Source organism: Nicotiana tabacum, chromosome 9 (genome assembly GCF_000715075.1).
Source record: "Nicotiana tabacum cultivar K326 chromosome 9, ASM71507v2, whole genome shotgun sequence".
Classification (NCBI taxonomy): Eukaryota; Viridiplantae; Streptophyta; class Magnoliopsida; order Solanales; family Solanaceae; genus Nicotiana; species Nicotiana tabacum.
In genome coordinates, this window is record NC_134088.1 from 9626753 (window position 1) to 9693600 (window position 66848).

Below are 66848 nucleotides of genomic sequence, written 5' to 3' on the forward strand. Positions count from 1 at the left end.
TGGGTAAGGAAGAAAAGGAAAAGTCATCCCTATCAAAATAATCCCCAGCAGTTTCGAGGGAAGACAACACAGGTAAGTAAATAATTCAGGAAGAAGGAAATAGTTCATTCATAGGAGATGCATTTCCTCCTAAGTTTAGTTTCACCCATAGAAGATGCATTTCCTCCTAAGTTTGTTTTAGTTTCACCCATAGGAGATGCATTTCCTCCTAAGTTTGTTTTTACCCATAGGAGAGATATTTTCTCCTAAGTTGTTGTTGAACCAATAGGAGAGGCATTTCCTCCTAAGTTTAGTTTCACCCATAGGAGATGCATTTCCTCCTAAGTTTGTTTTTACCCATAGGAGAGATATTTCCTCCTAAGTTGTTGTTGAAATCAGGAGTCCGCCTAGAGAATAGAGACATTCAATTTCAAATTTAGCAATCAGGAGTCCGCCTGGAGAATAGAGACATACTTTTCAAGTTTGACGTCAGGAGTCCGCCTGAAGAACGGAGACATACAGTTTAGATTTCAAAAGTCAGGAGTCCGCCTGGAGAATAGAGACATTCAATTTTAAATTTAGCAATCAGGAGTCCGCCTGGAGAACAGAGACATACTTTTCAAGTTTGACGTCAGGATCCCGCCTGAAGAGAGGAATGACATTTATTTTTAAAAAAAGTTGTTGTTGAAGTTGGGAGCCCGCCCATATAACAGAGGAATACATTTCAATCTTTACATTTCAAGCGTTGAAGTTGGGAGCCCGCCCAGATAACAGAGGCGTACATTTCAGTCTTTAATATTCAAGTATTGAAATTGGGAGCCCGCCCAGATAACAGAGGCATACATTTCAGTCTTTAATATTCAAGTATTGAAATTGGGAGCCCGCCCAGATAACAGAGGCATACATTTCAGTCTTTTCATTTCAAGCATTGAAGTTGGGAGCCCGCCCAGATAACAGAGGCATACATTCAGTCTTTACATTTCAAGAGTTGAAGTTGGGAGCCCGCCCAGATAACAGAGGAATACATTTCAGTCTTTTCATTTCAAGTGTTGAAGTTGGGAGCCCGCCCATAGAACAAAGGCATACATTTCAGTCTTTATATTTCGAGCATTAAAGTTGGGAGCCCGCCCAGATAACAGAGGCATACATTTCAGTATTTTCATTTCAAGTGTTAAAGTTGGGAGCCCGCCCATAGAACAAAGGCATACATTTCAGTCTTTACATTTCAAGCGTTGAAGTTGGGAGCCCGCCCATAGAACAGAGGCATATATTTCAGTATTTTCATTTCAAGTGTTGAAGTTGGGAGCCCGCCCATAGAACAAAGGCATACATTTCAGGATCAAGTCAGAGGACAATAAAACAGAGGGTTACAATAGGAATCCCCAGCAGGAAACAATAAAAATCCCCAGCACCGGGAATCAGAAGATTGCAACAAGAGGTCCCAGCACAAACTCAAGTGCATGTGTCAAAAGGAAGAAAAGCATCGGAAGAAAAGCACCGGAAGAAACGCAAGCAGACAAGAAAGCAAGGCAATAAGAACAAATTGCAGTCTAGCCTAGCTTCTTGTTTTCTTTTAAGAATGGTGTAACAAGGAGATCGGTAAGCAGTGGTAATAGCATGCAACAACAGTAACATTGCAGTCTCACGGTTGTCCCAGCTACCAAAACTTCCCGAACTACATTGACCTGATTCCTGTTTAGCCCAGGATATGTAGGAAACCTTTGAAGAAAAGGTTCGGTCAAATCTTTTTCAAAAAATGCTTCACACGGAGTACTCGGACGGGCAAAAATCGCTCGCTTTATCTTTGCGCGAAAACCCTTCGTGTCTTCGGGCAAAGAGGGGCAGCTGTAAGCACGTGATTTTTGCCCTATATGAGAAATACTCCCAAAAAATGCAAAATAAAATGATTTTCCTTGGTGTGCAATTTTGAGTACTTTTGTGATATTTTTAGATAATTATTTGTATTTGTCTGTGTTTGCTTATTTGTTAAATTAATAAAAAATACAAAAATATGTCGCATTTTGCATGTAGGATTTAATTCTACAATTGTTAGTAATTAAATTAGTTTTACAAAACTAAAAATTACAAAAATAGGCATCTTTTGCATTTTTAGCATTTAATGTCCGAATGAACAATTTTATGCTTAATTATTACTTAATTGTGCGTTAATTGTTATTGGTAGTTAATTTGCGCTTTTATAACTTAATTTAGTTCTTAATAATAATTTAAGTACTTTTATAATTTAGTTTTAGAAAAATAAAAGAAGAAAAGAGAACAAAAATACAAAGAAAAATCGGATTGGGCCATTTCTTCAATTGTAAGCCAAAGGCCCAAAAAATTGTCCAATCTTCTCCATGACCCAGTCCACTTCAGACCGGGTCGACCAGGTCCGCCCCATTGACCCATTAACCCAATACCCTTTCTTCATTTTGTCAAAAGACAAACCAAAAAACCCTAAAAAACCTAAAAAAACTATCCGCCCCCACCCTTTTGGTTTTCTTCTTCCCAAAGACTCAAGAACACCTCCCATGGCTTCTTCTCCAAACCTTCAGAACTTCAGGCTCGTCCATGGCTGCCCAAACGACCACCATCCACGTCGACCTCCCCATCTACTTCGCCGCTGCGTCGCCGGAAAACCCTCGGCCAAAATGGAAGGAAAACCCATCGCCATGGATGCCATGGTTTGTGTGTTGCTACTGCTTCATCTTCTTCAGCCTGTTATAGCAGCGTCACTGCTGTTACCCCGTCGTCTCTGATCTTTGCCATTGTCGTCCATGGCGACGCTTCCTTCCCGCCATTGACGCTGCTTCAAGCTCGAGTTTCTGCTTGCTGCGTCGACCACCTTCCTCCTCCTCGATGAACAGCTGCTACTGCCCGTCGATCCCACGCGGACACCACCCAAACCAGTCCGGTAGTCCCCCGAGCTACTGCTGTCCGCCATAGCCTTCCTCCTAGACGAGCAGCTGCTCGACGTCCAGTCGTCCTAGCTGTCGCGTCTCCGCTGTCCGTCGACCTCTCATATGGGTCTGTACTGAAACCTCGTCGTCCATGGATGCTTTTGCTGCTTCACTTCTGCCGCGCCAACTGCCGATATTGCTTCGTAGGTTCATGTTCGTCGTCGACTGCTCGTGTTCGTCATTGTTGGTTTGAGCTTTGGTCGAGGCTCGTCAAGTTCATTGTTGTTTGGTCGTTTCGTCGTTTCGATCCGGTTAGTAGTTTTTGAGTTTTATTTTTGTCCGTACTTTGTTTTGATATTTTCGAATCTAAAATTGGCAAATGTTTGTTTTGTTTAGCGTTTGAATTAATTTTTAGTTCATGTTCATGTGTTGTTTGTTAAATTAATTTTTCAAATTTCAAATGAAAGATTAATTAATTGTTTTTCATGTTTATTTCATGTTTGTATTGTTGTTTAAGTGAATATTTGTTGGTTTAATGTTTGTTAGATTCAAATTGAAATTTAATTAATTATTTCTTCAATTTGTTTCATGTTGTTATGAATTTTTCCAGAAAATATTAATGTTGTTTGAATCGTTAGAATCCGTCATGTTTGTTGCTAAAAATTAACCGATTTAATCCATGTTCATTTTTGTTTGAAGTTCATGTGTAAATTCAGTGATTTAATGTGAGATTATGATTGTTTGTGATTTGTTAAGTTCAATTTGAATCATGCATATTGTTGTTTGTATTATTGTCTCTTTGTTCATCCATTAATGGTCTAAATTAACCAGGATTGGTTCCCGATATGGTTGATTTATTTCCATTAATTTGGAGTTTGTGTTGTTCATCATGTTCATGTAAATTGTTGTTGAAGATTGTTGAGAAATTGGTCATCTTGACTATATTTTGGTCAAATTATGATTAATTGATTGTTTAGAGCAGAGGGGTAATTTGGTAAATTGCATTGCATTCGGGGGTAGATTTGTAATTGCAATAAGGGCGGATGGGTAGTTTGGTAATTGAACATTATTTTGATTCTTTATGTTAAGCATGGGGAACAAATATAATGGGGTGGGTTTGTGATATAATTGTTTAATATAAATGGGGGGACAAGACAAAATTTAGTGGGGAGGAATCTTGTATTTGTTTAATGAAGCATGGGGAACAAAATATAATGGGGTGGAGTTGATATATTTATTTAGTGTAATGGGGATGAGTGGGTTTGGTAGAGAAAATGGGTTGATTTTAATTGATTAAAAGATTTATGGGATGTGTTATATATAGAAGGTCTTGAATAATGAGAGGAAGAGAGGAATAAGAAAAAAAACAGAGAGGAAAAAATCTGAGAGAAAGAGAATAAGAGAGAGAGAAAAAAAAGGCTGAACATTTAAGAGAGAGAAAATTCCGAAAAAATATTTAAACTTTCAAATAAAAAAAAACTAAAAAATATTCTGCTTTCTTTCATTGTTTAAAATTAACATTAATTGTTGTTGTGTCATCAAAGCTTGAAATTTTTGTTTTGGGATTAATACTCCACCGGTTTGCAAACTCTGTTCCTGGGTTGTTACTGTTGCTGGATTGTTGCTGCTGTGCTGTATTGTTATTACTGCTGTTGATTCTTATCTTCATTTTCTTTTGCTTCCAATATCAGGTACACAACTGACACGCTGGTTATTGTAATCCGAAGTATGAAGCATGAATACGAAAAAATGAAGAGTTGAAATTCTGAATTATATTTAATTATATTCTGAATTTTATTTGTATGTATAAATTATTTAGCTTGCAAAAATTAGAATCATGTAGATATTTAATACATATAGTGGAACATTCGACGATAGCTTAACAAATGAACTATCTACATCTATTGCCTAAAAATAAATAAATGGTGTAGTAATTCCGTCAAGTCAAAAATCAAACGAATAGGCCATCTAGTAGGAAGTTGGTAGAAATATTGTTTAGTTAAATAATATTGGTTAATTTCAGCATGTAAATGGTCTAGGATTAAAATTAGAATTGCTATGTTTTTTTTAATTTGACAAACTGAGAACATGCCTAGTATAATGTAACTAGGTAATAACATGTAAATAAATTAAGATATTTCTCCTTTATTTTGTAGAGACAAATTTCAATAAAAAATGTAGGCATTTTAGGACTGTCCTTTTAAAAATAAAATGAGATGAGCCTTGCCCAATAAAATGCACTAACTGCGGGGCCCTCAATAAATGTTTAATTGAGTATTTAGAATTCGGGATGGATTGTTTAGTGAATTCCACAGTCTTACCCATAAATAATAACACGTTAATCGCTTTAGGCATGATTTTAATAATAATACATTCTTAAACACGGGTGCGCATTTATGCGACCCAAATCCAAATCCCAAAACATTGAATAAAAATACGTTCCGGATCGCGGGTGCATTTTATGTGACGCAATCCAAAGACATATTTTTAAACAATGTTCACATTCTTGTAAAAATAATTAAAAAATAATAAAAGCGGTAAAAAGATAAAATTTGCACATAAGTTCATATTTGTATTAAAATCAGATAAATAAGCCGAATATGACAGTTGAGCGACCGTGCTAGAACCACGGAACTCGGGAATGCCTAACACCTTCTCCCGGGTTAACAGAATTCCTTATCCGGATTTCTGGTGCGCAGACTGTTAAACAGAGTCATTCTTTTCCTCGATTCGGGATTAAAATTGGTGACTTGGGACACCCTAAATCTCCCAAGTGGCGACTCTGAAATAAATAAATAAATCCCGTTTCGATTGTCCTTTAATTGGAAAAAACTCCCTTGTACCCCCTCGGGTATGTAAAAAGGAGGTGTGACAGCTCTGGCGACTCTGCTGGGGAACAACTTAAACCCAGAACCACTGGTTCAGGGTTAGAAATTCGAGCTTAGATAAATTGTTATATTTGGCTTTATCTGATTTTTACATGTTTGAGCCTAATGTGCTAAATGCTGCTTTTACCGCTTTGATATTATTTGACTGTATATATAAACAACATGGGACCAATTGACTCCATCATCAGTTGGCCAAAAACACTGGGGGAGCAGAACATAAAAGTTTCCTCTATATTCAACAATGGGAACTGGAACTTGAACTCTCTCTCATTTCATCTCCCTAACTAATTGGCTACCACCACCACTGATTATATTCCTACCTTGAACCCTTTGAAAGAGGATAAACTCATTTGGGGAGCTACCAACAATGGGCAATTCTCCTCCAAATCAGCTTATGCAGTGCTGAACCCACAGTGGGTTGATTACTTTGGAAATAGTCCTTCTTTCAACTGGATTTAGAAGCTAGAAAACCCAAATAAAATAAGGTACTTCATCTAGTTTCTAATGCATAACAGACTTCCCACCAACAAGTATCAAATTAAATAGTATTGGGATTCAAATCAATCTACTTGCCAGGTGTGCAACTCGACAGAGGAAACCATAGACCATATCTTCTTTCTTTGTCCCAAAACCACATCCTTCTGTAATAGAATCTGTAACTATGCTAATGATAAGTCCATGCACTTACAGTTCAGTCCTGGAACATAGAATACAACTTGGAACAAGCTAAAAGCGAAGTACTTTAATGATCTTCTCGAATGGCACTTCCTGCCGCCCTTCTACTTTTGGAAGATTTGGCTCACAAGAAACAATAATATTTTCAACAAGAGGAATAATCATGTCCAATCAAAAATGGTGCTTGCTCAAGCCACTGAATATCACCTACTAGCAAGGAATAAATCTCAAAAGCATTGGACAACCACCACTGTTAAATGGCAACCACCTAATAGAGGTTTCTACAAGCTTAACATTGATGGCTCCTCGATGGGTAACACTGGGATAGGAGGATTAGGGGGAGTTATTAGGAATGGTTCCAGGAACTGGTTTATAGGCTATATGAGGGGCTATCCATCTATAACTAACAACCTAGCAAAATTGCTAGCAATTCTAGAAGGGCTAAAACTGATAAAGGAACACAATCTAACTCCTCTTATGATCAATACTAACTCAATATAAATTATTAGATTATTGGAATTTGGTCACATCCCTTATGATAATTTTGTTTCTGAATGCAGGTCATTGATGACTCAGTCGGGGAACATATCAATCAGCCATAGTTTCAGAGAACAAAACTAGGTGGCAGACCTACTGGCTAAAGAAGGAGCAAAGAAAAGACTGATCAACAGCACTAGGATTTTGGAAGTTTCTCCGGCGTTTGCCAATTATGCACTCTGGGCAGACATCCTAGGAACTACTTTTGTTAAAAAAACTCTGGTTTGTAATATAACTAATATTGTTTCAAACAATATTGTCTAACTAGACAGCTCCAATATGGCGCCACCCATGTAATTATTTTTGTTAATTAATTATCTAGTTAATCAAAAAAAAATGCTAGTGGTATTTAACAATATATATGCTTACAAATTTTTGAATAAAGAAAACTATTTAACTCTTTAAAGAGTAATGCACTATATAAAGCAAAATTTATATGTATATATATACACATATTGTATTTGGATGATTGTTACATATTAATGTACCATATCATATTATATAGTATTGTATTGTTTTAAGAAATATAATATTGGATAGTTTGTATCGTTTTCCGTCATTTCATAATATCACACACAACAATTTGACGAATAAATTTACAATATTACAATGAAAAAATAAAGTATGAGGTAGAGTAACTACCAAAAAGGTAGGATAAAAGATAAAATATAATCATAGTGAAGCCATGATGAGGAAAAAAAACTCGACCATATTAAATCGGTCGTCATATAAAAGGGATTTTTCATAGTTATGTTTCAACGGATTTAACAATACGGTACAAAAAAATTTAAATAACAATTAAAATAAATATTATATTTTAATTATCAATACAATATAATAAATTTATATATATACAGATCCGCATAAAACATTGTAAGTTCAGATTAATCCATGGCCAAAAAGTTACATCCGCCAGCATTAACATTGTTCCACCATCCAATGGCTCCCTCGAGCAAATTTTGTGGGACCATCATAAATGACCAAATGAACAATTGTTCTTTGGTATTTTAGGGCTGTAAAATAGGAATTCATGACGATTTTTAATTGTTCGCGTGCTAATGTCCACGCTCTATTCATGAATTCGAACGATGGGCTCCAAATCGACTAAAATTTTGTGGATCCATCGGAAATGACCTAATGAATAATAGTCATTACTTCTCCATGAATTTCCTTATTTTTTTGGTGTTTTAGGGCCATAAAGCAGAAATTCATGACTATTTCAAATTTTTCGTGTTCTAATGTCCATGCAATCTTCTTGAATTCAAGCAACGGGCTCTGATTAGCCTAAAATTTTATGAACCCATCATAAATGACCTTATGAACAATAGTCATTGTTTTGCCATGACTGTACCTCATTTCTTTGGTATTTTTGGGCCACAAAAAAAGGAAATCGGGACTGTAACGACCCGACCAGTCGTTTTGTGCAATTGAGCCCCATTTCCCCTTTTGAAGCTTCACATATATGCATTTGTAGTTTATGACTTGCGGGGATGGTTTGTTTCGTTCTGAAAAGGTTTGAGGTTGATTCGGACCCTTTGGTTCTTGGCTTAGAAGGATCAAGGTTTGACTTTTCTAAAAATGATCCCAAAACGGTATTTTGATGGATCTAGTAGGTTCGTATCGTGAATTTAAACATGGGCTCATGCCCAAAATTGAATTCGGAGGTCTTTAGGTTGATTTGGCCTGTTTCGCTGGAAGTTGACAATTTGAGGTTTAGGAATTTTCTTAAGTTTGACCATAGGTTTACTTCATGGCTATCAGGTTTGGATTTTGATTTTGAGACTTGGAATAGGTCCATTTTTCTATTTGGGACTTGTCTAATAAATTTGGTGTAATTCAGAGTTGGTTTGATAGAATTTAGACGTTTAGTTACAATTCTAGATGTTCTTGAGTTTTCTTTTGAAATTCATGCTTTATGATGTATGATTTATGGTTATAGATGTTATTTTGATATTTTGATCATGCAAGAAAGTTCGTATGATATTTTTAGACTTGTGTGGATGTTTGGTTTGGAGCCCCGAGGGCTCGGGTGGGTTTCGGATTAGATTGAACTCATTTTTAGGTTGCTGGTGTACTAGGTTTGTTGTTATCGCAATTGCGAGCACCAGTATCGCAATTGCTAAGAGGGAAGGGGAGGTCCAAATGTCTCAAATGCAACTCCCTCTTTGCATTTGCGAAGACAGTGTAGGCCTGGGTTGGGTCGCATTTGTAACCACTGCATCGTTTATGCGAAGAAGGTTGTCATCGTAATTGCGAAGCCTTTGTAGAATTACGACATCTGTGTGGGTTGTAGATCCCGTCCAACTATGTCTTATAAAAAGAACTAAGCTGTCGTTGTAAATATCAGTTTACAAGTCCGGAGTCGAATACCACAGAGAACTAAGGCCTAGCTACAGTTGTTCACTATCACCAAGAAGACAAGCTTGAACAATTCATAACTTATAGATATTAAGATTCTTGTGTTTAACTAGTTAACTAACAAATTAAAATATTAAATTAATAACTAAAGATACTAAGGGTTAGAGACAAGATTATGGAGGTCTAGAGTTATAATTTCCCCTATTGTCGGAATCCTTCCCGCTACGTTTTCTATAAATTCACCTAAGTATTCTCTACCAATCATGAGCGCTCTAACTGTCTTAAATTCCTCCCGAGTAATTACCACAATTTACTAGACATATTCTCCCGAATTACGCTATCTGGCATTAAGTACGACTCACTTGTATCACACCCAAGGTTTCGTTATCTCTAATCCCACCTTTAAACCCTCCGTATTGATCCATCATATACGTTAGGAGTGATGTTATTCAACAACTACCTAAATATGCACTCTCTCCGAGTAATACACACTAAATAGGCACAATCAATTGAGAGCTCTTCAACCAACCATAATAATAACGTAGTTGAATAAATAGAGAAAATACTACGACAAAACTATATTAACGTAACAGGAAAATCATCCTCCAATAGGTTCCATCAAAACTCTAGATAACAAATTAGATATTCATAATAGTATGCAAAACTACAATACTAGAATTCATAAATAATAATAGAAAATAAGAAGAAGGAAGTGAAAAACTCGTAGAAGAATTCTCCGCCTTGCTCCCATTGTATTCTTGCCTCCTTAGATCGAATCCCCGGTCTCCTTAGCCTCCTTAGATCTAAATTATGTCAAAAGTCCTCAAAATACCATTTTTCTATGTATATATACCAAGTAGGGTTAGGCTCAAATAATTATACCTTCTCCTACGTGAAAAAGACACTTTTCCCGGACAGACGCGCGCGACCGCGGATCAACCGCGGATGGGCCGCGCATATTGACCAGCGTTCTACTCCATTTGCGGGTCCAGTGCGCGGCCGCGCACTTGACGTGCACTTTTCACCATACTTTGTTTGGAATTTGAAAACACATAAAAGCTGTAATCCTTTGAGTTATCTTTTCAACCATATATTGTGGAGCCCAAATGGAGTTCTAAGAAAAAAGTTATGTACATTTTACTAGATAGTATGCAATATGCCTACTCGATTCGTTGTTCGTTCTTAACTATCATCCGTTGATCCCCGAACACGATCCTGACTTAATTACTTGGGCTTTTACTTAGACAAGTTATTTGAATTCATTCCATATCATCTATATAGTTCGAAATCACTTCTACAAGGCATAAAACATACTATTAGTGCAAAACACTAGCGATTAAAGCTCAAACTCAATTAAAGTGTAATAAATTAAAGTGTAATAAGCGATTAAAATACATAATTATAGTCTATCATCAGCTGCCAGGGTTCACATTTGCGATCCCTATTCCGCAATTGCGAGGGTTCGCAAATGCGAACTCAAGGTCGCATTTGCGATGTCTGTAACTGATTAAAGGGGATAGAAGTCGGGTTTTAAATCTCAATTTTCAAATATTTGAACCCTAGACTCGGTATGAGGCGACTTGGAAGAGGAATTTTCACGTACAATCATTTGGTAAGTGATTTTGATCAATTTCTAATTATATTACATGATTATATATGAGATTTAACATCAAATTTATGAGAATCAAAAAGAACTTTGGGGAATCTTTGTCTAAGTTTTGAAAAATAAAAAATTTGAGATTTGAGAGTCGAATTGGACTCAGATTTGAAAAAAAGTCACATATATGGACTCATGAGATTATGGGTAGCCGGGGATCTACCCTTTGACCCGAGTTTTGATCGGGCAGGCCCGGAGCTGACTTTTGGGAAATTGTGTAAAGATCATAGCTTTATCTATATTTCTCTAGCATTGTTTGATGATATTAAGTTATTTTGACTAGATTCGGATCATCTGGAGGTTGATGCGCGAGGAAAGGGCTTTTTAGAGTACTGATTTGGATTGCTTGATGTAATATCTTACCTAAAGTTGGTTGAGACACTAGTTGCCAGAGTAATTTGTGGTAGCTACGTGCTTTGGGTGCGCATACGTGTGGGGTTTGAGCTCATGTGGGAGCACCGGGGTAATTGTTCATGCTCGGGGTAGTGCTTAGGCTATGATATGCCTTGTTTTGACTGTTGAGCTTTCATGTTGTGATGTTTCTCGTATTTGTAACCTTATTGTGAACTATTCGATCCATGTTTGTGGTTACATAAAGGGTAATTCCCTGATCAAACTTAATAATTGCAAATTCTGTGATGAAATTACCGATTTAAGCTATGATAGCACACTTTACACATGCCTACACTTTAGCATGTCATGATACCAATCCAGGAGCATAAAACTGATATTCATTCATCAAATACATGTATTCTTATATATTTGCTTCTGTGTGATATGATTTGGACTAGATGAATATGATCACGCCGGACGAATTGTGATAGTGGACATGTGACCATACCAGCGGATTATGATTATTCGTGCGTGAGTTGTCCATGCAGCATCTAAGTTGTCCGTGTGAATCCAGATATTGATATTATTAGCATATGAGTTGTCCGTGCAACATTTGAGTTGTCCGTGCAGTTGATATTATTGGCGCATGAGTTGTACATGTAGCACGTGAGTTACCCGTGTAGTTAATATTGTTGGCATGTGAGTTATCCGTGCAGTGTGTGGATGCAGATATGGAAATATGGCTAGTGTTCGTTTTGGATTTTGCATTTCATCTTTAATTGCAAATTTCGTGGTTAATTACCTGATTTATTTGCATATCATCTTTATATGTTGTATCATTGACTAAGCAGGGAACTTGAGTAATTGTGTACACATATATAGTTCTTTCCGTGCTTTATGACTTGATCACAATATTGTTCTATACTTGTTATATTGATGAAACTGTACAGGTTATAGCAAGTATCACTTATAATTCTTGATTCTTTTACCTCGTCGAGGTTAGTTATAATACTTGTTGAATACATTGGGTCAGTTGTACTTATATTACACTCTGCACTTAATTATGCAGATACAGGTGTAGAACCAGTCATCAGTAGTTGAGGCTAATAGCAGAGTTGATTGCTGAGAGATGAGGTAGAATTGTATCTTGAGCGTAGTCTTGGCGTCTCTTTTCTTATGTACCATTGTCTTTATTTTAGATAGTATTATATTGATCATTTCAGACTTGTATCTTCGTATTAGAGCTCATGACTCTGTATTTACCAGTTCTGGGGGAGTTATCGTGTATTGGCACTATTATGTTATTTGAGGATTCAAATTTATGTTATTTCTATAAATTTTGCTATTTTAATTTTTTATTTTTATGTCTGGCTTGACTAGTAAGTGTTTTAGGCGCCATCACGACTGGTTAGGTTTTGAGTCGTGACAGGGATGATTTTTAATTTTTCATGTGCTAATATCCATGCCATCTTCATGAATTTAGGCGAAGGGCTCCGAATCGCCTAAAATTTAATTGGCCCATCAAAAATGGCCTAATGAACAATGGTCATTGCTTCGCCATGACCGTTCATTCGTTTAAGCATTTTAGGGCCATAAAATAGGAATTCAGGACATTAGTCCACACCGTCTTAACGAATTCGGGCGACGAGCTCCGAATTGCCTAAAACTTTAGGGCCTATTAAATATGATATAATGAACAATAGTCATTGCTTCTCCCTGATCGTTCCCATTTTTTGTATTTTAGGGCCATAAAACGGGAATTAAAGACGATTTTTAATTTTTTGTCTACTACTAATGTTCATACCATCTTTATGAATTCGGACGACGGACTCCAATTTACCTAAAATTTTGTGGGCCCATCCGAAACAGCCTAATAAATAATAGTCAACGCTTCGCCATGACTGTTCCTTATTTATCGCATTTTAGTGCCAAAAATGAATTCACGTTGATTTCCAATCTTACATGTGCAATGTCTACACCATCTTCATGTATTCGGGCGATGGGCTTTGATTAACCTAAAAGTTTGTGGGCCCGTCATAAATAATCTAATGAACAATAGTCATTGTTTGGCCATTGCCTCCTCATTTTTTGGTGTTTTAGGGCCATAAAATAAAAATGCATGGCAATTTCAAATATTTCATGTGCAAATGTCTTTATCATCTTTATGAATTCGGGTGATTGGCTCCGAATTACTTGAAATTTTGTCGACCCATCAAAAACGATCTAACGAATAGTAGATATTGCTTTTCCATGACCGTTACTCATTTTTTTGGCGTTTAAGAGCCATAAAACATGAATTCATGATGATTTCTATTTTTTCGTGTGTGAATGTCCACCCCAACTTCATGAATTCAGGCAATAGACTCCGAGTCGCCTAAAATTTTATGGGCCCATCAGAAATGACCTAATAAACAATAGTCATTGCTTCACCATGACCTTTCCTTTTTGATATTTTAAGGTCATAAAAATAGATTGCATGACGATTTCAAATTTTCTGTGCGCTAATGTCAACAGCATCTTAATGAATTTTGGAGATGGGCTCCGAATTGCCTAAAATTTTGTGGGCCCATTAGAATCAACCTAATAAATGATAGTCATATTTCACCATAATCGTTCTTCGTTTTTGGCATTTTAGAGCCACAAAATAGAAATTCCGAATGCTTTCTAATTTTTTATGTGTTAATGGTCGTGCCATTACCATGAATTCAACGACGGGCTCTGAATTCCCTAAAAAATTTGGGCTCATCAGAAATGATCTAATGAACAATAATAATTGCTTCACCATGATTGTTCCTCATTTTTTGGTATTTTATAGCCGTAAAACAGAAATACAAGACAATTTTCAATTTTCATTTCCTAAAGTGCACGACGTCTTCATGAATTCGAGCTAAGGGCTCAGAATTGCCTAAATATTTTGTTGGCTCATTGAAAATGACCTAATGAACAATAGTCATTGCTTCTCCAGGATTGTTCCTCGTTTTTTGGTATTTTAGGGTCATAAAATAGGGATTTAGGATGATTTTTAAATTATTGTGTATTAATATCCACGTCGTCTTCCTGAATTCGGACGACATGCTCTAAATCGCCTAAAATTTTGACGGCCAATTAGAAATGACCTAATGAATGATAGTCAATGCTTTGCCATGGCGTTCCTCGTTTTTGGCATTTTAGAATCATAAAACAGGATTTAACACGATTTTTGACTTTTCGTGTGATATGTCCAAACCATCTCCAAGAATTCGGGCGACCAGTCCCGAATCGCCTAAAATTTTGTGAGCCCATAAAAAATGACCTAATGAACTATCTTTGCTTCGTGATAACCATTCCTCATTTTTGGAATTTTAGGATTATAAATTGAAATTCAGCACGATTTTTGATTTTTTGTGTGCTTCACGCCATCTTCATCAATTCGAGCGACCAGCCATGAATTGCCTAAAATTTTGTGAGCGTATAAAAAATGACCTAATGAACTATATTCATTACCTCTCCATGACCTTTACTCATTTTTAGTATTTTACGGCCATAAACATAAATTCAGCACGATTTTCGATTTTTTATGTGCATTAGTCCACGTTATCTTCATGAATTCAGATGTCCGACCTCGAACTGCCTAAATTTTTGTGAGTCCATCAGAAACAACATAATAAATCATAGTCATTGAAATAGGAATTCAGCATGAATTTCGACTTTTCATGTGCTAATGTCCACGCCTTCTTCATGAATTTGAGGGACCAGTCTTGAATCGCCTAAAATTTTGTGGGCCCATCATAAACGACCTAATGAACCATAGTCATCGCATCTCTATGACCATTCATCAATTTTTATCGTTTTAAGGCAATAAAAAAGTAATTCGGCATGATTTTCGATTTTTCGTGCGGCCGGCCCTGAATCACCTTAAATTTTATGGGTCCATCAGAAACGACCTAATAAACAATAGGCATTACATAGTCATAATTTTTTCTCATTTTTGGTATTTTAGGGTCAGAAAACAAGAATTTAACACGATTTTAAATTTTTCGTATGCTAACATCCATGTCATCTTCATGAATTCGGACGACTGGCCTAGAATCACCAAAAAAATTTTTGCCCATCTGAAATGACATAATGATAGTCATTGCTTTGCCATGATCATTCCTCATTTTTTTGGTATTTTTGGGCCATAAAATAGGTATTTAGGATAATTTCATGTGCTAATGTGCATGCACCTTCATAAATTCGGGCGAACGACCCCGAATCGCGTAAAGTTTAGTGGACCCATAAAAAATGACCAAATAAACCATAGTCATTATCTTGTCATGATTTTTTTTGCATTTTAGGGCCACAAAATAGGAAGTAATCAAGATTTTTAATTTTGCATGTGCTAATGTTCATGCCATCATCATGAATTCGGGCGACCGGCCTCAAATCGCCTAAAATTTTATGGGCCCATTAGAAGAGACTTAATGAACAATAATCATTGCTTCTCCATGACTGTTCCTTTTTTTTGGTATTTTAGGGCCTTAAAAATAGATTTCATGATGATTTTCATTTTTCGTGTGCCAATGTCCACGCCATCTTAATGAATTTGGGCGAAAGGCTCCGAATCGCCTAAAATTTTGTGGATCCATCAGAATCGACCTAATGAGAGATAATCATTAATCTTCCATAAATGCAACTCATTTTTTGGCAATTTAGGGTCATAAATAGGATTCAGGACGATTTCTAATTTTTCATGTGTTGATGTCTGTGCCATCTTCATGATTCCGGCGAACGACCACGAATTGCTTAAAATTACGTGGTGCCATCAGAAATTACCTAATGAACCACATTCATTGCCTCGTCATGATCGTTCCATATTTTCTTTGCATTTTAGGGCCATAAAATAGGACTTTAACACGATTTTCGATTTTCATGTGTTAATGTCCACGCCATCTTCATGAATTTGGGCGACCGACACCGAATTACCTAAAATTTTGATGGCATGTTAGAAATTCCCTAATGAATTATAGTTAATGATTCGCCATGACCGTTTCTTGTTTTTTGGTATTTTAGGGCCATAAAAAAAGAATTAGCATGATTTTTAATTTTCCGTGTCCTAATGTCCACGCCATCATCATAAATTCGAGAGATTGGTCTTGAATCGCTTAAAATTTAGTGGGACCATCAGAAACAACCTAAAGAACCATAGTCATTGACATGCCATGATTGTTCCTCATTTTTTTTGCGTTTTAGGGCCATAAAATAGGAATTTTATACGATTTTTGATTTTTTATGTGCTAATGTCCACATCATCTTCATGAACTCGGATGACCGGCCCTGAATCGTCTAAAATTTTGTGGGCCCAAAAAAATGACCTAATAAATCATAGTCATTGTTTTGTAATGACCGTTCATCATTTTTTGGCCTTTTAAGGCCACAAAACAAGAATTCAGCATGATTTTCGATTTTTCGTGTGCTAATATCCACGCCATCTTCATGAATTCAGGCGATCGGCCCTAATCGCCTACAAATTTGTAGGTCCATCAAAAACGACCTAATGAACAATAGTCATTGCATCGCCATGGTTGTTCTACCTTTTTAGCTTATTAGGAAATTCAACACGATTTTTAATTTTTTGTGTGCTAATGTCCACATCATCTTCATGAATTTGGGCGACCGGTCTCGAATCACCTAAAATTTTGTGAACCCATCAGTAAAGACCTAATAAATGATTGTCATTACTTAGCCATGACCGTTCCTTTTTGGCATTTTAGTGCCATAAAAATAAATTTTATAACACCAATTCGCGTAAAATTTTGTGGGCCCATCAAAAATAACTTAATGTACAATAATCATTGCTTCACCATAATCGTTCCTCATTTTTTTGTATTTTAGGGCCATAAAATAAGAATTCAGGGTGGTTTTTAATTTTTCGTGTGCGTCCATGTCATTTTCATGAATTTGGGAGACGGGCTCCAAATGGCCTAATACTTTATGGACCCATCAGAAACGGCAAAATGAACAATAGTCATCACTTCGTCGTGACCGTTCCTCATATTTTGGCGTTTTATGCCCATATTACAGGAATTCAATACGATTTTTAATTTTTCTTATGCTAATGTACACGCCATCTTCATGCACTCAGGTGACAGACTCCGAATCGCTAAATAAAGTGCGGGCCCATAAAAAATAACCTAATAAACAATAGTAATCGTTTTGTCATAATTGTTCCTCGTTTTTTTTAGCATTTTAGGTTTGTAAAATAGGAATTCAAGGCGATTTTTATTTTTTCTTGTATTAATGTCCACCACATCTGAATTAATTTGGGAGAGAGGCTCTGAATCGCCTAAAATTTTGTGGGCCAATTAGAAATGACCCAGTGAACAATAGTTAGTATTTCATCGTGATTGTTCCTTATTTTTGATTTTTTAAGGCCATAAAATAGGAATTCAGGATGATTTTCAAATTTTCGTGTGCTAATGTTCCCGTCATCTTCATGAATTCGGGTGACGGACTTCATATCGCCTTAAGTTTTGTAGGCCCATTAAAAATAATCTAATGAACAATATTCATCGCTTCGTCATGACCATTTCGCGTTTTTTGGTGTTTTAGTGCCATAAAACAGGAATTCAAGAAGATTTTCAATTTTTCGTTTGCTAATATGTCCACGCCATCTTCATGAATTCGTGCGACGAGCTGTGAATCTCCTAAAATTGTGTGAACCGATTAGAAATGACCTAATAAACAATAGTCATTGCTTCTCGTAGCTATTCCTCATTTTATTTTATTTTGTATTTTAGGGCCATAACACAGGAATTTAGTATAATTTCTAATTTTCATATGCTAATATCCACGTCATCTTCATGAATTCAGGCGACGGGCTCCAAATCGCCTAAAACTTTATAGGCTCATCAGAAACGAGCTAATGAACAATAGTGCTTCGCCATGACCATTCCTCATTTTTTAACATTTTAGGGCCATAATTCAACACGATTTCCAATTTTTCATTTGCTAATGTCCACACCATCTTTATGAATTCGGACGACGGTCGCCCAAAATTTATGGACACATCATAAACGACCTAATAAATAATAGTCATCACTTCACCATAACTGTTTCTCATTTTTTGTCATTTTGGTGCATAAAACAGGATTTCAAGACGATTTTCAATTTTTTGTGTGCTAATGTTCACACCATCTTCATGAATTCAGGTGACGAGCTCCGAATTGCCTAAAAATTTATGGGCCCATTAGAAATGACCTAATAAATAATAGTTATTATTTTGTTGTGACCGTTCCTCCTTTTTTAGCTTTTTAGCGCCATAAAATAGGAACTCAAGACGATTCTCAATTTTTCATTCTCTAATGTCCATGTCATCTTCATGAATTTCGTTGACAGGTTCCATATCGCCTATAATTTTGTGGACCCATAAAAAACAACCTAATAAACAACAGTCATCATTTCACCATAATTGTTCCTCATTTTTTGTCATTTTTGGACCATAAAACAAGAATTCTAGATGATTTCCTATTTTTCATGTGATAATGTCCACGTCATCTTCATGAATTCGGGCGACGAGCTCCGAATTGCCTAAAACTTTATGTGCCTACCTAATGAACAATAGTCATTGTCTCGTCGTGGTTGTTCATCGTTTTTTTGCATTTAAGGAGCATGAAATAGGAATTCAGGACGATTTTTAATTTTTCATGTGCTAATAACCATGTCATCTTCATCAATTCGGGTAACGGACTTCGAATCGCCTAAAATTTTGCAGGTGCATCTAAAACGACCTAATGAACAATAGTTTTGAAGCTTTTGTTGTGGAGATTTCTGTATAGACAAGGGAGGATCTATCTTTTAACTTATGGGTTCGGTTTTAATTTTAATTTATTTATAACCTAATAAGTTTTTTTTTTTCTATAATGTAGTGCGCATAAGCACTCAAAATTTTGGCTCCGACTATAAGGTGTCATTTGGTTGGGAAACAAGTATTCCATGATTAATTATCTCGGGATTAGTTATCTCGGATTAGTTATTCTACTATTCCATAGGGATAAAAAATACTACAATCATAGGATAACTAATTTCAGAATTAGTTATACCATGATTTTATATCAACCAAACATGATATAAATAATCTCAAATTTAATTTAGGGATTAATTATCCCTTATCGCTCATGCCAAACGAGCCTAAAGGGTGCAATATCGTAGTAACTCGTAACTTAGGAACCAAGGATAAGGCAATGGTCCCTCTTTTGGATACTCATTTTATGTTCGCAACTTAGCATTGTTCCCACCGATGGGACGTTCCGTTTCATCCTTTTTATGGTTAAAAAATAAACAATATAAACAATGACAAGTTGTGTTATAAAAAGAGTTTATTGTTAATTCCAAATGATTAAGATTGTTTTCTGGAACATTGTTAAAGGTAATAGTAGTAGTGTGTGGTTTGTATTTGAAGTATGTGTGAAATGTTGAATCTTATTTGTTTCTTTCTTTTGGCATGAAGTTTCTCGAGTGTAGACAAACTTGGATTTCTATAGTATTCTAACTTGGTGAGGAAGCATTCGACCTTGGCTGCAAGCTTTCACACTGTTCTCTTGTCATATTTCAAACGAGGGGGGTCAGCGGCGGAGCCAAGATTTGAAGTTTGTAGGTTTCAAATTTGCTACCGAACTCATAACTCATTTAGTCACTGGATTCGCAGTTAAATATTTATATATGTTTAGTGAATTTTCTAATACGAAATAGGGTCTAAGCAAAACCTACTGGGTTTGTCCGAACCCGTTAATCATACACTGCCTCTGCCCCTGATTGTTGTGATACCGGATTTTTTCTCAAGTATGTGCTTTTTAAAAATACGATTAATTCAATGTTAGAAATTTTAAAAAATTGAATTCATAAAGTTTAAATTCTGAATTCGACTCTTTCACACTCATCAAATACGACGGCGGAGGTAGAAGTTCACTTAATTTGTACAATTTATTAATTTAAAATTTATTAGCTTAAAAAAATTATAATCCCGAACTCATAAAGTTAAAATATTTGTTCCGTCTCTAATCAAATATTGTGAGCAACGAGTCTCGAAGCATCAATTTGTATTTATTTCTTGTTAAAAATGTTTTTCTTGGGACATGTAATCAATGATATCACATTCTATAAATAGACAGAAGTATATTAATTGTTCCCCACGAGTCTTTAATTTTGCTTTGCTTTGGACCATTCTGGACTCCTCTTGCCTATAGGGTGGACAACGTACTTCATATAGGAAATTTAGAGGCAAGTACACATAGCCATTATCATAGATGTTATTTAAAGATTAGTCGATATTTATTTTGTTCTGAATTTTAAACTAAAAATTTTAACTTCAGGATAATTCAGGATATTTTTATCCTGAAAATTAAACTAAAAAATTGAAATTTAGAAAGCATTGGCTAATTCCTAAATAGCAGCCCTTTAGTGGCTACCTGGTGTCATTTCTACGGAAAAGAAATCTATGAAAGCCAAATAACACACTATGAATGCATAAGATCCAAAGAAGGATAATATAAATTTCTCTATTTGTGAAATTAAAGGTGAGAGTTAAGAATAATTCTAAGATTATTAGAAGCAGATCTAAGATTTAAACTTATTCTTTCAAGATATAAGTTCACAATTTAATATTTATAAAAAAAAATTTGTATTAATCTACAAAGTGAGAAAGGGTTAAAGTTGCAAAAATTACTTTTAATATGAGATGGAGTGTTCTTACAATCATATTATGCTTGAAAAGTTGCATTTGGGAAGTAGAACCAAACCAATCAAATACACTTCAAATCTCAAGCTAATTAAGATCGATTATATAAATCTTGAATAATGTTTTGTTACTTTTTGACTCATCGCATTGATATCACATCACTAGAGCCATCTGCTCTTATTTCTTTTGCTAAGTGCATGGTCCTTGTGGCTCGGCATCTCCAACCTTTACTTGGGGATAACTATTCCCCCATTTTTTTTTCCAAACTTTTTTATATTCTTATCTTTTCTATATTATATTATTATCTTTCATTTCAATTTTCATTTTTTAATTTCCACTAATTTGTAATTTCCATAATTAAAATAATTTCATAAAATTTTAAATAATATAATTTGTAAGCAATTATTATAGATTAACTAATAATTCAAATAAAAGTGAAATTATTGTGATACAAGATTAATTAAATACATAACGATAAAATTCATTCGAAATACTAGATAAATATTCAACTTCAACCTCTATTATTCTCCCATAAATGATCTATTAATGCATTAAGAAGTGCAAAATGAGCATCTTTGTCCTTAATTCTTCTATGTCGAAATAAAAATTCTTGAAATCGTTGATTTTCATCTACTGCCATTTCTACATAAAAATAATAAATGCACGAAAATTAATTTATCAAAATTATACACCAAAGTTAAGATATAATATTAATATTATAAATACATTACATAAACATAATTAGATATATATAAAGAGATAAATTAAAAGATTAAATAATAAAATAATAATAATAAAGTGATGAATAGTAATGGGGGAGATGAATAGTGTACCCCCATATTTGAGGGAACACTATTCATCTCCCATTTTGGGGACGAAAATGGAGGAGGGTTGGAGCTAAATTCCCAAAAATTTTACCCCATATTCTTACTCACTTCTTTCTCCAAAATTTCATTGCTCACCTTCATTCTCCAAGATTTCACTAGTTCAAATAATCAGCAATATTTTTAAGCTTCCAATAGTTCTATATGCTTTGAAAAATCTTAACTTATAGGACAATTCGGTATATTTTTATCCCGAAAATTTGGATACAAATAATGTGATGAGCGACAGAGAACATACCTGCATTGCTCATAGCCAATGACTAGTAATATATAAATTTAGGTACTACTAAAGTATTCAGAGTCGGCATATATCAAGAGATAGTAACAGGTAAGAGGAAGCCAGTAACCATCAGGAAACTTCTCACATAACTATATTTAGGTGACATCACAACTTTCAAACAACTTTATCAATCTGATACTGAAACCCTTCTCTTCATCTAAGATCATATTACAGCAGAGAACCAAAAGAATTCGAGATTACAGAAATCATAGATGGTATAAACAAACAATTCTCTGATACTTTATATATAACATAGACACGAGTTTGTCCGTGATAGAATAGCCCCCCTTTCTTCTGAAATCATCTATAAGATCGTACAATATGAATTGGTTTTCTTCGCCGGCTTGTAGAACATCTGTGAAAACCACCAAGTTATGTCAGGAAATAAGTTGAAACTAATGAAGGTTCAAAGATAATCTGTAAGATTCTACAGCTTCTACAATATTACCATTAGCAAGAGTAACAATGATAAACAGTTAACAGCATAAACAAACAAGCACATCTTGTTTCTATTCGGGGCGATCCATCAACATATCACCAAAATATATTAGGTCATAGAGCAAAGAATTCAAACAAACACAGTTCATCTATAAGAAGAAGGCAGCTATTTCAGACGTTTACTTTCCCTATCGACGAGCACGTCAACAAATAGCATTACCATGTTGCTTTCGTTAAGCAGCCCCAGCCCCACCCACCCCCTCCAAAAAACGCAAAATAAATTTTAGCATGATTCTATGATGCTTTGACACGTGGACAGTTGACGGGAAGATATCTTTGATCTGCAGGCCAGCAGATGGGCAGTGCGTGTATCTTGTGTTTATAATACTACAGAGCTTGTTGCTCAGTTCCATATTCCCACATTTGAATATTGTCAGTTCCATTCCATGCATTCACCTTCAATATGCTGAATTCCTCCCAAGAGACGTCCCAAAAGCAAGTCAATAAAGAGACCCAGCAATACTGGTTATTCTTGTAAGCAACAAACTCCTGGTTATACTGACCAAGATTACTTCATATTAAATGCATCCAATTTTTCTTGCAGATCAATGGCCCTTCTATATCTATGTCATTCCTCACCTTTCGCATACATCAAGCTCCTCCAACTTCTTTAGCCAACTAAAATAAAGCAGTTCAACTATAACAAAGTCCAGGTGTTCATCTACTAGGGAAAAACTAGGCCAAGACAACAACGAAAAGGAAAAGAAAAATAAGAAACAAAAAGAAAGGGAGAGAGAGATAGACAGGCATCAAAAGTAAGGACAGGAAAGAAAAGAAGCTAATGCCCAAGGAGTCCCTTTTCACACAGTGGAATATAGTAGGCGGAGGTTGTCTACCTTCGGATGCAGGGAAATCAGTTAGTTTTTAAATTTCATTCGAATGACTCAAGTTAGCAGTTAGCACTCAAGGTAGCCTGCTGTATGTTCGGAAAAAGAGTAATTTCCAATGCCTAAAGGGATGGGAGATCCCCGTGGAGACAAAAATAGTAGGTTATTTCTTCTCATCTGTCTAAACCTAGGTTGTTTCTTCACATACAGCCTGCAAAATTTGAGTACCATAGCCATGTCCACCATGCTTGTAGAGAATGTGACTTAGTCAAATACTTCCCCTAGATTAATTGCAAATAACCTTTCCTGTGCAACTCAACAATTTCTTTTTAACTCAATATTGAACTTAACAAGCTACTTGCATCTTTTTAAGTTAAGTGACCCAATAACACTTTGTCAAACATCCGATTATCATCCGAACAACAGTAAAGACAGTTTGAATTGTCGAAAAAATTGATAAAACAGTAGAGATCAAATGATTACTCACAAAGAAACAAGGAAGAGCAAGTCCTTTGATAAGAGAGGGTTGCTCAAGTGGACAGCACAATATGGAATTATGAAGAACTAAGCGTTATCCCACTTCCAACCTTGAGGTTGAGGGTTTGGCTCACAATGGGAACAAAGCGGGGAAGGGCTACTGTTGACTCCTAGGTGGAGAGGTTGGGAAGGGATAAATGTAGGTTTACCAGATCAAAATGAGAGGAAAAGACAAATGGAAGAGCAATCCTCTAACAGATATAGGTGAGTTTTTCCCACAAAAAATTATTTACCTTGTCAAAAAAGAAAGAAAACAACACTCAAACAGATGCACTGTCACAAAAGTACCTGTGAAGCAGCACTTAGATCTGAACTCTTCTCAACCAAACTGTCTAGCTTCTCACCCCGTTCTAAGACACTGTCAATTGTCTTATGCTGTGTCAAAATGTAAAGAAGACCAACATCAGTAGAGCTAACAACAACAAAAGAAGCGGAGCAGAGTATTTTTCATGCATTAATAGTTTAATACATAATGCAGGCGCGTTCTGAAAGCAAATCCAAAATAAACAGAATAACTACGTCTAAAAAACGTTAATTCAAAGCAGATATTTAACTACCGCACTGAGTGTGCAATGGAAGAATCAGATTCATTTTCTAATTTCTACTCAACAGCATTCGATGTTAGGTTTCAGGATGTCCCTACATGTGTTAAAGAATAGTTGGGTTAAAAAGCCCAGGAAGGTCAAACCAGATATTATTTTTTTTTAAAAACCATGACCTACAAGAGGGACAAAGTGGAAATACCTCGGAGAGCTTATCAATAAGAAATAGAAAGCCATACTCAGAATGGCGTAACATATACCTTAGGAACCCAAAATAGCTGTATGGGTTTAAAATTTTCATTTATGCTTATGTCAATTTTGATGCCATTATAACCACTCCAACCCCCAAACACACAACAAAAAGAAGGAAAGAGAAACATACTTTCTTGCTCTCCAGCAAACATTAGGGACAAATAGGAGAATATAAAGGTATATACTGATTCTAGATAATCTGTTCCGTGATATAGATGATGAAGACTAAATTTAAGAAGGTAGACACACATCCACCAAAACACAGCAACATATTTGGTAAATTCTAAGCTGTCAAAAACAGAATATGAGATCAACTTTCATTGATAACCTAACTACAACATCTTTAACATCCTTAAGATATTCTTCCTCGAGCTACATTTTGAGTTAATTAATTCCTTTTTGTTAAAAAGGGTCCTAACAGAATTGTGTGGGGCAAAATTCTAAATGGCATATATGATCGGTCATATAATCGTACTTACATAAATGTTTTTTACACAAGATTCTTAGTTGGTGGAAGAAAATTGATTTGCCTCTTTCATTTAGTGTTCATTGTCGAATCGGACGCTTAACCCCCAACCCCAACTACGAGGAAAGTCACACTTAAACTTCCTGCCTTGACCTAGGCTTTCTCTATTTCTTTTCCTTTTCCAGGGGACAAAACTTCCCTGGAACTTCCCTCACTATTAGTCACTCACCATCTACTATCAGTAAGCTAGGTTCCCAAATGGGATAGGAACGGTAAAAATGAAAGAAATTATTTATTTACTTCCCATAAGAGAGGGGGAATTCATCATTTACCTCTAATGTTTGGCAAGGTTGGAATGTAACCACAGAAGATATACTTCCCTTCTTTTTGTCCAAGTTGGAAGGGGCTAAGAAGTAGACAGAGAAGCAACTTCCCAATCTATTACATCCTCGCCAAAGTACCAAACAATAGAAATAAACCATAGCTCAGATCACTTCTGTTCTCTCTCTTTCCACCCCAACCAAACAAAGCATATTGGCAAAGAACTTATAGAAAAAACTACACCTACTTTATTCTCAAATAGACTATTACTAAAAACATCCACTAGGCTATAGTGAAGCAAGTGAGCTCAAATCAGAAGTAACCAGTGAAAAGGAAACTCAAGAGTTCAGTATCACATTTATTCTTTTTTCTTTTTGAGAATGCACATTTTTCCATATTATAAACAGAATAAATAATCATAGAGTCACGGACCAGAGATGGAGTACTCAGAATGAATGCCTTTACAACCATTTGAATGCGATAACAATTTTCAGAGTACAATATACAGTATAGAAATAGTCCAGAGCTCGAAAAACAGGCTCTAAGATAAATTTGGGATACATAAGTCTTGTGTCCCGTCAAAATATAATGAGATAGAGCATGAGAATGAAGCATACAAAACTTAACTCTTGTGTGTGTTAAAGAAAAATGAGATAGAGCATGAGAATGAAGCCTACAAAACGTAACTCTTGTGTGTGTTAAGAAAAACGGACCTGGCACCCTCACTTAACCCCAGAAGCTAGCTTATGAGATGAGATAGGGGTTGCCCAAAGTCGCATAAAGAGACTACAAACCATCATCTCAACCACTATGGATACTCTAACAGGCCCGCAGTCCAGCACACCCAGATTGAACATATTGAGTGTTAATGACATAACATGAGGGACGACACAACAAGATGGTCCCACTTATACCAAGTTAAGAAAAATGAACCTTGAGAAAATTGGACCTTGCGCATAAGTCAATCTCAATAGCTAGCTCATGTGTGAAGACTATCCAAAACCATAAAAAAAGACACAACCCATTCCTCGATCAATGCAGGACACAAGCCAAAAAAGTTCAAAGAAAGAACGAGAAATTAAGCATAGAGACAATCTTGACCCGTCAAAAGCAATAAAACCTAATAACTTTTTTGGTAACTTAATGCGCAACAGCAGAAGCTCTACAGGAAAATGGTTAGCAGTGGCTATGATAAAGATCATTAACCAAAGAAATGGAGAACCTATATTGTGTCCATGTCTTCCACAACTGAGTCCTCGATGATCAACTGTTCATTATCCACATGCATACTGCTTACTATCATTTTCAGTAAAGAAGCTAACAAGTATAACATTAAGCAGGCAATCAAATGAATAACACAATACTTACGATGATAATTTTTTAAAACTTTTTGATTATTAATACTTACGAGAATAATTTTAGTTTCATCCAACTCTCTCTGAATTTTGAAGAGCTTATCAGCCTCAGCAGGATCCTGTAGGGGTCAACATGAAAGGACTTCAGCTCAAACATCAAATGTTTTAAAATGAAGGTACGAAGAATTTGATTGAAAAGGAAATTCCATCATCAATCAGCAGCGGGAAACAAAAGGTATACCTGAAATTTGGCTAGAGCTTCATTCAGATAAGGCCATGGTTGAGCATTGTCGCTTTGCACGGTTTTCCATGACTCACCAAAATTCTTAAGATACTCATCCAGAACCTGGAAAAAATCAAAAGCAAATCCACAATTTGATTTCCGGATATATAGAGTTTCTCCTTTCGAAGCTGAATATCTAAAATAGAAAACAAATACCTGGTTGAGCAGTGAAAATGCACTTCGAACTGGATAGTGATCATCCATGAAACCCAGAGCACACAAACCATTTCGATTGTATGAATGTACCTTGTATTCTAAAGTCAAAAAAAGGAGATTAAAAACATATGTCAAACCTTGTGCGTGTGAAAAAATATGTTTGAGGAATATACCATGTATCAGTAGATTTACGTTTTTCTTCAATTATAAATTAAATGTAACATATTATACATATCGACTTCTAATTGATTTGACCATATAACTTCTTAAAAAAATGCAATGACAGAAAAGAGAAAATACATCTATATATCAGATTGTATTATATCAATCAACTTCTATGTGAACTTCTTGCAGCTTATCAGATAAGGTAAAGAAAAGCAAACACTATCACAAAATCTATCGCATGTAAAGTGATAGATTAATCAGTATTTTGTAATACTAATCACACTATTGTTTTAGAAATACATAATAAGACCACTTGTACTTCAGGTAAATTTTGAGAAATAAAAAACCTCAAATCAATATATAATCAACCATTTCATTAGAAATCAACAGAAACCTACAGTTTGAAATCCTAAAATATAGCAAAAGTGAATTTTAGAATACTACATCCAAACATAAAACTTATTCATGAAGTCCAACTATGTAAAGTGAAAGATCACAGAAACATTCCTTGTTAAAATGTCTAATCAACATGCTGAGTGTTGACACTGCTTCCACTGGCATGACTAAACAACTTGGAATCACAATTAATCTTATTTTCACTCATTTGGGGCTTTTGTGGAGGGTACTGAGGGAGACACAAAGGAATTTGCTTTCTTTTTCTGTGGACTAAGACTTGTAGATCTAACTAACCAATTCCATAGCCAACTACTAAAACTCAACATACGTCAGAAATTTAAAGAGAGAAGAAACGAAAAACTCTGAACAGCAAAATATTTAGAGGAAAATGAATAGAGTATCTGGAAAGTAACGTCTAGGTCCAAAGCCAGGAGCAATTTATGTGCTAAAGATTGTCAAATCCACTCCAGCCGCTCGTTTCATTTCATCCTCAACGCCCACATCCTTCACTCAATAATCACATAAAATAATCGTAAAAAGGAGCCTTTTCTTTACAGGCCCTAGAACTAATCAGACGGTGAGTTAAAAATCAACTTTCCTACTCTGTGCCAGAGCCTGAGATTTGGAACCAATCTGACCAGTTGTCATATCCTACACTAGTTGACAAATATCAATAACTAGTAGTGGCAAAATGGTTAAAAGAAAATAGTTAACCACCCATATTATCCACTAAAAATGGGTTGGATAATGAACTTTTTAAAAACGGGTCAAATATAAATAAGAATCATATTATCCATTTAGAAAATGGATAACCAATGCATAACTAATGGATAACCGATGAGTTTAACTTTTACATTTGTAAAGCCTCAAATTGGGGGTTCTTCAAGTTTGGGAGACTAGGAATTCTCCCAAAAGTGATCATATTCAAGAAGTTATGAATAATATGGGTACCCATATTATCCGCCGGTTAACCCGTTTTTTATCCATATTAAATATGGGTCGGGCCGGATAATTTATCCATTTTCATTATCCGTTTTCGACCCGAACCATATTCGACCTGCCCGTTTCCCACTCCAATCAATAACCCTTAACAAAACTCATGTTAAGGGTGTGAAACTGAAGACTTCAAAAAATTTAACCGAAAAGATTAAGCAGTTCACACAAAACAATTTTCCTAACTGAGCTATTCCCTACTTCTTCCTTCTACTTTTGAAACCCCCACCCCCAACAAACCCCCAACCCCACCCCACAAAACCATCAACCTGAACAACAACAACAACAACAACAACAATAACAACAGCTACTCCTCAGTCCCAAACAATGGGATTGGCTATATGAATCCCCATTGACCATGTTCCCATTTAAATCCATCTCCAGTCAACATTTTACAAAATATAAATATAACCAAAAAGTAGTAGTAGAAGTTTTTTATAGTTTCTATTGGCATAAGAATCTCTAATATGACTAAGAGACTCCTCGAAAACACATAGGACCAGAAGTAACCGTATAAACATGAGTGATATCAAATTCCCAAATCCCAACTAATTCAACTATCAAAGCATCATCAGCACCTATAGGACCAATAGCTGCAACTTTGCAACATTGCTCATCCATCTATACAATCGACCAAAATAAACACTGAAATTGAGCTACAACCCAAATAATTCCTCAAAACCAACTTCTCCCTCCCTCCCAATTTATGGCATACTCTTAATAGCTTTCTATATGACGAAATAAATTAACTATAAACTTACTATTTTTACCCTTAATAAGATGATTTTAAATATTTATGATTTGATTTACACCACAAGTTTCGAAAGCTTTTCTTGTTTTTCTTAAACTATGTGCCCAGTCAAGGAGCATCACGTAAATTGGGAAACAACATCACATGAATTGGGACAGACGGACTGATTACCCAATTAGGATGAAAAATTCATCAATCCATAACGCATCTGTAATTCCCCAAAATCAGATCAAACACATAGAAGATTCCCCAGGCCCAAATAACACAAACTCACAAGAAAATTCAAATAAATCAAAACCAAAATTCGAAAAGGATTTCTTAAAAAATTTAAACCTTCATGCTGAACGGATTGGCGTTGGCCCGGCGGGTTCCGTTTAGCGACGGTCCGACCCACGAAAACGATGAATTCCTTAACGCTGGATCTCTGAAAATACCCGAAATGGCTCACATCAGATGCGTTCGCTAAGATCACTGGATCCGAACCTTCTGGATTGCATTTCAACACCATCAACGCTGTGATCTTCATCTCTAAAAACCTCTGTAAATTTTGACAAAAATATTCAACCCAAAAAAACTTTTTTTGTTCTCCTACTGGCCGCCTTTAAGAATGGAATTGATCCGTTTTGAAATTACGCGATGTATATTGTTGTGTTTCACGATTTGTATAATTATGTTTCTTTATTTATATTTTTTATATTTATATTTTATTGTTGGTTTATCTTAATGGGGAAGATATAAGAAAAAGGAAAAGAGGGGAATATAAAGGTTCTTATGTAGTGGATTACCGAATTCGGAATATAATATATTCAAATTTGCAATTGGGGTTGAATATTGGCCACGTACAACAACAACAACAACAACCCAGTATAATCCCACAAGTGAGATTTGGGGAGGGTAATATGTACGCAGACCTTACCTCTACCCGAAGGGTAGGGAGGCTGTTTCCAGGAGACCCTCGGCTCAAGAGAGCAACAAGAGACAATATATTAGTACTATCAATAGACTCATAGTAAATAACATAAAATACATAACATAAAATAACAAAATAACAACAATTTAAGAAATATAGGAAATACGAAAAGAAGGTAAGGTATACTAATATCCAACAGATACAGCCCTGCATCAGTAGCTGGTCAGTAGCATCCTAATTCTTAAGTCTAACTCCTAAATGGCTAGTCTCCCTCTAGTGCGTTGTAGTAATATTCACAAACTTCCCCCTAACCTACAACCTTAATGTTCGACCTCCACAATTCCCTGTCAAGCTTTTACGTTTTTTTTTTTTGTCATAAAATAAAGCTCTAATTTGAGAGTAATTTTAGTTTTTGTTTAGTTTTGTTTTTTAATCATTATTTATTTTGGTTCATATAATTTGTTTCACTCTGAAAAATTCCACCCACTTTGGGTATTAAAAACACTTCATATTAAAGACAACTTCATAAATTAATTTAATACATCTTGTTCATTTGAACTAAAACTTTATGAACTAAGCCGTGGTTTGTATCTAGAAAATAACATCTCTTTGACTTTAGCTTGTTGAGGATTAAAGTTTGATATTATTATTTGTCATGATAGATGAGGAATTTGGGCTCAAAGAGGTTATTGGGTTGTCCGAAGATGCAAGAATTGGGCCAACTAGGAGAAGCAGAAGAACTATACTATCACCACAAAGGCTTTTGGCTATATTTGCGATCCGGGTTGACGGGTCGGGAACATTGTAATGAATAGTTAAATGGGGGAATAGTAGCAGTAGTATAGTTAGGTTGAATATTGTATAAACTTTCCTCTCTTCGATCTCTCTCTCCCACGTTATTTCTCTTTGTGGCTCTGTCTCTTCCCCTACTTTCTTTTTGTTCCTATCCTAATGTCGTTAATGTCTATCATATTGTTTACTATTTACATGTACTAAGTGTTGCTATTAATCAATATTAATTGTTGTTTGAGAGGTTCATAACATTGGTGCTTTCATTTATCTAGACTCCATGGATCTCTACTCTTCTAATATTATCAATTATCATCTCGACGCCATCCAGGGACTGATGATAGCGATGATGGACAATAACAATCGTATGTTGAAAATTCTCGGCAACATTGAGAACAAGCTTTCTGCCTACTTTTGCACATCGGGATGTGGTTGTGTCTTTGGACCATAATTGCAAACTAGAGGATATATTAGCAGCAGAGGTTGACTCTGATTTGGATAATGGACGCTCCAGCCCTGCAGATTCTTCCGAAGTACTTATTGAGATGGTGGAAATCAAAAATGACGAGGAGGAAAATTCAAAAAGCTATGCCTGCAAGATGTTCGCTGAAATACCCAATCACAAAATTGACATGAAAGTTAAAGATACAGTGAAGAATGATTCAGCCAAGCCTGAAACCCAGGTGTTTGACAAAATATTTCAAACAGTTTCCACAGTAAAGTGTGATTACAGTGACCATGTCATATTTGATAAACAACTATCAGTGCCTCGTGTGCTTTCTGCTTGCAATCACACCCAATATCTCGACAAAGGTATATTTGATTACTTAAGTGGACTTGATCATGCTAAATTTATCTTATCCTTGCATCAATTTATACTTGATCAATTCGGATTGGAGTTTCCATTTGATCCTGGCTCTAGCTGGCTTACCACATTCCTTAGAGTTACAAGAAATTGTGCTATTTGTACTACTTCGAGTGATTTGTGTCCGGATAAGTTGATAATGTCAACCTTGTGGAATTCTTGCATTATACCCTTTGAAACTTCAGATGCGAAATACTATTGATGTATGCAATTTGTTGGACACAAACTGTGTGGGTAAAAGTGTTCTCATAAAAATTGTTATGAGTGGTTATTATGCTAAGTATTCCATTACTGTTGGAATTCTTAGGAAACTTATGTTGATATGTGTATGCAACATTACTTTTTGGGCTATTATCAAGTTTGGTCTTGTGTTGGATAGTAATTGTCCCTCTACTGTCCAATTCCTTATTGGTACAAGGAAAAAGGTGGGTTGTACTGTTATAAACATGGATATGAATGCTCCATTTGGTGTCACAAATGTTATTTTATCACTTGCAAGTTGACTTGTTATTTCTGCTGTTGTTATTCTAGTTCTTCGATTTGAAGTTGTTTCTAGTAAATTCAACGACCAACAGGTACTGGCTTGATTGCAGCTTTAGATAACACAGCCAGTGATCTTTCTATTCTTGGATGTATGACTTCTCTAATCTGAGGTTCTTGTGCATACCACCATTACATCCATGAGGGACTTGATGATTCGGGGTGGAACTGTGCTTACCAATGCATCCAAATACTCACTACATGGTTCATGATGCAAAATTACATTTCGATTGATGCCCTGCCACATAGGGAAATCCAACAGGCATTTGTAGAGATTGGCAACAAAGGCCCTTCATTTATAAGGTCGTGTGAATGGAGTGAAGCAAGTGAACTCAATCTTGTTTTAGATAAACTTGCTAGTCACAAAATCAATAACGTAATGATCGGAGTTCCAACAGGGGAAGGGTGGCTACTGCTTGTGGATACGATTGGATCTAAGAATATCAAACAAGTTGGTCAAACTGGGCAGAAAACAAAGATGCGAACTGCACAAATCTATCAAGAAAATATTACACGACAAAGGGTGGTTTTATCCATTCTTGACGATGACTTTCCTATACAATCTAGAGACAAGTAAATATTGTTTGTGCAAGGTTCTTTTGAAGATGCCAACTCCAAAGTTCTTATGATACAGTGCACCATCCCAGATTGTGAGGGAGATAAAGAAAATCTTCATGTTGCTACAGTGATGAAGCTAAAAGATTGTGTTCCTTGCTTGACCTTAGAGCAATTGTTGCTCCAATAATCTCTAGTTGTATTATGACGTACTTCTATACTATGAGATGAATCTGGGATCCTGGAGTTGATGGTTTGACAATCTATTTGTTTGACCCTTTCAAAGAATTGGCCTACATTTCTTGGGGTGAGGCCACCAAGGTTAAAGGAAGGCAGCGATTAGAGTTGTCTGCTATCCACTACAAGAGCATGAAGGAGCTCTTGCTCCCTATCTGACTCTTCATAAGTTCACCACTATGACATCAGTATTTCTCTACTTGAACCTTGAAGACAAGGTTCTTATTGAGGATGGGGTTAATGTCACGATGGATGAGGAATTTGAGCTCAAAAAGGTTATTGGGTTGTCCAAAGATGCAAGAATTGGGCCAACTAGGAAAAGCAGAAGAATTATACTATCACCACAAAGGATTTTGGGTTATATTTGGGATCCGGGTTGACGGGTTGAGAACATAGTAATGAATAGTTAAATAGGGGAATAGTAGCGGTAGTATAGTTAGGCTAAATATTGTAGACACTTTCCTCTCTCTGGTCTCTCTCTCCCACGATATTTCTCTCTGTGGCTGTCTCTCCACCTACTTTCTTTCTGTTCCTATCATAATGTCATTAATGTCTATCATGTTGTTTAGTATTTCGCATTCGGATGATAAGGTGAAAATGTGATCCTCTTTATCTTCAAATCTTCAGGAAACTTTGTAATTTTTGCGCCGATAAATTGTGGCCCATTGTCGCATGCTATCTCTTTTGGTATTCCGAACCTGCAAATTATATTTTTCCATAGGAAGTCTACCATTTCGCGTTCTTCGATCTTCTGATAAGGACCTACTTCCACCCATCTAGAAAAATAGTCAGTTAAAACTAAAAGAAATCTTACCTTTCCATGAGCCGGTGGCAGTTTTCTGACGATGTCCATCCCCATTTCATGAATAGCCAGGGGGACAGAACCGAGTAAGGGTTCTGCCGATTGATGTACTAGTGGTGCATAACGTTGGCACTTATCACATTTTCGAATGAAGTCTTTGGCATCGTGTTCCATGCGGGGCTAGTAATATCCTGCCCGAACTAATTTCAGTGCCAAGGAATTTGCGCCCGAGTGATTGTTGTATATCCCTTCATGAACTTTTCTCATGACGTAATTAGCTTCAGAATCTCCTAAGCACCAGACCAGCGGGCCTTCAAAAGATTTTCTGTACAATTGGCCTTTCCTGAAGCTATAACGTGCAGCTTCTGCGCCTAACTCTCGTGATGCCTTGGGGTCTTCGGTCAACTTCTCGTGCTTGAGATAGTCGATTATTTCATTTCTCCATTCCCAAACCAAACTAGCTGAATTCACCTCATTGTAGCCATCTGTATCCAGGACTGAATTCATTAGTTGTACCATAGTCCCTGATTCTGATCCCTTGATTTCTATTGACGAGCCCAATTTTGCCAATGTATTTGCTTCTGTGTTTTCCTCCCTCGGGATATGAGTCATTTACCACTCCCGGAATCGTGTCAACAAAGCCTAAACCCTTACCATATATTGTTGCATACGGTCCTCTTTGGTGTCAAAGATCTCGTAGACCTGATTTACCACCAACTGCGAATCACATTTGATTTCAATGACCTCAGAGTCAAGTCCCCGAACCAGCTCGAGCCCTGCAATCAAAACTTTGTAGTCTGTTTCATTGTTAGTTAAAGGGATCATTCTGATGGCTTGCCTTATGATTTCCCCGATGGCGTGATTAAGACTATTCTGAGCCTGGACCCTTTTACATTGGAAGCTTCATCCATAAATAAGGTCCAAACCCCCGATGTTGATTCCGACACCATTACTGCCTCCTTGGTTGCCAGGGGCAATAGTCCCGGACTGAAATCGACCACGAAATCAGCCAAGACTTGTGACTTAATTGCAGTCCTTGGTTTGTATTCAATATTAAATTCACTCATTTCAACGACCCATTTGGAAAATATGCCCTAGAGCTCGGGCTTATGAATAATATTCTGCAAAGGAAAAGTAGTCACTACTGATATCAGGTGACATTAGAAGTAGGGCCTCATCTTCCGAGCAGATACTATGAGAGCTAAGGCTAATTTCTCCAAATATGGGTAGCGAGTTTCCGTTCCCGTTAGAATTTTAACGTAATAAATGGTAGGTTGTGTACCTTCGTCCTCTCGGACTAATACTACATTTACCGCAACTTCTAAAACCACAAGTTAGACTAGCAATGTTTCACCTTCTTTTGGTTTTGAGAGCAACTGAGGACTTGACAAGTACTTCTTCAAGTCCTTCAAGGCTTGCTAACATTCCGATGTCCATTCGAAATCACTCTTCTTTTTGAGCAGTGTGAAGAAGCGATGACATTTTTCTGATGATCGAGAAATGAACCTGCTCAATATTGCTAATCTCCCTGTGAGCCTTTGGACTTCTTCTACGTTTGACAATTGATCCGAGATATCTTCTATGGCCTTGATTTTGTCCGGGTTTGCCTCAATTTCCCTTTGTGAGAGCAGGAATCCTAGGAACTTACCAGAGCTGACCCCGAACGCGCACTTCTCAGGGTTATGTTCCATGTTATGCTCCCTCAGGATGTCAAATATTTCTTGCAAATGCTTAAGGTGTTCACCTACATTCAAAGACTTAATAAGCATATCATCTATATATACTTCCATAGTCTTTCCTATTTGTTTCTCGAACATCTTATTCACAAGTCGTTGACAAGTGGCTCCCGCGTCCTTTAACCCTAATGGCATCACATTGTAATAACATATATCGAAATTTGTTATAAATGAAGTATTTTCCTGATCTTCTATATTCATCTTGATTTGATTGTACCTAGAATAATCATCAAGGAAACTCATTAACTTGTGCTCGGTCGTGGCATCAATAATTTGATAGATATTTGGAAATGGGAATGAGTCTTTCGGGCACGCCTTATTAAGATCCTTATAGTGTACACACATGCAAAACTTATTGTTTTTCTTAGGAACTACTACTACATTAGCTAGCTAGTCGGGATATCTTACCTCTTGAATTGAACCGATATTGAGTAAGCGGGTTACCTCTTCTTTGACAAATTTATTCCTCGCTTTAGATATTGGGCGCTTCTTTTGACTTATCGGAGGTATGTTGGGATCCAAGCTTAACTTGTGCACGACTATTTCTGTCGGGATACCTGTCATATCCTCGTGCGACCATGCAAAATAATAGGCGTTAATTTTAAGAAATTCAATAAAAGCAGACCTGAACTCCGGGTGCAGTCCTGTTCCTAAATGGAATTTCCTTTCTAGGAATTCTTCGAACAATGCAACTTAGTCTAGTTCTTCCACCATGGACTTCATTGCGTCCGTCTCTTCTGGAACTTGGAAATTCCTTAGCACCTGATATTGTTCTGATTCATATGCCCTCGGGCTAACTTCCTCTGATTCGGAGGCAGGTGCCGGCTCCTATAATTGATATGCCACGCGCTCCTTTGCTTTGCTACTGGAGGTCGATATTGCATTCATCTTCCTTACTGCCAATTGATAACCCTTTATCTGTTTGATTCCATCGGGTGTCGAAAATGTTAACAATTGGTGGTACATTGAAGGCACAACTTTCATCTCGTGTAAGCATGGCCTCCCCAAGATAATATTGTACCCCATGTCTCCATCAAAAACTTCAAAGAGAGTTGTTTTCATTACCCCTTCAATGTTTGTGAGCAGCAAAATCTCTCCCCGAGTTGTCACGCTTGCAAGGTTGAATCCAGCGAGGAGCTTTGTTGCCGTGCTTTCGGTGAGTTTGGTTTCCTCCAGTACTCTCTATTGTATGATATTAGTTGAACTTCATGGATCCACTAGAAACTTCCTAGATCTACTAGAACATGTTTAATCTTAAAATCTAACAAATTTAAAGAAATTATCAGTGCATCGTTGTGTGGAAGCATCAATCCATCTGCATCTTCCTCCGTGAAAGTAATATCATCTTCATGGAGCCTTTTACTATGAGTTATTGAAACTTTTACCTTCTTCACCACCGAAAAGGTTACCCCATTAATCTCATCCCCCCCCAAAAAAAAATCACATTGATCGTTTGGCGTGGGGGTTCTTCTCTTATTTTCGAGGGTTCCGCATTGTCTCTGTTCCGACCATAGTTGTTCTTGGATCAGTCACTTAAGAATTCTCTGAGGTGACCATTCTTCAATAGCATCGCCACTTCTTCCTAAAGGTGTCGGCAATCCCCTATCCGATGGCCATTTGTCCCATGGTATTCACACCATAAGTTAGGATCCCTCTATCTGGGATCGAATCCCGTTGGTTTTGGGAACTGTGCCTCTTTGATGTTTCTCATGTCTTACACCAATTCCATTATACTGACGTTGAAGTTGTGTTCTAATAACCTAAGGTGAGAAAGATCTTGTGACCATGACGTTTCTTTCTCCTGCAGTGATCTCTTGTTCCGCCAACGATCGGACCTTCTATCGATGGTGAACTTATCCGTTATTCGGAGGTTTCTGCTATGGACTTGAATCTACTCGTAAGGCAAAACCGGCATCTTGAACTCTGTCTGTCGTAATCATCGTTCGATTTTTCTCTATCCTTCTCCAGTCCTTTGGCTGACGACGAAAATCCAACTTTATCATCTTCGATTCTTATCTTTGACTCATACCGGTTGTGGACATCTGCTCAAGTTGTAGCCTGAAACTCAAGCAAGCTTTCCTTCAACTTCCGTGAAGCGTCTAAACTTCTCAGATTCGGTGCTTTAGTGAATGCTTCAACCGCCTATTCATTCGGGGTAGCCGGGAGCAACATTCTTTCCTTCTTGAAACGAGTGACGAATTTGCGTAGTAACTCGGACTCTCCTTGTGCAATTCTAAATATGTCGGCCTTTCGGGCATGTACCTTCCTGGCCCCGGCATGAGCCTTGATGAAAGAATCCGCGAGCATCTTAAAGGAGTCAATTGAATGTTCGGGTAATAATGAATACCACGTCAGAGCTCCTCTCGTGAGAGTTTCTCTAAATTTCTTTAACAACACAGACTCAATTTCATGAGGAGCTAAATCATTTCCTTTTACCGTTGTTGATGTTTTATACTTCAATACCACAAAAGAGGGGGGTGATTTGTGTGGTGTCCAATTTTTTGCTTAACCTGATTATGGAAGGACCTGGTTCTTCTATGTGTTCCAATTGTTACTGTTGCGGAATAATAAGTACAGAAATTAAAGAACATAGAGATTTTACATGGAAAACACCTGGCTTAAAAGGTTAAAAAACCCACGACCTACTTTTTAGTAAGATTTTTCCAAACTCTCCACTAAAATCACTGAGCCAAAAACTGCATTTACAAAAACTCTTTTGTAAACCTAGGACTAACTCTAATCCCGTTATAGCACACAACCTCAATTATTGCGACAACTTCAAGTTAACTCTAACTTGAAAACTCTGAGTACCTAATACAATTGCTTCTAAATAAGCTTAAAGGTACAATATAAAACCACCTACTATAATTGAACTAGAATAAAAGACAGACACTTGGAACTGGTTCTTCTATTTGGTTCATGTAGCTTCAAGTTTGTACACTTGAATCACACACGAACTGCTTGCAAAATTGCCTTGCTATTTTGCTCTTAATTCACGTTTAACTTCTGCTTATGTGCATTACATGTAAAAGAGAACAACACTGATATTTATGGAGTTAGCAAATAGAGATTGACTAGAATTCTGATGCTACTCTTCCTTGGTGGAAGAGTTCTGGTTGATCTCAACCTCTAACTCTATCCTTCTCTTAAACCATGTTCTTTTTGAGTAAGGAGTCTTTCTCCTTATCCAATATGCAACTTTTTCGATCAGGATTAGGAGATATCACTTCTGATAGTAGGCTTATCTCCTTCACGTGCATCTCACATGCTTGAGTTGACCATATCTGTGCTTCACTAGGATGGACCTGGTCCATGTCTGAGTTCCTTTGTCAGTCTGCAAAACTCACCTTTACTTGGGCCAACAAATTCTCCCTTTTTGATGATGACAAACTCTCTGCTTTTCATTCACTTAGGCCCTATCAGAACTCAGCTCAATCATCAATGCGCAGTTAGAAGTTTTGTTACTTATCATCAAGGACCAGGTTCATTAGGTTATAAACATTACTTATTCAGAATATAAAGCATAATATCTTTTCCCCATTTTTGCATCATCGAAAAGTTGCATAAACAGAGTGTGATTTCCAGATTTTAAAATTATTCATGGCCACTAGGGCAACTGCAAGTGCAATCATGGATAAATCATCAGTAATCAACTAAACATATTCAAACTATCAAGGAAAGATAAACAGTCAACAAGAGCAAAAGCAGCAAACTTCATTGATAGAGAATATGATTCTGCCACAATCCACAAAAAGAAACAAAAACAGTCAAAACATGAGCAAAACAAGAAAAATCCCTAATCTGGGTCACTAAAAGGTCTAGACAAAGTATAAGAAATGAAGGCTAAGGAAATTAAGGCTTGGAAGAACTATAGGGTTGGGTTTTGGCTTGGAGAAAGTGCAACATGTCTTGAAGAATGCCATCATTCTTCTCATTTTCCTTTGTGAGCTCAGTTCTGAGAGCATCTCTCTCATATTCAACCTCTGCCAACCGAGTCTTCGGCCTAGCTATCTCAGCATCTTTTGCCCTACTCTCCTACAATAGAGCTCTGACCTTGCTATTGACAGGTGTTGTCACACCTCCTTTTTACCTACGCCACCGCAAAGGGGCGCAGAGAGAGTTTTTCCAATTAAGGGACAATCAAAACGGGATTTATTATTTAATTCAGAGTCGTCACTTAGGAGATTTATGGTATCCCAAGTCACCGGTTGAATTCCGAATCGAGAAAAAGATTGACTCTGTATAACAGTCCGCTAACCAGAAATCCAAGTAAGGAATTCTGTTAACCCGAGAGAAGGTGTTAGGCATTCCCGAGTTCCGTGGTTCTAGCACGGTCGCTCAACTGTCATATTCGGCTTATTTATCTGATTTTAATACATGTTGAACCTGTGTGCAAATTTTAACTGTGTACCGCTTTTATTATTATTTTTACCGAGAATTGCAACATCGTGAAAATACATCTTGAACCACATCACATCAATGCACCCGTGGTTATCGACACATTTTGACTCTGTTGAGATTTGGATTTGGGTCACATAAATGTGCACCCAAGTTTTAAAGAAAAAGTAAATTATTAAAGTACGCGCCTAAAGAGACTAATGTGTAGCTATTTGGAAAAAAGGTCGTGAAATTCGCTAAGCGGCCGATCCCGAGTTCTAAGTTATTAGTATATACAATCGTGAGGGCCCCGCAATCTGTGAGTTTTACTAGGCGAGGCTCATCTCGTTTATTTTAAAAGGACAATCCTAAAGTGACTACATTTTTTTCTATTTATTTCTGTCTCTAAAGATAAAGAAAAGTCATAATTAATTACATGCATATAATGGCCCAGCTTTTATTATTTTTTCTCCAACAACTTAGCAATTTCAGCAGCTATACCAAACGAGAAGATATTGTTCAATTGAATTCCATTCAAGTTGTTCAATTCTACTAAATACAAACTTAGGCGTGTATGGTAGGCTGAAGTAAACTGCAGTAAATTGAAGTTGATTCGGATTGATATACATGAGAAATTAGCTGACAACAAACAGCTCCCGCTCTAAAATTCATCAGCTATTTCCAGTACTCTAAACCTACTTCCCTATTCTACTTCAATTCTGTTTTTCAAAAAAAAAATAAACTACGTCAATTGAGATTATACTATAGCATGGCTAAAGGACAAATATCCAACTAATAGTCCACTGTTTCCATCACGCACAGGAATATAAATACACTAACACTCAAATAATAACCACATGAACAACCTAGGCGTAGGGTTTATCAGTTCGAATTTAAAATAACAGTTTATATTAACTGAAGATAATTCTAACTAAACAAATCCCTATCCAATACAACTCAAAACCATCAGAAATAACGACTAGGCAGTAGCTAGGCAGCACAGAGACTCGGATCATGCTTCATTTCATTCCAATAGCCAAGGATATACATGTACCTGGTATTGACAATACAAGAAGAGGATCAGAGGATCAGCAGTAGCAGTAGTAACAAACAGCAGTTGCAACAGTAGTGCAACAACAAATAAACAACAGCTACAACAGCAATTGGCAACATCCCAATAACAGATCAAAAAAGAAACCAGTAAAATAAACTCCAGCAGCGACCAATGAAACAATAACACCAGCGACTGAGGCAGCCTTGAAGTTTATCGTTTAAACACTGAACCTCAACTCTTTCTCTGTACTCACTGAAAGACCATTTTCCTTTCTTTTTAGTTCTTCTAATTCTTTCTTTTAAACTGACTTCAAGACCTCCAAAAACCTAAAGAGCACTCATTTTCTGCTCCCCAAGCTCTCCAAAAATCAATCCTCCCTTTTCAGTCCTAATCCTCCTCCTTTATAGCCATCCAGACATGCCCCCTCTTTAAAACTTAACTACCCGACCCCCCTTGCCCACTAAAATCTGCATTTTTTCACTTAAAATCCACTAAGGAAAGCTTTTTCCTTATTTTCAGCCCCTCATTCCCTCTTGTTCCCCATTACTTTATTAATTTAAAGACATTTAATACCCCACTAACAAGACACTAATATTAAAACATTATCCTAACTGTTTCTATTCCCAAATCAACCCTGAAACCCCTTAATATTACTGCCCTAATACAATTTATTCATCTGCATTAAAACCTTTAACTCTAAAATCTGTTCAAGCTAACAATTCTAAAACTAATTCTGATTAACAGTTATAACCAACTTACTTCTGATAACTGAATGACTAAGGTCAAATTTCAATTGAAACAAATGAACTGAAATTAAATCAAAAACCAAATTAACATATCACAGAACTCAACAGAATCATTAAAACTGAAGCTGAAACTGAATCAAAATCAGCATGAATGCAGGATCATTGTCAGCTTATTGACAATGAAGCTAATTGCCTAAAGATCAGCACATACAATATTCGACCTCAAACCATTTGACGAAACTATTAATAAAACTGAATTAATAGACGATAACTAATTAACCGATTGTCTACAACAATTGACAGCAATCAATCAGAAATAGATAATCAGGCAATTCAAGCGGTATTGACAAGACCAGGGATTTACAATAAGGCATAACTAATCGACGAAACTTATTCGAATCGATTAAACAACCTATAATTATACACAACAATGAGCAGAAACACATTCGACCAAATAGAAAGGTCTGAGGGAGAAGAACAGAACAATCGACAAAAATTAAAAAATTAATATAACAACACTAGACAAATAAACAGGCGTTTAAAACATCAAAATAGAATAAAAGGAAAGAAGGAAAAATACCTTAAATGGAACAGAGAACAGACGGACTTGAATTGACTTGGACTTAAACTTTTTGAGGTCAAACGGACCTTAATCGAGTGTTCTCAACTGAGAACACTTCGACTAAGGTCAGTTAAACACACAAATCCCCTTAAACTTCAGACAGAAACCAGTTTTGATTTTCTAGGGTTCTTACATTTCGATTTGGGGTTCGAGTGTTTCTAGCCAGATTCGAACCAAACCAACGGTGGTTTGGTCATGAGAGAGGTCAAGGGGTGCCAGGGTGTGAGTTCAGGGCAGATTGGGGTAGGTCCTGGTTTTGCTCGAATCTTCAAATGAAGATTCGAGAAGTTTGAGGATGATTCGAGGTTATAGGGGTAGGGATCTGTGTTGAGGGTGGTTGGGAGGTTCAGTGGTGTGAATTTCACGGCCATCAGAGCCGGTGCCGCCGGGTTTTCAGGCGAAGGGAACGAGGGCAACTAGGGTTTTGGGGGCATATCTGAAGGGTCTGAGAGAGATGATGGGGCGAGGGGGGGTTGGTTTGGGGGCAGGGGTATGGTTTGGACTTATATACGGGGGGGGCATTTGATCTTGGTCGTTGGATCATTCATGATCAACGGCCCTGATCACTTCACTAAGGAGGAACGGTGTCGTTTGGAGTAGTACTGGGGCGGTCTGGGTATTGGAGTGACGGGTCGGGGTCGGGTTTGGTCAAGGCTTTGGGACCGTTTGATCAGCTGAGATCAACGGTCCAGATTGAAACACCTGAAACGGCATCGTTTGGTTGAGGCTGGAGACGGGTCTGGGCTAGTTGGGCCAGTTTCGAACGGGTTTGGACGATTTTGTGTTTGGGCTGGGGATTTTGGCCCAGATCTTGTTTCCTCTCTTTTATTAATTCTCTCTTTATTTTCTTCCTATTTCTTTTATTCTTTTCATTCATTTTGATTTCTAAATTATTTTCTAAAATCATAAACCAAGTTAACTTACTAAAAATACTAATTATCTTTTAATAACATTTATCACATACAATTAAATACCAATTAACAATAAAATCACACAATTCAACATTAAATGCTAAAAATGCAAAGTACATTATTTTTATGATTTTCATTTTCATAAAACAAATCACTGGTTAATTAATCCTAAATTGTAAATGCAAATGCAACACATATATTTTTGTATTTTTCTTAACTAAAGTAGAAATAAACACGCCCAGACAAAAATACCAATAAATTACAAACAACACAAAACCATTTTATTTTGAATTTTTGGGAGTAGTTCTCATAGAGCAAAAATCACGTGCTTACAGGTGTCTTTTTAGATGAACCAGGTTCATTGGGAATCGCATTGACCTCATAGTCACAAGCAATCAGAGTGTTGATTCCAAAATGATCTTTTCTTGCGGCTATCTCCCACTTCTTTAGTGGCACCTTGCAATGAGCAAGAACAGTAGTGAGAATAAACCCATAAGGAGTGGCATGGGCCTTAGAGCCATTGATAACCCTGTCAAGTAGCTTGATAATAAATGCAGGCCAGTTGATCTGCCTTCAACTTTCAAGGCAATCCATCAAAACCAAATCCATGTACTTAGCAATGTGTCTTCTTTCCTGCCTAAGCAGCAAACACTTGTTGACAAATTCAAACAGGACTTTGTGGCATGGATTTCACTTTTATGCACAACCTTGGCCTCATTCACTTCTGTGACATCACATAATCTCCTAGTAATGGCAAGGGCAGTAGGAAGGGAGTCCAAACTTGGCCATCTTTGTCTCGTGTAGTCATCATACCCTTTAGAAGGAATGTCAAGGAATATCACCCAACTCTTTTGAATCAAACGTCACTTGAACCCCTTTCACCTGACTGGTAACTCTGCCATCCTTGACCTCTGCATTGGCCATGAACTCAATAATCTCATTTCTTGCCAGCCTGCCATCCAACTGAAGGACTATATCCTTCCAGCCTTGAACAGCTAAAGCATCAACCAGTCGAACCATCCTGGTTCCTCCAAATCCTTCACAAGCCTACCCTTCAAAATTCTTCGTTAGCCAAACTTGGTCAGCTTATCTTGTTCATAGTCAGATTCACCCTCTTCTTTACCACTCCAATCTTTTTCCTCAGTAATTTTAACTTGCTTGGCTTTCACAGCAGACCTTGTTCTTTTAGCCAAAGAAGAAGGTTCAGCGGCCTTGGAAACAAATGAAGACTTCTTTGAAGAAGTCTTGGTTTTCTTTGGCTTAGGGGTCTGAACCTCCACATCCACAGTCACATGTTCATTTTGATGGACCGGGTCCATTATATCCATATCAACAACCTCAACAGGTTCTGCAACCTTAGCTTTCCCTTTGTCCATTCGTTTTTTCTTGATTTCTGCCATAGCCTTTTGTAACTCATCATCACTCTGCTTCAACTTACTCCTTGTGGCCCTTCCTTTTGGTAGAGAAATCTCAGCAGTTGTTGGAGAAGTAGCCTTCCTTTTCTTGGTAGTTTTTGCAGTGCTGGGAGCTTTTGGTCTTGGGGTTCTCCTTTTCTTAGGGTTGTAGCTTTCACCCACTTTCTTCAGAAGGTCTGCTAGGGTCTCTTCAATAGATGAACCGGGTTCATCTGCATGTGAATTGAGATGGACCAGCCCTTCAGCAGCCTCCCCTTAACCACTTCCCCCTGTTTTCTTGCTACTCTCTGAGGAATCAGCCACTGTCACACCCTTTTTTTTTACCAACTCACTAACCCCTCTTAAAATTAATAAAAGAGATTTTTGAAGCTCAAAAGGGTTTTCAATATTGAAAGTGACAAAATTATGTTCAAAAAGAAATTACTCAGAGTCGCCACCTGACATTGGTTTCGGTGTGCCAGGTCACCGTTTTTTAAAAAAATAATTTTTCCTTTAAAATACTTTGGACTCCAAAACTAAGTTTGCACCAGAGATTCGGGTAAGGGTGTTCATTTGACTCGGGGAGAAGGTGTTAGGCACTCCCGAAGTCCCGTAACTAGTACGGTTACGTACATGATCAAGTTGGCTTTTAAAATATTCAATTTAAGGTAAAAACACATAAGAAGAAAGTAAACACAAAGAGGCTCGAGGTCGTCCCTACCTAATAAAAAAAATAGTAAAAGGAAAAGTCAAATAAGAACAAAAGTACTACGAGTTTGCTTTCGGCCTCCAATTACAGAATACTACGGGGCATTCCCCGGAATAAAAATATGTACAAATCCTTCGGGGCATTACCCAGATAAATACAACTAAGGGAACGACCTCTCGCCTCAAAATTAAACAAAACAAAATCCTAAAGTTTGCCTACCCAAATGTGGTCGGCCTAAACATGCTCCTATCGATTTCAAGCAGACAAGATAAGACAATTAATGTGATAAATTTAATTTCTCATTCTACAAAACAACAAAACTCTACTCAATCTACTTACACATGTTAAAGTAATTCTTTTGTCATCTGAATGGTAATTGAATCATGGAACATTTAATAAAGCAATATGACAAGGACAAAACCAAAAGGCTCATTTCAGCCATTAAAACAACTGAATATAAGTTACATGAAAGAAGCACAAAACAATAAACAAAAGAACAAAAAACGCACACAAATACTACTAAGGCGTCACAAACGAAAATAATGAAATGTTAACTCAAAAGTTTGACAAAATAGAAGCATGTAATTAGGCCAAATAGTAAAAGAAATGGGAGAAATAGACCTCGTTAAATCAGAAATTGGATTGTTTGACAGTTGAAAAATGCTAAGCGACGGTACCGCGAACAAGCTATCCACCGGAAGCCTTTGCCGGAAACCTCAGACTACAACCTTGGGCGACCTCGACACTCGCCGGAAAACTCAAATCTCTTGAACCGACTCAAAATTCTAGCCAAACTTCCTGGCGAAGTCCCCACATTTATAGTATCCTTTTCAAATACTGGAACGAGACTTTCTGTATTCATTTTTAATTTGAGTCCACCTTGTAGACGTCGACGGGAATTGCTACTAGTTCTTTGGTTCAAAATGGGGAGTGGCGTTAGGGTGTCTGAAGGTTGGTGTTGCGACTGAAGGGTTGGTGGAGTTGGTCGGCGGTATGGAGTTGGTCGACGACGTGGAGTTGGATGATGTCCATGCTACTGATGGCTTGGAGTCTTTTTGGGTTTTGGGAGGGTGGCCGACGAGTTTTGGTGGTTATTTGGATATTGCTATGGTGAAGGATATGATGGGGCGGCGGCGGCAATTTTAGGGTGAAGGAAGTGCGGGTGAAAAGGGTCCTGCCGCTGCTACTTTTTTTAGGGTGGGCTGCTAGGTTTTGGGGTGTGTCCAATTAGGGTTCAGCTAGGGTGTTCTAAGGTTAAGAAGAATATGAAAAAGGGTCTAGTCTTTTATGTACTAGAGTAAGATAAAAACATGGGCTAGGTTTGAATTGGGCTCTAAATCTACTAAATTGGGCTAAGAAAAATGCTGAAAATTTAATTTACTTTTTAAAAATACCTATAACAAGGTATAAAATAACTCTTAATTGATTTTAGTAAACTATTATATTTAAAATAAAATTAAAAATTAAAGTTGAAACTATTTTTGGTATTTTTAAAGATTATATTAAAATAGAATAGGTTCAAAGTAACATATCCTTCTAAAAATATCTAATACATGAATTAAATAGAGAAATATGGAACTATTTTTGTATTTTTCAATTTTTTGATAAAAATAATATAAAAGAGTCAAAATTAGTTGAAATAACTATATTAGACATAAACTAAGTAATTAAATGCTAAAATATGTAAAATCTTGGGGAGGGTCAAAAATCACATGTCTACAGCTGCCCCTCTTTTACTGGAAATACGAAGTATTTTCAGACAAAGAACGACAAGACAAGTTTTTTGACCCGACCCTTATTTAGAGGGACCAAAAACTAAGAGAAAGGAAGAGAATGTGATCGAGCCCTGGTATCTGAGCTGCCTACATATCCTTGGCTATAAAGGAATCAGGCCACGTGTAGTTCAGAAGTGAATGAGGTGATGGAGTATATTAAGGTGGAAAGCCAGTCGAGGTGCCGTTCCGTTGAGATTCCGGTTCACGGTCCTGTTATTACATCAAAATCAAAAAAATGAAAAAGACTAACTAAGTCTGTCAGCTATGAGTTATAAGATTTCTATCTATAAGTTTTCTGAAGCTTGATCTTGGGTCTTGAATGGTTCTTCATGCAGACTTTAGATTTGAACATTGACGCTTGCTAGCTGCCGGTGCTAGTTCATTCTTCTTCAGCTTTCTCGGATCAAGATCGTACATGTAGCGCTCGTGACTTCGACCATGTATTGAGCAGTTCACATCTTTCTCTGCTTCTAAATTTCGGATTCACTTCTTTTTTTCTCTCTTTCATTCTGGATTGAGACTTCTTCTTTTGGTCATCTCGGACTGTTGACTCGTATTCTTGTCGCGAGCTTCTGCTACTTCTAACTTGAATTGGATTCTGAAATGACTTCCCTCGTTCTCCATGTGGACACCTGCTACTGTCTTGAAACTTGAAATAATGTCAAAACGAATTCCTTCGTTCTCCAGGTGGGTGCCTGCAATCAAAACAACAAAACAAACAAAATTTTCTATCCCAGTTTGCACTAGGAAGATTTGTGAGTTATTAGTAAAACTGTAAATCACCTATGCTATTGATGCAATGATGAGAGTAAAACTAAAGACTTGACTAGGATGTGCATCTCCTGGAGATAAAACTGGAATGACTCAAACTAGGAAGTGTGTCTCCTAGGGAAGAAACTTGAATGAACCAAACTAGGAAGTGCATCTCCTAGGATAAAACTTGAATGACTCAAACTAGGAAGTGCGTCTCCTAAGGGTAAAATCTCAATTTAGGAAGTGCATCTCCTAAAACAAAAATATAACCTGAAAGACCCAGATTAGGAAGTGTTTCTCCTAGGGGTGAAACTTCAATGATTCAAACTAGGAAGTGCGTCTCCTCGGAATAAACTTAAATGACCCAAAACTAGGAAGTGCGTCTCCTAGGGGTAAAATCTCAATTTAGGAAGTGCGTCTCCTAAAAAAAGAATATAACCTGAAAAACCCAGACTAGGAAGTGCGTCTCCTAGGGGTGAAACTTCAATGATTCAAAATTAGGAAGTGCGTCTCCTAAAAATAAATTTAAATGACCAAAGCTAGGAAGTGTGTCTCCTAGGGTAAAATCTCAATTTAGGAAGTGCGTCTCCTAAAACAAGAATATAACCTGAAAAACCCAGACTAGGAAGTGTGTCTCCTAGGGGTGAAACTTCAATGACTTAAACTAGGAAGTGCATCTCCTAGGAATGAATTTAAATGACCAAAGCTTGTAAGTGCGTCTCCTAACAAGTATAATCTGAAAGACCCCTACTAGGAAGTGCGTCTCCTAATGGATAAAACTTCAATGACTCCAACTAGGACGTGTGTCTCCTATGGATGAATTTAAATGACCAACATTAGGAAGTGCGTCTCCTAAAATAAAAATAAAACTTCAACGACTCCAACTAGGACGTGCGTCTCCTATGAATGAATTTAAATGACCAACATTAGGAAGTGCGTCTCCTAAAAATAAAAATATAACTTAAAATACCCAGACTAGGAAGTGCTTCATCTAGGGGTGATGTGTGATCTTCTCAATAGCCTTTGCGCAAGCAGAATTGGGGCATTACACCTGAAAAATTCAAGCTTTGTTATTAACATAGCCTTCATCCCTGTTTCAGACAAAGAAAATTTGAGAGTTTAAAACACGGTGGTTGGTTTGTGGCCTTGACCTTGAAGGCGGCTGCTTCTGCACTTGCCAAGATAACTTTGATTTCAACTTGGAAGACCTTGCCTGTTATCAGCTACCCATTTTCTTTCAAACCTTATCACAGAAAACACCTCCTACTCCATTCGATCCCAATATCCTCTATCTGTTGCATTTTGCTCATGAATTGACATTTACCGAACCTTTGCATTTCACATGAATCCCAAAGCATGTTAACTGTTATCAACTGAGTACGCATATTGTTCTTTCCTGACTCATGCCACTTTGATGTGCTAGCCAAATCCGTTTTGTGCAATTGGAAAGCTGGTAGAAAATTTGAAATCATTTCTCACTTGTTCTGACCAAACAGACTCAAGAAGGGACTCATAACAAAACAAGAGGAACAAAATAAGGAGAAAAACGAGAAGAGATGGTATCTAACAAGAAAATATTTTTACCCGGGAAAAAGAACAAAGTAGAAACTAATCTGATTTGAAGGTCATCTCCACTGACCATGACATGCATTTTGGATTAAGCGGTCTGATCTGTCAAGCGAGTCTAATCTTCAACTCTTGTTATGCCTCTAAGCTGTGAAACTAGGCTTCAATGCTCCAATTATCATATCTGATCCACAATCCTCGGTCGACTTGTAGTGCCGTGAAGGGTTTTCACCATTAAGCCTCTCTCATTCTTTTTCTCAACTCACCGTCGCCTTACGGTGCCCATGAAGGTTTTCACCGATAAGACTCTTTCATTTTATCATATTCTCTCTTTATGCCGAGAACAAGGTATTACCCCTGATGTAGGAAGATCATACTTTTACCACACACTTGATTTGGCATCCTCAAAGATTGGTCGGAATATCTTTCTTTGGACCATAATGTAGGTTTTTGGACAGGGTTGGAAAGAAAATGTGGCATGAAGGCTCAAAATAATTTAAGATGAAAGGGTTCAAAATTACAACTTTTAGAATCAGATCTTTTGGCCAAAATTAAAACTTCTGCCCCAGTTTCTTGGAGTTTGGAGAATTTTATTATTATTATTTTTTTTTGTTTTGATGGATTTCTAAGAAAATCTGCCCCACTATTGACTTCGGGGGACTATGAAATATTTTATTTGGTGTGACCAAACTGTAAGACTGCCTACGTATCTTGAGGTAACAAGAATCAGGTCGAACGTAGTTCAAAAGACAAAGTTGTTGTTTTTTCTTTTCCTTCTCTCTTTTTTTTCTTTTTCCTCCTTTTTTGTTCTTTTCTCTTTTTTTTCTTTTTTCTTTTCCTTTTTTTTCTTCTTTTTCTTTTTTCTTTTCCTTTTCTAGTTCCTAACTCTATTTCTGATTCCAAAAGAGGGATATGAAACAAAAAATTAGGGCTCAAAATGGGTAGAAAAGGATAAAAGTGTTTGGATAGTAGAATAAAATGTCTTCGTGATACCAAACTTAAAAATGTCAAGTACAAACATGCAATTGAAGATAAGCAAACAAATCACACATAGTATCTATTGATGGCATCAACACAAACAAAAAGTGTCAATGGGCAATACCTTTGTCCCAATGAATGACCCTTGTTAGTTCGAAGCAGACTTGACTCAACTTTATCTTGATGTGGAAGAATGCATTTCAGCACAAACTAATTTACCTCAAACTGTTTGAGAGACATTTCCTTGTCGCATGCTCTTATCAACCTCTTAAGTTCCCAGACTTACTGCCTCAGTTTCACTCAATTCAAAGTTCAGGTCATCTCAGAATGCGTGAATCTTTAATTGTTTCCTCAAACGCATCCTTTTATCATATTCAAAACTGTGCCATTGTTTCATGATTAGACTAACTTTCAAGATCAGGCTAAGAATTATGCGTGCATGTCATGTCACTAGAGTCGGCATGAAAAGAACTATAAAAGTAAAATGACCTAAACAAAAACTGACTAGAACTAATAGAAAATAGGAGATTGTATTAGACAGATAATGAAAAGGGTTTGAATAAGACAAGCAAAATAGACATGGATTACAACTCTGGAACAACCCTAAATAATACTAAATGAGTTACTACAACTAAACGAACTAGACAAAATAAGAAGAAGAAGAGTTTGAGCCACAAGAGAATATCCGGATTACAACCCGGAAATAACCGGGACAAACAAAAATGACAACAAAATAAACCACCAAAACTCCTCCCGAGGTAGCCAAGAAAGGAGTGTATTTCCAATTACCAAGCTCGATATCTTAGCCACTGGGTTGCACATCAAAATTACTGGGACTTTCACCAATTTCAATATCATTAACTTCAGTCAGCAAGTTCCCAAGAGGATTCTCATACTCCCTGTCACCACGCATCTTCCCCATAAAGTGTGCATCATCATGTGCAGGTAAAGGATTATGTGCAATTTTCTGGGTGTCATTATCCTGGACCGCAATTATCCCTTCTTGAATCATTCTTTCTATCTCCCTTTTCAAAGTACAACAATCTTCAATGCTACGCCCTTGGGCATTAGAGTGGTACATGCACCGTACAGTAGGATCAAAACCTTTTGCATGTGGGTCCGGAGTATAGCCGAGGAGCGGCTCAATCGGGCCAGACTGTTTTAGCTTTTCAAACAAGCTTGTGTAGGATTCTCCGATTGGCGTGAAACTATTTCTTTACCTTTGTTCCCCTCTATGCCCCTATTTCCTAGGGTTGTTGGGTGCTCGAAAATGTTGGGAAGGCGAAAGAGTATTATGCGGTGCTGGTGCTCGCCATAAGGAGTCACCTAGTTGTTGGACAGAGGTCCGGACATTGTTAGGAGGATAGTACTGAGGTGGATTATGTGGAGCTCAGGGATAGGTTTGGGGTTGGGGTTGAGGCCGAGTATATTGGTGAGGCGGACCCGTTGGGCCATGTCGTGATCCTGAGACAACCATGGCAACATCATCATGTTCCTTCTGACCCAACAAACTTCCTATGTCGTTCTGAATTGCTTGTGTTGTGGCTTTTAAGGCAGAATAGCTCATGATCTTGCTTGACTTCAGTCCTTCTTCCACCATTTCTCCCATCTTTACCACATCATTGAAAGGCTTGCCAATGGCTGAGATCAAATGGCCGAAGTAAGTAGGCTCCAGGGCTTGAAAAAAGTATTCAACCATCTCATCTTCTTCCATAGGAGGATTGACACATGCTGCTTGCTCTCTCCATCGAAACCTATATTCTCTAAAGCTTTCACTGGGCTTCTTTTCTACCTTGGTCATAGATAGGTGATCTGGGACAATGTTTGTATTGTACTGGAAATGTTGGGCGAAGGCCTGAGCCATATATCGTCCCATGTGTACCACTTGCTGACTTCCTGGCGGGTGTACCATTCTAGAGCCGCCCCACTCAAACTTTGGCTTAAGTACGCCATCAGTAATTCATCTTTTCCCCCGGTGCCTCTCATTTTACTGTAATAACCTCTCAGGTGAGCTACAGGATCCCGATGTCCATCATATAAGTACAACTTGGGCATCTTGAACCCGGCAGGCAGCTGGACATCAGGGAACAAACACAAATCCTTATAACCCACACTTACCTGGCTTCCTAACCCTTACATATTTCTCAATGATTGCTTCAGACTCTTTACTTTCCTAAATATCTCCTCTTGCTCCGCGTTCTTGGGTGGTTTCTCAGTTTCAACATTAGGCTCAAAGTGAGGGGTGTATGAGTAAGGATCCGAAATTTTGAAGGTTGGTTCTGGAGCATAGTATTGAGTATCTGGAGCTTGGAATGCGGGCTTACTAGAGGATCGATGGAGGGTAGCTTGTGGAGGGGGTACAAAAATAGGAGCAGATATATGAGCAGGGTATGAGTTCGTTTTGGCTGGTCGAGCATGGAAAGTTTGGGAGGAAGTGCCTTGGTAATTGTGGTAAGGGGTAAAGCCTTTGAGGGGAAAGATCGACGGTATTGGGCATCCGGGCTTGGGACAGTGGTGGAATGAAGGCATGGTTTTCTGTATAGTTGGTAGGGAATGAAGGTGGAGGATGCCCCCTGATCTAAGATTGATACATTTCTGTCATCTGCTGTTTCAACCTTTGGACCTCTCCTTTCAATTCAGACTCCAACTCCATAAACTCCCTCGACGGGTCAACAACTTATGTGTTCAAGTCTTTGCTAGCCATGTCTACCTTGCTCTTTGACCTTGTGTTGTACAGATGACTCGCAAAAGTGCCACAAACTAACCACTCTCTGTTATGATAACGATGAAAGTAACAAAGGGGAGCAAAACAAAGTCAACAGGTTAGCGTTAGAACATTTATCAGATAGAAATATCACATTGCGTGCAATGCCCTAGCAACAATTAATGGTTCTAAAATGGTTTCGAGGGTCAAAATATCATTTGGCATCATCCCAGTTTCACTCTTCTTGCCCCATTTCCTTCTTCATTTTCCTTTCTAACATTGTTTGGTTTTTCATTTCTTTCCCTCTCTTTTCTTTCTGATTATCGCTCTTTTCTTTCCTATCATTTCTCACGTCCCACAACTTCATTCTTTTTTTTCTTTTCTTTTTTTTTCCTCTTTTTTTAATGGTGATTCGATCGAACCCTATGTAGGTTGCCTACGTATCATGTCCCTCATGAATCAGATCAAGCGTAGTTCTCGAAAAATAATGGACAAATAAACTAAAAATAAAAATCATTTTGAATTTTTCATTTCTATTTTTTTTCAAATACAAATGGAAAGTGCGATGATAAAAGACTTGACAAAATCTTATACCACCTAAAAGACTCAAAACTACCAGACATGACTACAAAGGGAAAGACAAACATAAAAACAGACTCATAATATAAAAAGGCTCCTTAAGCAGCTCCTGAATGCAATGGTCCTGAGGTAACTGTCATGCTCGAGTCCTGGTAAATGAATGCACACCTGAATGAGAAAAATAATACCAAATAGATCAATGTCTCAAGACACTTTGCGACACCACAACACTTCTTATTGGACACATGCAAGACACGATTGTGCTATTTTTGAAAAATGGCTTACGTGGCCAAGGGTGACTATTAATGCAAACTCAATAAGATTGATATCTAAGACATGGAAATACCTCACTAAGGCTTATATGGATTCAAATTACCAATAATCATGGCCCAAAATTAATTTGCAGAAATGACCCATTTTGCAAAAGCGGCCAATATGGTCAGAAGTGGCTAAAGAAGCAAACTCAATAAGGACGGGCCTTAACGTGATATGACACCTAGTTGTGGACTCAAGATTCTAAGACATGGGTCATTGAACCACTTTTGCGAAAATGACCCCATTTTGCAAGAATGGCCGATGTGGCCAAAAGTGGCAAAGATTGTTATAGACTGAAACTTTTCTTCAATGATGGTCAAGGTCCGGCTTGCCAACAATCACCTTTTCTTTGTTTGTTTTTGCGCCGCAAGAGCGTCCTTCCTTTCCCAAACCATTCTTGCAATATCAAAATCATGTTCTGCTTTTAAGGGTTGGGTGAAAGTGATTGGATTTTGTGAGGTAGATGGAAAAGTAGAAAAGGTGTAGTCTAATTTAGGTGGGGAATTTACTTGTGGAGACATAGGGAAGAAGGTAGGTTTTGAGGGGAAAACTGGGGTCTTTTGTGGCTCAAAGTGGTCATTTCTCAAAAGCTGAATTTGTTCTCTGATAGAAATCATCTCCTTTTGTTGTTGTTGGAAAAATTGAAAAAGTGAAGTTCCTGGAGGACAAATCTCGTATTGTAAATTTGCCAACCTCAGTTCCAAGGTTTTGATTAGTCCGGCATGGTGAGACGATGTTTGCTCCATCTTTTTCTCAATTGTTTCCACTTTGCTCATCATTTTGTTTTGTGTATGGGCCACGTTTTTTATGGTGTTGCCAATGTTGTTCAACACCTTGTTTTGGCAGATGGAGTTTTCTGATTGTCAGTTCATTGTTGCTTCGATGTCACTTATTGGAGGGTTTTCTCCAGTAGGTAGCACTATGTTTCTCTTGAGAATTTTTGGAGCATGGATTATACCCTCCTTTTCAAAAGGTTGGAGTGAAGGAAAATCTAGGGTATGACTGGAGCTTGAAGGACTTAGCATGAATATATATGGTTGTGTGGGATTTGTGGGTTTTTGAGTTGGTGAAGTTTCAGGTTCAGGTGGCTTTTTGGATTCTGGAGTATGAGCTAATGGTGATTTGGGTTTGGGTGTGGTTTCACTATCCTCCCAGCTTGGAGTGAATTTTGCTGGTAATTTTGGCCATTCCTGGGGTTCGTAACTGACAAGAAATTCATATTTACCTGGACGACTTAATGAGCCAATTGAAGCCAAATTCAACTGGAATGGACATTAAAACTGAGAGGACACCTTGTCGTGGACTTAAGGCTCTAAGACATGGGATAACAAACTACTTTGAGAAAATAGCCATATTTCGCAAAAAGGCCGATGTGGCGAAAAGTGTCTAGACATGCAAGATTTGGCTAAGACCTCGTGAAGCCAAGAACCTAAGACTTACTAGGGAGACCGAACCCTATGTGGGTTGCCTACATATCCCCCCTCGAAAGATGAGAATCAGGTATGCGTAGTTTGGAAAGATTGGACATGGGAGAAAGCTTTTTTTAAAAAAATATAACTAATTTGGAGAAACTATATTTTTTTTGTCTTTTTGAAAGATGATGGAGAATGTAAAATCTTTTGTATTTTCTTTTTTATCTCTTTTTTTTATTTTCTTTTTGAAAAATGATGGAAAAGTGCAAGATCTTTTTGGATTTTTCATTTTCAATTGTTTTTTGATTTTTAAAATGATGGGAAAGTGTAGAATCTTTTTGGATTTTTATTTTATTTCTTTTTTGATTTTTTTTGAAAAGGTTGAGAAAGAAAAATATAACTAGGCCCTACTTGCTTCATTTTTTACCCTTCTTTCCCAAGCATCGGTCTGTCAAATGACTTTTTTACCCTCAAAGATGCAACATGTATCACATAGGGATGATTGAATGTCTTTTTGGGCCATAAGACCATTTATTGATAAAATTTAGATAGGCTTCCTACAAAGGGACACGGTACTTGGGACCGAGCCTTGCTAGGTCTAAATGACATGATGCAAATAAAAATGACCTAAAGGCTGACCTAAGTTTGGGGTTCACTAACAAGGCAATTCGGGGGAGCGTATGGTCGATGGTGGCTGCTCAAGCTTTCCACCCACTACATACGTCCGACGGCCCCCCCTCCTAAATTAAGGGTGACTCAACAAAGAGTTTGTGCATGCGACGCGTACTCCGAGACTTGTTGCAGAAAGAAGACCCATGGTTATGCAAATGATGACAGTTTATAAAGTAGTAACACATTAAGAAAAGCGATAAACAAATAACCAACAAAACAAGGAAATAAGACAAACAAAGCAAATAAACAAAACAAACACCTCAACGGAATATCCTAAAATCCAACACGATCAAGTACCAGCTCAAACCTGCAAGTCCCCAGCGGAGTCGCCAGAGATGTCACACCCTTTTTTTTACCAACTCACTAACCCCTCTTAAAATTAATAAAAGAGATTTTTGAAGCTCAAAAGGGATTTCAATATTGAAAATTACAAAATTGTATTCAAAAGGAAATTACCTAGAGTCGCCACCTGACATTGGTTTCAGTGTGTCAGGTCACCGTTTTTAAAAAAAATAATTTTTCCTTTAAAACACTTTAGACTCCAAAATTAAGTCTGCACCAGAGATTCAGGTAAGGGGGTTCATTTGACTCGGGGAGAAGGCGTTAGGCACTCCCCAAGTCCTGTAACTAGTATGGTTACGTACATGATCAAGTTGACTTTTAAAATATTCAATTTAAGGTAAAAACACATAAAAAGGAAAGTAAATACAAAGAGGCTCGAGGTCGTCCCCACCTAATAAAAGAAAATAGTAAAAGGAAAAGTAAAATAAGAACAAAAGTACTACGAGTTCGCTTTCGGCCTCCAATTACAGAATACTACGGGGCATTCTCCGGAATAAAATGTATACAAATATTTTGGGGCATTCCCTAGATAAATGCAACTAAGGAAATGACCTCTCACCTCAAATTAAACAAAACAAAATCCTAAAGTTTGCCTATCCAAATATGGTCGGCCTAAACATGCTCTTATCGATTTCAAGCAGACAAGATAAGACAATTAACGTGATAAATTTAATTTCTCATTCTATATGCCCAAAACCCCATCTTCAAAACAACGAAATTCTACTCAATCTACTTACACATGTTAAGGTAATTCTTTTGTCATCTGAATGGTAACTGAATCATGGAACATTTAATAAAGCAATATGACAAGGACAAAACCAAAAGGTTCATTTCAGTCATTAAAACAACTGAATATAAGTTACATGAAAAAGCACAAAACAATATATAACAGAACAAAAAAACACACTAATATTACTAAGGTGTCACAAACGAAAAAAATGAAACGTTAACTCAAAAGTTCAACAAACAGAAGCATGTAATTAGGCCAAAATAGTAAAAGAAAGGGGAGAAATAGACCTCGTTAAATCTGAAATTGGATTGTTTGATAGTTTGAAAAAATGCTAAGCGACGGTACCGCGAACAATCTATCCACCGGAAGCCTTTGCCGGAAACCTCATACTATAACCTTCGGCGACCTCGACACTCGCCGAAAAACTCAAATCTCTTGAACCGACTCAAAATTCTAGCCAAACTTCCTGGCGAAGTCCCCATAGTTATAGTATCCTTTTCAAGTACTGGAACGAGACTTTCTGTATTCGTCTTTAATTTGAGTCCACCTTGAAGATGTCGATGGGAAATGCTACTGGTTCTTTGGTTCGAAATGGGGAGTGGCGTTAGGGTGTCTGAAGGTTGGTGTTACGGCTGAAGGGTTGGTGGGTTGGTCGGCGGCGTGGAGTTGGGTGGTGTCCAAGCTGCTGATGGCTTGGAGTCTTTTTGGGTTTTATGAGGGTGGCCAGCGAGTTTTGGTGGTTATTTGGCTATTTCTATGGTGAAGGAGATGATGGGGCGGCGGAGGCGATTTTAGGTGAAGGGAGTTCGGCTGAAAAAGGTCCTGCCACTGTTGCTTTTTCTTTAGGGCGGGCTGCTAGGTTTTGGGGTGTGTCCAATTAGGGTTCAGCTTGGGTGTTCTAAGGTTAAGAAGAAGATAAAAAAGGGTCTAGTCTTTTATATACTAGAGTAAGATAAAAACATGGGCTAGGTTTGAATTGGGCTCTAAATCTACTAAATTGGGCTAAGAAAAATGCTGAAAATTTATTTTATTTTAAAAAAAATACCTATAACAATGTATAAAATAACTTTTAATTGATTTTAGTAAACTATTATATTTAAAATAAAATTAAAATTAAAGTTGAAACTATTTTTGGTATTTTTAAAGATTATATTAAAATAGAATAGGTTCAAAGTAACATATCCTTCTAAAAATATCTAATACATGAATTAAATAGAGAAATATGGAACTATTTTTGTATTTTTTAATTTTTTGATAAAAATAATGTAAAAGAGTCAAAAATAGTTGAAATAACTATATTAGACCTAAACTAAGTATTTAAATGCTAAAATATGTAAAATCTTGGGGAGGGTCAAAAATCACATGTCTACAGCCACTTCTTTCCCTTTTCCCCTCACATCACTACTCACACCCTCACTCTCCTTTTCCTTTTCACTTTTATTTTTACCTCCCCTGCAGGTGGGAGTTCTTGACTGGCCAACACTCAGCCCCATACAGCATAGCCGATCGAACCACCACTCTATAAAACTTACCCTTAAGTCTTAGCGGCACATTCTTATCACACAAAATACCAGAAGCGAGCCTCCACTTCATCCATCCTGTTCCGATACGATGTGCAACATCTTCGTCAATCTCTCTGTTACCCTGGATAATAGACCCAAGATACTTAAAACTAGTTATCCCCAAGAGAGTGAGTTTTAAGTTTAATTCAGGCAGAAAACATAGGCTATATTTTGAGCATTATCAGTTCAATTATGTTGCATGTATGTCAAAATCTGAATACAAATACTTGAAACCATCAACATTGTTGTTGATGACAACTTTGCTCTGCAAGGAAAAGCCAAAGTAGGAGTGACATTTTTGTTTGTTAGTGATAACAACATGCCAATTGGGATCATTATGGACCAAACAAGCAGTCGAATTTTCAGACGTCTAATTTTATTACTCTAATAATAAAGACATTATCATTAATAGCTGACTATTAAACATTCGATTTCTAATGCCATGTGCAGGCTATCGCCTCTCCATCAGCGAGGAAGATGATCAGACGCAACTCAATAACCTAAATTTTGGTTTTTCGGTTTAACCGAAAACTGAAATACAAAAACCGTAAACTGCACCAAAAAACCAAAAATTAATAATTTTAAAATCGTGCACCGACCGAAAAACCGATTAAACAGAAAACTAAAAAGCGAAATTCACGGTTCGACCGGTTTTTTCGGTTCGATCAGTATTATGCCCACCCCTACTGAAAACAATGTCAGATCTGCTAGCAGTAAGTTACAGAAGTGAACCAATCATACCCCTATACAACTTCTGATCAACAGATGAACCAGGTACATCTATGTCCAATTTTGTGGCTGTTGCAATAGGAGTGTCTATTTTCTTTGACTCTTCCATTTTAAACTTCTTAATTAACTCTTTTGCATATTTCTGCTGATGGATCATGGTTCTATTTGAGTTTTGTTTAATTTATAAGCCTAAGAAGAAATTAAGTTCACCCATCATACTCATTTCAAATTCACTCCCCATAAGTTTAGCAAATTCCTTATTTAGTTTTTCAGTGGTTGCCCCAAATATTATGTCATCAACATATATTTGTACTACAAGAAGATCCTTACCTTTTTCCCTCAAGAATAGAGTGCTATCAATTTTACCTCGCTTGTAGCCATGTTCAAGCAGGAATTTGGATAGTCGTTCATACCATGCTCTAGGAGTCTGCTTGAGTCCATAGAGTGCCTTGTCTAGTTTGTATACATGATCCGGACACTCCTTGCTTTCAAACCCTGCAGGTAGTTTGACAAACACTTCTTCCTTTAGGTAGGCATTTAGGAAAGCACTCTTGATGTCCATCTGGTGAAGAGTAAATTCCATGTATGCAACAAAGGTTATGAGGACTCTTATTGCTTCCAACCTTACAACTGGAGCAAAGGTCTCATCATAGTCTATTCCTTCCTCTTGGCCATAACTTTTAACCACCAACCTTGCCTTGTTTATTGTAACAGTTCCATCTTCATCAAGTTTGTTTCTGAAGACCCATTTAGTGCCAATTACTGATATGTCCTTGGGTCTTGGAACCAGATGCCAAACTTGACTCCTTTCAAATTGATTGAGTTCATCTTGCATTACATTTATCCAGTCTGCATCCTGCAAAGCCTCAACAACATTTTTAGGTTCAATAAGAGATAGGAAAGCATCAAAAGTACAAAGATTCTTTAATTGAGATCTAGTTTTAATTCCAGAAGTTGGATCAGTAATTATGTTCTCAATGGGATGAGAACTTTGATACTTGTAAGGTTTCACAACCAACTGGTTTCTATTTGATGTTTCTCCCATTCTGTTGTTGAGGAACATGCTCATGGACAGGTTCCATTTGGGAATGAGATTCAGTTCTCCTTTGTTCAGTTCCCCCTGTCAGGTTGCCCTGGATGGAAAAACATATTCCATCACCTGTTCCTTCTTCTAGTGTAGCTTCAGCTTGGGCTGTGACTTCATTTAAACCTTTTACCAGCCCAATAGCTTCATCTTCATGTTCCTGTCTCTCAGAAAGAATGTTAGTTTCATCAAAAACTACATGTACATTTTCTTCTACACACATAGTTCTTTTGTTGTATACTTTATAAGCTTTGATATATGAATAATATCCCAAGAATACTCCCTCATCACTTCTAGGATCAAACTTACCTAGGGAGTCCTTTCCATTGTTGTGCACAAAGAACTTGCATCCAAATGCCCTAAGATGTGATATATTTGGTTTTCTGCCTTTAAGTAACTCATAGGGAGTCTTATCTACAAGAGGTCTAGTCATGCATTATTAATGATGTAACATGCAGTGTTTACAGCTTCTGCCCAGAAGCTATGGGGCAGTTTACTAGAAAGAAGCATAGTCCTAGCCATATCTTCAAGTGTCATATTCTTTCTTTCAACTACTCCATTTTGTTGTGGAGTCCTAGGGGCAGAAAAATTATGATCTATGGCATGCTCATCACAAAATTCAGCGAACTTAGCATTTTCAAATTCAGTTCCATGATAAGACCTAATTAATGCAAGTTAATTACCTAGTTATTTTTGAGTTTTTGTAACAAAAGAAGTAAACATGTCAAATGCTTCATCCTTAGATGCTAAAAATAATGTCCAAGTAAACCTAGAGTAATCATCAACAAGCACCATCACATATTGTGAGCACGTGATTTTTGTTCTATGAGAATTACTCCCAAAAAATTCAAAATAAAATAATTTTTTCCGTTGTTTGCAATTTTGTGGATTTTTATAGTATTTTCTGTCATTATTTGCATGAGTTCGTGCATGTTTGTATGTTTAAATAAATGAAAAATACAAAAAAAAATTATATTGCATTTGCATTTAGGATTTAATTTTATAATTTTTTTAGTTGAGTAGTAAATTACTTATTTTTACAAAAATGAAAGAATAAAAAAATAACGTATTTTGCATTTTTAAAGTGTTTAATGTCAAATTATGTGATTATTTTATTTTTAGTATTTAATTACTTGTGATAAATATTATTTAAAGTGGACTAGTATTTTAAGTCAATTTTTTTTTTATAATTTGAGTTAGGATTTTTGGTTTTAATTTTGAAGACAATTTAGGAAGAAAAAGAATTAATAAAAGAAAAGGAAATCAAATTGGGCCAAACTCAATTTAACCACCAAAGCCGAAATCAAATACACCCCAAACCAGCCCAGACCCGTCTCCCCAACCCGGTCCGTCTCCAGCCTCAACCAAAACGACGTCGTTTGGACATGCTCTAATCTGGGCCGTTGAATCAGCCTGATCGAACGGTCCCAAACCTTTCCCACAAACCGACCCATTCCCACACCCGGACCACCCACTTAGCCACCAAACGACCCCGTTTTTCCCCTTGATCAATCTGGATCGTCGATCCCCTCTAATCCAACGGTCCCGGTTAATTCCCCATTTTAATATACCAAACACCCCCCCCCCCCACTCGTCTCTTCAGAGACCAAGAACATGCACCACCGCACGCCGCCCTCTTACGCCCACCGGAAATCGCCTCACGGCGGTTCCGGTGGCCCAAACAACCCCAAATTAACATCAGTGATTCTCCTTCACCTCATTATCTCAAATCCTCAAACCGTTCCTTTCGAATCACAGCCGAAATCGTCGAATCTTCGATCGAAATTTGAACCCCGAACACTAGTTTACCCAATCGACCCCAAACTGACACCCCATAACCTCCTTGACCTCCTCATACCCAATACATATCTGGTTTCCCTCGAATTTGTCTAAAATAGGTCGAATTTCAAATCTTGAGTTCCGATTCTAAAAGTCAGAGTTAAACACAAGAATTGTTGATGATTTCAGGGCCGATTTCGTCACAAAATGGTGTTAATCATTTGTTCTAACAAAGAACAAATGACTAACATCATTTGGCGATGAAGTCGGAAAAAATTCAAGTGCCAAATGAACCCGTTGAGTTGGTGAGTATCCAGTACTACTTCTTTTCTTCTCTTGTTATTAATCCACTTCTGCCCCGTCTTCTTCTCTTCTTAGGTTTGAATTAGGTTTAAAATTGTGAATTGTCCATTCGATTGTCTTTGGTGCATATTCATGTATGTCGTTAATTAATTTAATAGTGATTTTGATTTTTCAATCTAGTTAAAGCTTTTAGTCTTTTGTTTACTATAATTGTGGTACTTCGGAACTTAGGGGGGATGAATAACAGAAGCCTTGAGGGTAATTTGGGCAGGGAAACCTGTCAATAATTAATTAGAGGGCTTCTCAATAGTGGTAGGGTAGAGGAAATACACTACTGAATTAATTATAAGCACTAAGTAGTGGAATGAATTAAAAAGGAAAAAGGGACTGGTAATGGCTAGCTTAATGCCCCTTTAGGAGCTGGAAATCAGAGAACATGGGGGATATAATTAAAAGGCTAAAAGATACAGGTGTAAAAGGGTATACAGTCTGGAAAGGGGGGAGGAACAGAATTAAGAAAGGACTGAATACACCTTAAGAGGGGGACACTCACTGATATATAAAGGGAGAAGAGAGTTGGAGAGCGGAAAAAAGATTGAAAGGAGAACATTCTGAGAGGGAAATAGGGAGAACAGATAGACCAAAAAGAGGGAGACTAAGAGAAAAATCCGGAAAAAAAAAAAGAAAATAGCTGAAAATAGCTGAAAATTTTAGCACTATTCCATTGAGTTTGAATTTGCTAATCTGAAATTTTTCTCTCCTTGAATCAATTTCTTAACTGTTTGGATTTAGAAATAGTTTGAGTTTCACACATTTATCTTGGATGTCGAGTTTGTTGGTTTTACTGTGAATCTGAAATTGGATCCTTGGTTGCATTTCACGATTTGAACTGATTTGTGGCACTATTTCCTTGGATCTGAACTCAATTCTGCTGCTGTTACTGCTGAAATCCTCACCCTTTCGTTTCATCTTTACTTCCAGGTATTTATCAATTCCATGGACACCACTTAAAGGTAGTTTGAAGCTTGGTTCTGAAATGTGAACAAATTGGACGATGGTTGCTATTGAATTCTCACTTCTGTTTTTTTCCATTTCATGCATAATGTATATCATTTAGTTCGAAGATAGCTTGTTCGAGGTATATTTATGGTTGAATAGAGTATGAATAGGTTTGTAATCACCTTATTGTTGGGTGCACTTGCTAAGTTCTTTGTTCTAGAATTATCTTTGGTTTGAAACATAGAACAAGTTATGGCTTAGTTACTTGGATGTCATGGGGTTTGAATTGGTGTATATGTAAAAGGGGACTTTCAAGGACATTCATAATAGTTGTTGACTGATTGTTTCATAATTTTTGTAATTATTCGATGGCATGAAATTCTAGTACATTTTATGGAGCTTAGATCTTTGAATCTGATAATTTCTCTGTTTCCCAAGATTATGGTTTGAGTTTGTTGCTGTCTTATTTTGTTCATAAAAGTTCAAAGAGTTTGTGATGAATCTGGAAATTACAGTTGTTAATGAGCGGATTGTTTGGGGTTTTAAGTGAGAATAAGCTTTGGTTTTGGTGAAATTTGCGAGAAATTAGATTAATAACTTTAACAGCAGACTTTCTCCTCTAATCCGAGGCTCCTGCTTTCGTGCCTCTCCGAAATTTGATCTGTATTTGATGGCACGACTCAAAAGTTAGAATATCCAAACTCAAGCATTCATTTTATGATTTAGTATGCAGCAAAACAGTGGTAGAACAATTAATTTGACCATCTGTGCCTTTTGATTTATGTCTCACATCTTGGAGGGGAATCCTAAAAATGTAGTTGACAAGTAATCTATTAGCATTAACTACATGTGCTCATCTTTCTCGCACTTTTTAAGGAAATATGCAACCAGCCATAAACGACTCCTAATAGGAACTGTTAACTGCACCTATTTGTTGTATAATTGATGTTCAGAACTCGGCCTTCCTAAGAATAACTAGCAAGAATAATGAACACTTGTGATTATGTACACGTTCGCTTGACATAATTACGATTCTTTAAGGATAAATCAAGGTGTGTCGTGCCAAATAAAATCTCAAAATGCATGGCCCTCATTTAATTGATCCTAAATATCTAAATCCTTAGAAATCGAGGCGTGCCATTTCGTCGAATTTTCATGGCCCTCGCAAAGTTGAAAGCGCGTAGTTGCTTTAGGCGCGTTATTTTAATAATATTACCTTCCTAAATTCGGGTGCGTATTTATGTGACCCAAATTCAAATCTCAACAATGTTAGATAAAATATGTTGCGGACCATGGGTGAAGTTATGTGACGTAGTTCAAGACGTATTTTTGATAACGTTGAATTTTTCTTAAAATTAATTGAACAAAAGCAGTTAAAAGTTAAAATTGCACCATAGGCTGAAACATGTACTAAAATCAGATAATTAAGCCAAATTTAACAGTTGAGCGACCGTGCTGGAACTACGGAACTCGGGAGTGCCTAACACCTTCTCCCGGGTTAACGGAATTCCTTACCCGGATTTCTGGTTCGCGGACTGTAATACAGAGTCAGTCTTTTCCTCGATTCGGGATTTAAACCGGTGACTTGGGACATCATAAATTATCCAAAGTGGCGACTCTGAAAATTTAAATAAAATAATCTTGTTTCGATTGTCCTTTAATTGGAAAAACTCTCCTATACACCCTTTACGGGGGTGTAGGTAAAAAAGAAGGTGTGACACATATTTTTTACCACCCATGCTTAATGTTCTCATTGGACCACAGAGATCCATATGAACCAGTTCCATTGACCTGGTCGTGCTTACCACTTTCTTGCTTTTAAAAGAGAATCTTACCTGTTTCCCCCTTGTACAAGCCTCACAAACTTTGTCTTCCTTAAACTTGATGTTAGGCAGCTCTATCACCAAGTCCCTGGAGAGTAATTTGTTGAGTTGACTTAGACTTGCATGTCCAAGTCTTTTGTGCCAAAGGAGGGATCATTGTCCAACACACTTAAGCAAGTGAGTTCATTTTCTGAAAGAGTGGATAGATCTACAATGTATATATTGTTTACTCTTTTTTCCTGTAAAAAAATCTTGTCAGTGGTAAGATTTATCACAAAATATTTGGTAGAGGTGTATGCTACCAAGTTACCTCTGTCACACAGTTGTGATACACTGATTATGCTATATTTCAAGCGATCTATCAAGTAGACATTCTCAATAAAATGTGAGTCTGTCTTACCTACCTTTCCAACCCCAATTATCTCGCCTTTCTTACCATTTCCAAAGGGGACATTGCCTCATTTTAGGTCCTCAAGTGAAAGGAACTGGTTCTTGCTTTCGGTCATATGCTTTGAGCAGCCACTGTCCATATAACATATTTGGTTGCTCCCCTTCACTTGGACCCGCAAAAGGAAATTAGTGGTTAGTCTTAGGAACTCAAACTAGTTTGGGACTCTTTATATAGGCAAAAGGGTGAATCAGATTCTTTTTAGCCCAACCTGACAGCCTATTTTTCCCTTGAACAAATTCTTTATTCTTGTGACTAGCCTTTTCTTTTCCAATACATTCACTTTTATAGTGACCAATTTTACTACAGTGTGTGCAAATTTTG

The 66848-nt window shown here is 37.1% G+C and overlaps 1 protein-coding gene and 2 long non-coding RNA genes across 3 annotated transcripts; all 3 read right to left on the reverse strand.

Moving 5' to 3' along the window:
* Positions 1-22315: 22315 nt before the first annotated feature.
* LOC107781735 (VAMP-like protein YKT61) lies at positions 22316-30425 on the reverse strand. The gene is made up of 6 exons (XM_016602476.2): positions 30058-30425; positions 27420-27517; positions 27222-27326; positions 27034-27099; positions 24333-24419; positions 22316-22537 (listed from the first exon to the last, which is right to left on the reverse strand). The coding sequence occupies exons 1-6, from the start codon at positions 30248-30250 to the stop codon at positions 22487-22489; spliced, it is 600 nt and encodes a 199-aa protein (XP_016457962.2). The 5' UTR covers positions 30251-30425; the 3' UTR covers positions 22316-22486.
* Positions 30426-41362: 10937 nt separating this feature from the next.
* On the reverse strand, positions 41363-47308 carry LOC142164168 (uncharacterized). Its single transcript, XR_012694726.1, has 2 exons — positions 46593-47308; positions 41363-41589 (listed from the first exon to the last, which is right to left on the reverse strand). It is a non-coding gene; the product is annotated as an uncharacterized LOC142164168 (long non-coding RNA).
* A 6940-nt stretch (positions 47309-54248) lies between these two features.
* On the reverse strand, positions 54249-58787 carry LOC107781734 (uncharacterized). Its single transcript, XR_001647073.2, has 2 exons — positions 58085-58787; positions 54249-54494 (listed from the first exon to the last, which is right to left on the reverse strand). It is a non-coding gene; the product is annotated as an uncharacterized LOC107781734 (long non-coding RNA).
* Between the last annotated feature and the right edge of the window lie 8061 nt (positions 58788-66848).

Coding starts and splice junctions, on each gene's coding strand:
- LOC107781735 (XM_016602476.2), bottom strand. CDS start 30,250: ATGAAGATCACAGCGTTGATGGTGTTGAAATGCAATCCAGAAGGTTCG. Junction 27,327..27,419: donor CATTTTCACTGCTCAACCAG/GTATTTGTTTTC, acceptor GATTTTTTCCAG/GTTCTGGATGAGTATCTTAA. Junction 22,538..24,332: donor ATCTAAGTGCTGCTTCACAG/GTACTTTTGTGA, acceptor TGGTTTTCACAG/ATGTTCTACAAGCCGGCGAA.